We start from the raw sequence: 72089 nt of genomic DNA, 5'->3' as shown, positions 1-72089 counted from the left end.
ACTAGGCATCTTCCCTTGAGTGGATGGTTATAGATATATGTCATACTGAAAATCATCTAACCAATATACTACTTGTTTAGGTATACCTAGGAGAGAATAAGCTGACCTCGGACAACATGACTACTAACAGTAGATGGGAGGCTGAACCATGATTATAACCTAGGTTATTGGTTGGGGTTTTTTTCTGTTTGATTGGAAATTAGTGTACAACGTTTAGTGTGTTAGTCTGTGGGTCGGGTTGTTTTGTTTTTTTTTGCACAATTGTTTGGTATGTTTTTAACTTTATACCTTAATAAATATATCATTTTAAAATGTCTTCCCTTTAGTTTATATACTGTGATTGGGTAAGATTAATAACATTTATTGTTTTGAAACTAGTCAAAGCCAATGATATGGAACTAACACATCAAGAACTAGTTATGAAGCAAAAAACTCAGTAAACGCAGAAAAGGAAATTGAGCCTTTCAATCCTCATGCACTAAACATCAGGAATGACATGTGTAGAATGATGGAAACAAGGACAGATAAGAAATAGTTATTACTTTTCAATTTAAAATAATTTTTAACAATTTTCACTTGCAATCATGGATAAAATGTATATACTTTTAAACTATTCTTTTGTCATAGATAAGAGAGGTTAACCAAGGGAGTCTCAGTCATATTAGTCAAATACTTCAACCCAGAAGAAAGATAAATGCTTTAAAAGCTACTTTTTTTGTCTGTAAAATATGTGGGTAATATCCTACCATTACTGTTGCAGTGGATCAAATTGCATTTCTTGGAGCTCTATTTTCTGTTGATGCAACTTGTGGATCCATCAAAGACAACTATGGTACAATGTAAAAACATCTCTCGTTTTAAACACATTACAGGTATAATTATATTATTTCTGAAGAAATATGTTCAGCAAGCTAAGAGAGTGTATAGCAAGGTGTGCACAAATATTGTCATATTCCCCTATATTCCACAGAGACCACAAACTGAAGTGAAATATTCCCAGAACTACCACTTCTCTCCTACAAATAGCCCCCTAACTTAAGGAATCACCTTGTCAGAAGTGTCCTCTCATCACCATCAGTGACGGGCACATTCCCATGTAAAAACAAAAAATGCAAAACTTGTACCCACATATTACCATCAAATACAGTCTGCATACCAAACACAAATCAGGACTATAAAATCATGAATGTCTTTTCATGTACATCCTCCAATGTGGTGTACATGATACAATGTACAAGGTGCCCAGAAGGAGTTTATATTGGAGAAACGATGCAAAAACTGCAGACGAGACACACAATTAAGAATGAACTGGACACACCTGTGGGAAAACATTTCTCTGGCCGGGGATACTGTATGAAAGATCTAAAAGTTTTAATACTAAAAGGTCACTTCAAGGGCAACAGAGAAACATGAAAAAATTGGGAATTCAAATTGATATGGATGTTCAATTCACTGACAACAGGACTAAATATAACACCTTGCTTTATGACTCACTACATGGACACAATTCACACCTCCAGATAATTAAACATTCCCAAGGCCTCTCATTTAGCAACAAAAAAACTAATTTGATCTCCCTAACTTATCAGTAGGAGGCATCACAACTTAAACAACATGAACAAATGTCTTGTTGTAACATCTCTGAAATATTGTGCCTTTTGTCTCATGAATTCATTTGTAATCTTGCCTGACGAAGGAGCCTCTGTGCTCTGAAAGCCTGCATATATACACTGCTCAAAAAAATAAAGGGAACACTCAGATAACACATCCTAGATCTGAATGAATGAAATATTCTCATTGAATATTTGTTCTGTACAAAGTTGAATGTGCTGACAACAAAATCACACAAAAATCATCAATAGAAATCAAATCTATTAACCAATGGAGGCCTGGATTTGGAGTCACCCCCAAAATTATAGTGGAAAAACACACTACAGGCTGATCCAACTTTGATGTAATGTCCTTAAAACAAGTCAAAATGAGGCTCAGTATTGTGTGTGGCCTCCACGTGCCTGAATGACCTCCCTATAACGCCTGGGCATGCTCCTGATGAGGTTGCAGATGGTCTCCTGTGGGATCTCCTCCCAGACCTGGACTAAAGCATCCGCCAACTCCTGGACAGTCTGTGGTGCAACGTGACGTTGGTGGATGGAGTGAGACATGATGTTCTAGATGTGCTTAATTGGATTCAGGTCTGAAGAACGGGCGGGCCAGTCCATGGCTTCAATGCCTTCATCTTGCAGGAGCTGCTGACACACTCCAGCCACATGAGGTCTGGCATTGTCCTGCATTAGGAGGAACCCAGGGCCAACCGCACCAGCATATGGTCTCACAAGCGGTCTGAGGATCTCATCTCGTTACCTAATGGCATTCAGGCTGCCTCTAGCAAGCACATGGAGGGCTGTGCGGCCCTCCAAAGAAATGCCACCCCACACCATTACTGACCCACTGCCTAACCGGTCATGCTGAAGGATGTTGCAGGCTGCAGATCGCTCTCCATGGCGTCTCCAGACTCTGTCATGTCTGTCACATGTGCTCAGTGAGAACCTGCTTTCATCTGTGAAGAGCACAGGGCTCCAGTGGCGACTTTGCCAATCCTAGTGTTCTGTGGCAAATGCCAAGCATCCTGCATGGTGTTGGGCAGTGAGCACAACCCCCATCTGTGGACGTCGGGCCCTCACACCACCCCCATGGAGTCGGTTTCTAATGGTTTGTGAAGACACATGCACATTTGTGGCCTGCTGGAGGTCAATTTGCAGGACTCTGGCAGCGCTCCTCCTGTTCCTCCTTGTTCAACGGCGGAGGTAGCGGTCCTGCTGCTGGGTTGTTGCCCTCCTACGGCCCCCTCCACGTCTCCTGGTGTACTGGCCTGTCTCGAGGTAGCACCTCCAGCCTCTGGACACTGCACTGACAGATACAGCGAACCTTCTTGCCACAGCTCGCATTGATGTGCCATCCTGGATGAGCTGCACTATCTTAGCAACTTCTGTGGGTTCTAGAGCCCGTCTCATGCTACCACGAGTGTGAAAACACAACCAACATTCAAAAGTGACCGATACATCAGCCAGAAAGCATTGGTACTGAGATGTGGTCTGTGGTCCCCACCTGCAGAACCACTCCTTTATTGAGGGTGTCTTGATAATTGCCAATAATTTCCGTCTATTGTCTATTCCATTTGCACAACAACATGTGAAATTGATTGTCAATCAGTATTGCTTCCTAAGTGGACAGTTTGATTTCACAGAAGTTTGATTTACTTAGAGTTATATTTTGTTGTTTAAGTGTTCCCTTTATTTTTTTGAGCAGTGTATATATTTTTTTTCTGGTTAGCCAATAAAGGTATCACTCAGAGAATACTTTTGTCATTTTTGGCATAAAAGTATTTACATCGTTTATAAATACCCAATGTATCTTTCATAGCAGAGGATAGTGAATGCTACATTTTAAATATTTTCTGCTGAAATTACATGTCAACCTTATACTTCTTGTACTTGCTGGATAATGATATTTGCCACCGTTGATAAGTAGTATTGACATGACCTTCTTTTAACAACACAATTTTAATGAGAAACTCTACACATGATTAACGTTTGTATTTGTGTCCATTAAGCAATTGCATTTCTCCATCTCAAATTATTTATTTTACTTGCTATTTCTTTCAGTAGCTATCAAACTGATGTCATGCCATTGCAAGTAAAAAAAAAATATTAAAGAGGATCTGATAGAGATAACAAAAACATTTTCAACTATGAAGCCACTCATTGAAACAAGTTAATGAAGATGATGAGATTAAGGCTAATATACAATAGCTGACTGTCGCTTGGCTAAAAACTGGAAAAGCAGTATCGATATAACAAATGATATTGAATAGATAAAAGTATTCCTTGTGACCTCAATGAAACTTTAAAGCTGTGATCCCATTGTTTTTTAGCAGACAGAAGTGAAAGGAACTTGCGCATTTTGCAATGCAGGGGTTAAAGGGAATCTGTCAGTAGGATCAACCCTCCTAAGCCGTCTGTATGGACATATAGGTAATACAAAGTTGAATAAAATGATACATTGATATTTGTGATCCAATGTCTTATTCCTGAAAATCCCACATTTTTCTTATAAATGAGCTGTTCCAGACTATGGTCCAGACACTGATCTGCATGAGAATATGCCTCCAGAGCTTATTTTTAATAAAAAGAGGAGTTACCAGTGTAAAACACGTAATGGTTTGAGGAAGAAAAAGGGTTATTTCACTCACCGCTATAATATCTCCACACACGAGCATATAAATTAGACAAGTGCAATGCGATAAAACATTATATTGCATTCTGAGCAATGTTAATCAAAGAGTCAGTGCAGATCTACAATCAATTTTTCCTCCCCCAACCTTACACCCCAACCTTTATCTAACGAGACTGATGTAGAAATCTTTCAAGGACAGTAGGGGTGCAGATGTTCTCCGCGTGCTCCCAAGATCTCTCTTCTGGGCCAAAACCTTTCCAATCGATTAAATAGAATGTCTTCCCTCAAACCCCCTTGGGATTCAGAATGTCTTTGACCTTGAACACATCCGAAGGCCCCTCAGGAATGAAAGTAGAGGCAGGAGTATGGACCTTGGAGAAGCAATTCAAGACACCCGGCTTCAGGAGCGAGACATGATAGGTGCTTGAGATCTGTAGATTTGCAAGGAGTTGAAGACAGTAGGTCACTGGTTTAAGTTGCCTGGGGATATTGTATGGACCAAAGTAGCAGGGGGCAAAAGATGAATATTCCAGGATGACAACTAGACTTTACCTCCAGGAAGATACTAAGGCGTCAAACCTCTCTTCTGAGTCTTCATCCGAGACACGGCCTTAATTTGGTTGTCTGGTCCAAATTGATAATTCTGCAGCCACTCAGTCAAAATCAAAAATTCTGCTGACACTGTGTGTGACTGCAGACTTAGGCTATGTGCCCACGATGCAGAAATGAAGCAGAAAATTTCTGCAGCATTTCTGCATCTCCCTGGCAGAAAAAAACGCATGCAGATTGTGCATGCGTTTTTCCTGCAGAATACATGCGGATCCACATGCAAATTCACACGCGTTTCTGCATGCAGATTGACAAGCGCTTTCCAGGCGATAGCATCACTTGGAAAGTGCTTGACAACTAGGTTACACTGTATAAATCCATGCTAACGGCATGGATTTATACAGTGTGAACCGTAAAAATTAAAACAAATAAAGCTATACTCACCCCCGAGGCCCTGGCGTGGCTGCAGCGCTGCTTCCTGTCTGGTTCCTGGATGCCGGCATCTCGCGAGACAGAGCGGTGAAGGGCCTGCGGTCACATGAATGTGACGTCACCGCAGGTCCTCAAACGATGTCGGCATTCAGAGAGAAGCCGCCGGACAGGTGAATATAAACTTTATTTGTTATTTTATTCTTTTTTTACAGGTACAATGGTACCCAGGTCTGGATGAGAGTCTCCTCTCCTCCAGAACTGGGTACCATCCGCACACAGAGACGCATAGAAGCCGCTTGTAAAAATGTACAGTCGCGGTTTCTATGCGTCTCAATGCAAGTCAATGGCGGGAGTTCCGCTGCGCTTCCGCAAAATTAAATGACATGCTGCGGATTTTTGTACGCAGCATAAACGCTGCGGAAAAATCCGCAGCATGTGCATAGAACATGCGGAATCCCCTTGGGGACCATGGGGTGCGGATTACCTAGCGTTTCACAAGCGTTTCCGCTGCGGAAATTCCGCAGCATAAACGCTTGAAAAACGCTACGTGGGCACACAGCCTTAGGCTATGTGCCCATGATGCAGAAATGCTGCATATTTTTTACGCTTCTCCCTGGCAGGAAAAATGCATGCGGTTTTTACATGCATTTTTCCCACCAGGTAGAAGCGTTTGTCAAGCGTTTTTGCATGCATTTCTGCATGCAGGTTGTCCAGCGCTTTTCCAAGCGATTTTAGCATCACTTGGAAAAGTGCTTGACAACTTGCTCACACTATATAAATCCATGCAACCAGCATGGATTTATAGTAGTGTGACCAAGTTAGTTAAAAAAAAAGAATAAGAATGGTAAAAAATAAAAAAAAAAGATTATACTCACCTTCCGATGTCCTCCCGGTGTTTTCTCCGCTACGTCCGGTGTCTTGGGCGGCTCGCGGTGATGTGAAGGACCTGCGGTGACGTCATTAAGTCATGTGACAGGTCACATGACTCAATGACGTCATGGCAGGTCCTTCACAACAACGCGACCCATACAGCAGACCAGACGAAGGGGAGAAAACACCGGGAGGACATCGGAAGGTAAGTATAATCTTTATTTTTTATTTTAAATTCTTTTTTTTACAGTTTCTATGGTACCCAGGTCTGGAGGAGAGTCTCCTCTCCTCCAGACCTGGGTACCATCCGCACATTGAACTGTGTGATATCTGCTTGTGCAGATGCAGTGATTCGGATGTCACGCGGTCCAATGCAAGTCAATGGCGATGATTAGCTGCATGTACGCAAAATTAATGGACATGCTGCGTATTTTTCCGCAATGATAATCCGCAGCGGAAATTTCCACAGCATGTGCACAGCACATGCGGATTATCATTGGGGACCATGGGGCACGGAGTACCAAGCATTTTTTAAGCATTTTCGCTGCGGAAATTCCCAGCAAAAACGCTTGAAAAGTGCATAGTGGGCACGCAACCTTATGAACACGCACTCTGAGCTGTGGGGATTCACCGGTTTCAGACCCGGGACTGGAAGGTATATATGTGTTATACATACTCCCAGCCAGTGGCTGTGGCCATGCTTCCATACACAAGGAGTATGTATAACCTATACATACTCTGACAGCAGACTTGATGATTTGGACTAAACAATCTCTTTCAGATGGGAAGCCTGGGTCTGCTGCCAGATCTGTAGAAAGTCGCCATAGGAGGCATCAGCTGCTGGTACCCTGGAGGTAGCAGACATATGAGAGGGCACTTTAAGATACTGAAGGACATGATGATGCTCCAGAAGACTCCCCAATGTGGTTATTGTAGGAAAACTCCACTCAGGAGAGTAGGTGTGCCTAGTTTTCCTGAAGGGCAGTGATAAAATGGCGAAGTTACAGTATTTCTCAAGAATCTGACTAACTCGTTCTACATGCCTATTGGCCTGTGGATGATTCGCGGATGAAAATTCCAGCTGGACATTCAGCAGTTTGCACAGAGCTCTCCAAAACTTCGTAATGAATTGGACTCCCTGATCAGAGACTATGTGGAGAGAAAGATCGTGGTGATGAAACACATGTTGGAAGAACTGCGTGGTGAGCTTAGGAGCAGAGGGAAGGCCAGCCAGAGGAATGAAGTGAGCCATTTTAGTGAACCAATCCACCACAACCCAGTTGATGCCGTTAACCTCTGATTGAGGCAGGTCTGTGATGAAGTCCACAGCAATATGTTGCCAGAGAGTGGAAGGAACCAGCAAAGGCTGGAGGAGACCAGCAGGCATATCCATGGAATAATTGTTTGTGTGCACTGTGAACAGGCAGTTACAAAATCCTGTACATATTTGATCAGAGAGAGCCACCACAAGCGATTAGCAATCAGCTCAGTGGACTTGCTTATGCCGATATGGCCAGCCAGCTAGTATTTGTGCCCCCAGGACAGAACTCTCCTCCTACCAACAGTAAGGACAAATGTTTTTTTCCAGAGGAATGTAATTAAAAAGAACAGGGGCTGCTTCAATAATCCTGGCAGGGTCAATGTCAATAATATGCTGAGGCTCCTCCATAGAATCAGTCACATGAAAAGAATTGAGACACGGCATCTGCTTTGACATTCTTCTCCGCAGGCCAGGAGTATAACTTGAAGTTAAAATGAGTGAAGAAGATTGCCCATCTCGCTTGGTGGGGATCCCACCACACGGTAGGAACCAATCGATGGGAACAATGCTCAAATGACATGGGAACAGCATGGGGAATACCCCTGGAAGCATTTCTGACTTCCAGGTTACTGCTGTTAACAACATTGTCAGAGGTATTACACCACTTTTACGGACTCACAATAATGTATATAAGGCAAAATAAATATACAAAAACAAAAATGCTCATCCACACCTTGGGCTATGTTCACACATAGCTATTTGATGCGTTTTTACATTCATTGCTTTCAACCAAGACAAAAGCATTTTACAACCTTGTCTGCCCATGTGGTGTGTGACACACCATCAGACACATTTTGTTTCATTTATGATGGAGGGACCCTGAAAGTCACAAAGCCTATTTTATAGGGCCATCAGGCGGCCTTTACTATTCTTAAAGGGCCAACAGTCTACCCACGCTATTGTTAGAGAGACATCAGCTATGTTTGTTGTTCCCATTATTAACGAGTGGGTCTCCTATACTGTTATTAAGTATGCAGTGAAGGCAACGGCTGCCAAAACTTTGAAGGAACTCCAATGCCTCTTGCAAGAGACGTAGAGGTCAGAGGGCCTCCTGAAAACAATGTTCTCATTCTTGGGAAGTGTGTTTCCTATATTGTTTGCCTATGCAGTGAAGCAACGGCTGGCAAAAATTTGGAAGAACTCCAATATCCCTTGCAACAGACGTAGATATGTTGATATAGTACATATGGTGGTGATATGGTGGTAGAGGATGAGGATGCGGAGAAGGAGAAGGACTAGAGCAAATAGACAAAATCATGAAGCGTATACCCATGTCTGGGTGTGAAGACAGAGGTGCATGGGAATAGAGTTAGACCTCCCAAAAAAAAGACACTGTATTTGAGTTTATGTTACGCTGCTATCATTCGGTGGTGTTGAGAAGTCTGGCCCAATCAAGCCCTTGTTCGTTTTTATAAGAGTCAACCTGTCAGCATTTTCAGTTGACAGGCGGATGCGCCTATCGGTTATAATTCCACCGGGGCACTTAATACCCGCTCTGACAAAAACCTAGCGGCAGGGCAGGCCAGGATCTCCAAGGCGTAGAGAGCCAGTTCATGCCACGTGTCCAGCTTGAATACCCAATAATTAAAAGGCACAAAGGAATCACGGAGGACGTTGGTACAGTCGGCAAGAAACTCCTTCACCATCTTCTGAAACTTTCCATTCCTTGATAGAGTACTCCGCGCATCAGGGCTTATGCGATGGGAGGGTCTGAGAAAACTGTCCCAAAACTTTGACAGTGTTCCTCTGCCTCTGCTCGATTGCATTTGTGTATCTCTCATCTGTACTCCTTGGTTGTCCAACGAACTGTGACCTCTGCCGCCAGAGTTTTCAGATGGGAATTTTTGTAATAATTCCGCAACAAGGGTCTTCTGGTACTGCCCCATTTTAGCAGACCTGTCCACCGTGGTAATAACAGATTAGAAAGTTCTCCTTGTAGCGTGGGTCTAGAAGTGTCCCCAACCAGTAATGACTGTCACTCAATATTTGGACAACGCGAGAGTCACGGGAAAGGCATCATAACTAGTGATGAGCGAGCTTACTAGCTACTGCTCGGTGTTCGCCCGAGCAGCTCACTATCGAGATGCTCGGCGCTCGCTGAGTATTTCTGGAGTTGCTCGGCTGAAGCTCAGGTCCCCTCCCTGCATGTTTGGCACTCTTTAGAGTGCCAATGAACATGCAGGGATTGTCTGCCACTGTAATTTCGCAGCCATGTTGGTTGTGGCATTACAGTGGCTGGCCGCACAGCGTCATCAGGTGTATATCAGACCTGGCACCGCCATGCTCGTCACAGTCTACTCCAGAATCAGGCAGTGTAGGAAGAGGTGCTGCTTAGCTAGGGAGAGATTTGCTTGTTTCTTCGTTAGTGTAGGTATATCACAACATATTTTACACATATCCATCTCAACTAACAGTCCTTCTGAGGACTAATCCAGCTGCATAGATATCAATGCTAGGCAGGCAAGCAGTGTATGTGGCAGAATGCAGTGCATATAGTAAGAGGGTCCATTCTAGTTCTGTCTACTGGTGCATTTACAGATATTTCTAGAAATAGCCCCAGGTATCATTGGCCAGGAATAATTTTTTTTGGATCTTAATCCTGATTATTTGCTTTAAAAGCAATCCAGAGAACACTGTTTTTCTGCTCCATTTGCTTGTTGGCACTGCAGAATACAGTCAGATCCTTTCCATATTACAGCGCTAAAAATCCATCTATTAAAACTATGGTTTGTCCGTCACATGGATCACATATAATTGCACTGAAAACTCTGCAATTTCTGGCCTCCATTGAAATTTTGTTGCATTTGGCAGCAAAGTTATTGACGCAAGGTCGCTGTTAAAAATAGTTACCTACAGGCCAGCTATTTTAAATTGTGGTTTGTCCGTCTCACGGATCACACATATTTGCGCTGAAAATTCTGTCATTTCTGGCCTCCATTGAAATTTTGTTACAGTGTGTCAGTGAAGTTATTGACACGAGGTCGCTGTTAAAAATAGTTACCTACAGGCCAGCTATTTAAAACTGTGGTTTTCCGTCAAACGCATCACATATCACTGCGGTTCAAATCCAGCCATTTGTACTGAACGTGGAAAATATTGTCCTCCATTTAAAATAGGCAAGGTGCGTGGTAAGGGATTTGGAAGTGGACATGATGGTGATGATGGTGCATGCCGTGTCTGTGGACTAGATGAAATTGTGCCACAACAAATACTCACATCTTCTTGCTTGACTTTCCTGTCCCAATTAATAGGGGACCGCAGAACACCACTATTGAACATAGAGCAGTGTGAAAAGGAAATTGGTTGGATAGCAGATAATGCATCTAGTCACTTAGCCACCACCACCACCTCCCTGTCTTCCACACGGTCAAGTCTCAGTAGCCATGAGTCTGGACCACATATTCCTCACCCTTATCCTCCTTCCTCCTACCATGCCGAGTTCCTGGAGACAACTGATCCCACACTTGGACACTCCGAAGAGCTGTTCACTTTTCCATTTATAGATTCAGGCCTCTCGCCTGGTCCACTTGAAGCGGGGCAAGAGGAGATCGCATATAGCGATGTCTAAATATTTTAGCAGCCACGGTCACACGAATGCGACGATGGGAAACTATCACAAGAGCTGGACGATGATGAGACACAATTGCCGGAAAGTCAGGAGGAGGACCAGGGTGCAGAAGTGGAAGACAAGGTGGTGGATGATATAGTAACTGACCCAACCTGGCAGGGGGACATATAGAGTGAGGACAGAAGCAGACAGGTAGAGGGAGCCAAAGCACCACAACAGGCAGGAAGAAGCAGTGTGGTGGCTGCAGACAGAAGGTTGGAAACTGTTCCCCGTAACATCAACACAATGGAAGTTGCCAGTACAACTGTTAGGTCTTCCCGAGTCTGGTTGTTTTTAAAGACTCTGACGATAACCGCACAAAGGCCATTTTCACCACCTGCCAGGCCAGCATCAGCAGGCGTAGAAAAATCAGCCTGACCACCACAAGCATGACCAGGCACATGGCAGCAAAGCACCCGACTAAGTGGGCTGAACCCCAGGGTCACGGCATAGTGTCTGCGGATGGCACCACTGCTTCTTCCGCTGTTGTGCGTGCAAGACAATCCTCTGCCAATAGTGCGAACAAAGATGCCTCCTGCTCTGCACCTGTTGTTACACACTCACTCTCAAGTAGCACCATCAGCAAGAATGTCCACGTCTTTGTCCCAGCGCAGCATTCATTTGTCCCTACCTCAGTCCTTGGAACGCAAGGGCAAATAAGCAGCCAATGCCCCACAGGTCTCACTACTAAATTCACACATTTCGTGACTGCTTGCGCTCGAAATCTTGCCTTTTAGGCGCGTGGAGATGGAAGATTTCCACAATCTGATGGCGGCCGTCCTTTGGTACTCTGTCCCCAGCAGCCACTATTTCTCACGGTGTGTCGTCCCCGCATTACACGAGCACATGTCCCACAACATTAGCCATGCCCTCAACAACGCAGTTTCTGGGAAAGTCCACCTAATCACGGACACGTGGACAAGTGCTTGTGGGCAGGGATGGTACATCTCGCTGATGGCACACTGGGTTAACATAGTGGAAGCCGGGACCCAGTCGGACCTTGGGATGGAAAACATGTCCTCATGACTCCAAGGATTGCGGGCCCTGGGTCAATCAGGGTTGCCACCACGGTCTACAGCTCCTGCACCTCATCCTACTAATCAGCATCCATCTCAGAAATGACCACATCAGTCGCAAGATGGAAGCACTGCAGCACTGCCTCGGCCATGCGGCAACAGGCTGTGCTGAACCTAAAATGTTTAGGTGACAAACCATACAACCCTGAAGAGTTGTGGACAGCTCTGAAAGAGCAGGCATATCTGTGGCTGACACCGCTGAACCTAAAGCCAGGCATGGTCTTGTGTGACAAAGGCTGGACCCTGGTGTAGGCTCTGCGGTGAGGCGAGCTCACACACGTTCTATGCCAGGCCCTTGTGCTTAAACTCGTGGTTCAGCAGTTACTCAAAACCGACCCAGTGCTGCCGGATCTGCTTGTCAAAGTATGCCGCCTGTGTGCAGGATTTGTGAACAGAAGAGGGCAGTTGTTGACTACCAGCATCAACAAGGCCATCGGTATTCAGTTCAGACTCCACACATAAGACCTCAGGAGTGGACATGGATGTCAGACATATGTACCATCCTCCAAAACTTTGAGGACTCTGCCAAAATGGTGAGTGGCGAAGACACCATAATTAGCATCACCATCCCACTTCTCTGTCTTCTGAAACGCTCTCTGCTCACAATCAAAGAGGATGCATTGCAGGCGGAGCATGATGAGATGGAGCAAGGAACCACACAGGCTGATTACACACAGCCCAGCATCATCTCATCCCAATGTGTATTGGGTGACAATGAGGAAGAGGAGGAGGAGCTGATTTCATGCGCTTTAGACGGTACTACCTGCACAACTGTCATACCGCCTGTTCAGCGTGGATGGCCTCAGGAGAGGGAGGAGGAGAACATGGTCAGTCGTCCTCTTGGTGAGGACACTGAAGTCTTGCCTGTTAGCAGTCTGGCATGCTTGGCTGACTTCATGTTACGCTGCCTTTTTCGTGACCCTCGCGTTCTCCAAATTTTGGGTGACAGTCATTTCTGTTGTGACACTTCTAGACCAACGCTACAAGGAGAACTTTCTGTCTCTTATTCCCGAGGTGGACAGGTCTAATAAAATGGGGCAGTACTAGAAGACTCTTGTTGCGGAATTTAAAAAATTCCCATCTGAAAACGCTGGCGGCAGAGGTCACAGTTCGCTGGACCACCAAGGAGTACAGATGAGAGAGACACAGCTCCAATCCAGCAGAGGCAGGGGAACACTGTCAAAGTTCTGGGACAGTTTTTTCATACCCTCCAATATTATAGGCCCTGTGGCGCGGGGTAAGTTCACAAGCAGTGTAAAGTTTGGAAAGATGCTGAGGTATTACCTTGCCGACCGAAACAACGTCTTCCGTGATTCCTCTGTGCCTTATAATTACTGGGAATCCAAGCTGGACACATGGAATGAACTGGCTCTCTACGCCTTGGAGGTCCTGGCCTGACCTGCCGCTAGCGTTTTATCAGAGCGGGGTTTCAGTGCCGCCGGTGGAATTATAACCGATAGTCGCATCCGTCTGTCAACTGAAAACACTGACAGGCTGACTCTTATAAAAATGAAAAAGGGCTGGATTGGGCTTGACTTCTCAACACCACTGAATGATAGCAGTGTAACCTAAACTCATAAACAGTGTCTTTTTTTGGGAGGTCTTATTCCCATGCACCTCTGTCTTCACACCCAGACATGGGTATTCGCTTCCTGATTTTGTCTATTTGCTCTTGTCCTCCTCCTTCTCCTCATCCTCCATCACCATATCATTCACCACCATATTTACCATATCACTACATATCTTGCAAAGGGCATTGGAGTTCCTCCAAATTTTTGGCAGGTTTTGCATTCACTGCATAGGCAAAAACTAAGGGAGACCCACTTCCTAATAATGGGAACATTGTTTTTAGGAGGCTCTCTGACCTCTACTTCTCTTCCTAGGTGAATTGGAGTGCCTCCAAATTTTTGGCATCTTTTGCATTCATTGCATAGGCAAACACTATGGGAGACCCACTTCCTAATAATGGGAACATTGTTTTTAGGAGGCTCTCCAACCTCTACGTCTCCTGCAAGGGGCATTGGAGTTCCTACAAATTTTTGGCAGCCATTGCTTCACTGCATAGGCAAACACTACGGGAGACCCACTTCCTAATAATGGGAACATTGTTTTTAGGAGGCTCTCCGACCTCTACTTCTCTTCCTAGGTGAATTGGAGTATCTCCAAATTTTTGGCAGCTTTTGAATTCACTGTGTAGGCAAACACTATGGGAGACTCACTTCCTAATAATGGGAACATTGTTTTTAGGAGGCTCTCCTACCTCTATGTCTTTTCCAAGGGGAATTGGTGTGCCTCCAAATTTTTGGCTGCTTTTGCATTCACTGCGTAGGCAAACACTATGGGAGACTCACTTCCTAATAATGAAAACATTGTTTTTAGGAAGCTCTCTGACCTCTACGTCTCTTGCAAGGGGCATTAGAGTTCCTCCAAATTTTTGGCAGCCGTTGTTTCACTGCATAGGCAAACTGTATGGGAGATGCTCTCCTTTCTAAAGGGAATATGTCGTTACTGTGGCCCTGCTCAATGTGTCTTTAAATTGTTAGTGAGGTTTTTGCTAAATTTTGTCAGCCGTTGGACTCACTGCATACCCTATAACTGTATAGCACACCCACTCCATAGTAATGGAAAAATGTCATTACTGTGGCCCTGCTCTGTGTGTCTTTAAATTGTTAGTCGGGGTTTTCCCAAATGTTAGCAGCCCTTGCAGTCACAACATGGGCATTACCACTATAGGAGATACGCTCCTTTATAATGGGAACATTTTTTTTACTGAGACCCTCCTCAATGTCTCTTCAAAGTGGTATTGGGTTACGTTCGAATTTTTGGCAGCCCTTGCAGTCACTGCATATGCAATAACAGTATAGGATATGGACTCGTTAGTAATGGGAACAAGAAAGCATAGCCGGCTGAAGGCTCTCTAACAATAGCGAGGGCCGACTGCTGGCCCTTTAAGAATAGTAAGGGCCGCCTGATGGCCCTTTAAAAATAATCTTTGTGACTTTCAGAGTCCCTACATCATAAATGAAACAAGATGTGTCTGATGATGTGTCACACATCATATGGGCAGATAAAGTTGTAAAATGTTAAAATGACAATTCCTAGTGAATGCATTTTTCTTAAAAATAGTGTAAAAACCCCCAAAAAACATTAGGATCTTTCTTTAGTATAAAAAACAGAGTCGCTAATGTAACCTCAATGTAATCACATTGTTAAGCTCCTGCGCATACATCTCCGAAATGACCACATCAGTCACACGCTTAAAGCACTGCAGCGCTGCCTTGGCCAAGCGGCAACAGGCTGTGCTGAAGATAACATGCTTAATGCTTAGGTGACAAACCACCCAGCGCTGCAGAGTTGTTGAAAGTTGAAACACAGCAGCTTGATCTGTGGCTCTCACCGCTGAACATACAGCCAGGCATGGTCGTGTGTGAAAATGGGCGGCACCTGGTGACGGAGTAATGACAGCCGGAGTAGATACAGTTTCCCTCTATGCCAGTGCTTTCACCGAGCTAAAGAATATGGCTGTGGTGAAATACAACTCCCACTGAGAAGCAGTTTCAAACTGAAAAACATTGGACCCACCAGAGGATTTGATTCTGAGGGCTCACCTTCCTCCCCCGCTCAAGAGCTCCATAGTTGCTGCAAAGTTTGCGCTATCATGAGATCTCCTGATGGAGAAGCCAGGGCCCACCTGAGGATTCTCTGACTTTCCAACCCTGCAGAGAAGCAGTCCTGGCAAAGAAAAGTGTGTGGGAAGGTTCCCGGACACTCTATGGCTCCTTTTTTAATGAGGTGGAAACCCACGCAAACACGGGGAGAACAAACAAAATACTTGCAGATGTTGTCCTTGCTGGGATTTGAACCCAGGATCCCAGAGCTGCAAGGCTTCAAAGCTAACCACTGAGCCAATGTTCTGCCATTCACTCTCTGATATCTAGCAGGCTGGAGAAACTTGCACCTACTGCCACTCTATCTTCAGCTCCTTTTTGAGAAACTAATGTATTTGGGCAGCCACTCAGTCTACCAAATAGAATTCCTGAGAAGGAAATTGAGGATGTCTTCGCTACTGATTCTGGGGGCAGTGCTAATACCATGGCGTCGCACCATATTTCCCTGGAAATACTACAGGCTGGTAGAAGGCAAGCAGATTCCCAAAGAAAAGTACCAGCAGTAATGTTCAGGGACCCTTACTTGTGGAAGGCGGAGATGATACCGGGACTGAGTATGGACACCCGGCCGCCGCCGGCATGAGGTTGTGAAAAGCTTCCACATCCAGAAGCCTAAAAGGCCACATTTCAAGTGCAAACAGCTTTAGAGGACTTCCTTGGAGAAATGACAGCTGGAGTAGATACAGTTTCCCAAAAGTCATTTCTTTCACCCATCTAAAAAATTTGGCTGTGGTGAAATACAACTCAACCACAAGCTGTGGACTGGCCCCGTACCATCCCTGGCCACATTCACTTGACCACATGTTTGTGTTTAGGCGGTCCTTCCCAGTAAATGCACTGGGGGAGGCACGGGTAATGTTGCTGGACCCGTGCTTGAGGAAGGCGGAGACGACATCGGGAGAAATAGTGGCAGCTGGGGACCGAGTATGGACACCCGGCCGCCGCCGGCATGAGGTTGTGAAAAGCTTGCACCTCCACGAGCCTAAAAAGCCACATTTCAAGTGCAAGCAGCTTTAAAGGCCTTTCTGGGAGAAATGACAGCTGAAGTAGATACGGTTTCCCAAAAGCCAGTCCTTTCACCAAACTAAAAAATATGGCTGTGGTGAAATACAACTCAACAACAAGCTGCGGACTGGTTCTGTACCGTCCCTGGCCACATTCACTTGACCACGTGTTTGTGGTTAGACAGTCTTTCCCAGTAAGTGTACTGGGGAAGGCATGGGTAACGTTGTTGGACCCGTCCTTGTGGAAGGTGGAGATGACACCGGCATAAATAGTGGTGGCTGGGGACCGAGTAAGGACACCCGGCTGCCGCCGGCATGAGGTTGTGAAAAGCTTACACCTCCATGTGCCTAAAAGGCCACAATTCAAGTAAAAGCAGCTTTAGAGGCCTTTCTGGGAGAAATGACAGCTGGAATAGATACAGTTTTCCAAAAGTCAGTCCTTTCACCAAGCTGAAAAATATGGCTTTGGTGAAATACAACTCACCCACAAGCTGTGGACTGGCTCCGTACCCTCCCTCGCCACATTCACTTGTCCACACATTTGTGGTTAAGTGGTCCTTCCCAGTAAGTGCACTGGGGAGGGCTCGAGTAATGTTGTGGGACCCGAGCTTGTGGAAGGCGGAGACGACAACTGGGACAAATAGTGGCAGCTGAGGACCGAGTATGGACTCCCAGGCGCTGCCTCCATAAGGTTCTAGACAGCTTCCACCTCCACGAGCCTAAAAGGCCACATTTCAAGTGCAAGCAGCTGTCAAAAATTTAGCAGTATAGCCTGTGGGTGGGTAGCTGGCTGCTTACTTGCTCTTGCATTCCAAGGAATGGGGTAGGGACAACTGAATGCTACACTGGGACAAGGACATGGACGGTGATTGTTGCAAGTCTGCAATGACAGGTGCATGGCAAGAGGCATCTTCGCATGCTCCAAGGATCACTTATAATGGCACACTTTTAGGGAGTGACCTGGGAGTCAGAGATGCTTCCAGGGGTCTTCCGCATGCTGTTCCCATGTCTTTTTAGCAATGCATGCATTTGTCTGATGATGTGTCACACACCACATGTCCAGATAAGGTTGTAAAATGTTAAAATGACATTTCCCAGTGAATGCATTTGTCTTGGTTGAAAGCAGTGCAAAAATGCATCAAAAATGCTACGTGTGAACATAGCCCAATAGCCCAAGGTGTGGAGGAGTATTTTTGGTTTTGGTTATTTATTTTGCCTTATATACAAGTCATTACCCTGGAAAGGATGTTCCTTAACATATTTCCCAGGAAAATCCATTTTGGATTTGTTTTTGTATGTTTTATTATGAGTCCGTAAAAGTGGCGTAATACCTCTGACAATGTTGTTGACAGCAGTGACTTGGGAGTCAGAAATGCTTCCAGGGGTGTTCCCCATGCTGTTCCCATGTAATTTGAGCACTGTTCCCATCTATTTGGGCAATTTTTAGGCCCTCTGCAGACTGCCGGGGGGAGCCACCTGAAAAATGCTCGAGTTTCCCATAGACTTTCATTGGGCTCGTTGCTCGGGTGAATGACCCAAGCATTTCAATTTGCTCGATCCAAGCATCGAGCACTCAAGCATTTAAGTGCTCAGCCATCACTAATCGTAACATAAACTCAGCCATGTGTGCCATACTGCAAAGAGTCAAGACTTCCATGTCCTCACAAAGAGGACGTCTGACCATGCTCTCCTCCTCATCCTCCTCCTCTTCCTTCACCTCCTTGTCCTCAGGCCATCCACGATGAACAGACTGTATGACAGTTGTGCAGGTAGTACCATATATAGTGCAGAAAACTGGCTCCTGTTCTTCCTCCTCCTCCTCCTCTTCCTCATTGTCACCCAATCCATGTTGGGATGAGATGAGGCTGGGTTGTGTGGAATCACCCTGTATGGTTCCTTGCTCCATCTCATCATGCTCTGCCTGCAATACATCCTCTTTAATTGTGAGCAGAGGATGTTTCAGAAGACAGAGAAGTGGGATAGTGATGCTAATTGTGGCATCATTGCCGCTCACCATCTTGGTGGAGTCCTCAAAGTTTTGGAGGATGGTACATACGTCTGACATCCATTTCCACTCCTGAGGTCTTATGTGTGGAGTCTGAACTGAATACCAATGGCCTTGTTGATGCTGGTAGTCAACAACTGCCCTCTTCTACTGACAAATCCTTCCCAACATCTGCGATGATGTCGTGGGGACATCGCAGATCATTCCGTGAGCTGGAAGCAGTAAATGCTGCTTAAGCACTGCAAGGGCGGCGGAAGCTGTAGCTGACTCTAAAATGGGCACACAGGCGGCGTACTTTGACAAGCAGATCCGACAAATCCGGGTAGGTTTTGAGAAATCTCTGAACCACGAGGTTAAGCACATGGGCCAGGCATAGTATGTGTGTGAGCTCGCCTCCAGGTTCTGGCCATTGTCACACACGACCATGCTTGACTGTAGGTTCAGCGGTGTCAGCCACAGATCTGCCTGCTCTTTCAGAGCTGCCCACACCTCTTCAGCATTGTACGGTTTGTCACTTAAGCATATTAGCTTCAGCACAGCCTGTTGCCGCTTGGCCGAGGCAGTGCTGCAGTGCTTTCATCTTGCGACTGATGTTGTCATTTCGGAGATGGAGGCTGAAGAGGAAGAGGAGGTGCAGGAGCTGTAAAATGTGGGGGCAACTCTGATTAACCCAGGGCTCACAATCCTCGGGGTCAGGAGGACATGTGCCGTCCGTAACTGCGTTGTTGAGGGCACGGCAGATGTTTTGGGACACGTGCTTGTGTAGTGCAGGGATGGCACACTGGGCAAAATAGTGTCGGCTGGGGACCGAGTATCGAGGGAGGGCCTCGCCATCAGGTTGCGGAAAGCTTCTGTCTCCACGAGCCTAAATGGCAAAATTTTGAGCGCAAGCATTCGCGAAATTTGTGAATTTAGTAGTGGGGCCTGTAGGGTGTTGGCTGCATTTTTGTTCTTGCATTCCAAGGACTGGGGTAGGGACAACTGAACGCTGCGCTGGGACAAGGACGTGGTCGTGCTTGCTGATCGTGCTAGTTGAGAGTTTTCAATGACAGGTGCAGGGCGGGAGGCATCTTGTCATGCGCCATGGACAGGGGATTGGCATGCATGTACAACAGCGGAACAAGCAGTGGTGTCACCCGCAGACACTGTTGCTGGACCCTGGGGTTCGGCCCACTTAGTCGGGTGCAGCACTGTCATGTGCCTGATCATGCTGGTGGCTGTCAGGCTGCTTGTTTTTCTACACCTGCTGATGCTGGCCTGGCAGCTGATGCAAATGGCCTTTTTAGGGCTATCTGCAGAGTCTTTAAAAATTAACCAGACTCGGGAAGACCTAACAGTTGTACTGGCAACTTCCGTTACGAGTAGAGATGAGCGTTGTTCTACTCGAACTGTTCGCCAATCTCAAATTCGAGCTGTTTTGGGCGGTGTTCGAGCCGGTCGGCGAACACGAACAATTTGAGAAAAATTCGGCTGTTCGAGGTTATGTTCGATAACTGTTCGTGCACCAAAATCATAACTGGATTTTTTCTCAGTAATGATGAAAATTAATGTTAATACGCAGTTTGAGTGTACAGCGGGGCGGGGGGAGGGGCAGGGGATGGATCTCTGCAGGAACAATGAAGATCTCCATTTTTTTTTCTCTTTCCACGCATTTGCAGTGGGGAGGTGCAATCTGTCAGCCTATCAGCAGCGCACACACGGAGCGAAGTGCTTTTTTTCACACAAGCAAGGGCATGTGTGATTGGCAGTGTATGTCACATGTCCTTGCCCTATAAGACCAAGCCATTTTCCCCGTCGCCACCATTTTCTCACTGCTGCAGCTGCGTGTTAGACGGCACCGCTGTTGCTGTGTGCGCTATACCTTGTTAATTTCAAGCCAATTTTCGCACAAATATACAGATAGCTTGGGAGTAGGGAATAGTTGTGATTGCAGTCCTTTTAAGGACTAGGTTACAGCATTTCCTACGACTTTTATCAGGCAGGTCTGTGCTCTTAAATAGATAGATTGTGGGAGTAAAGACTAATTGTAATTGGAGTCCTTTTCAGGACTAGGTTACATCAGTTCCTATCAGTTTTTGCCAGGCAGGTCTGTGCCAGTGCTGTGCAAGTTTTTTTCACAGCATTTGGCTGAATCTAGCAAAGCTAATCCTTTTTGGCCTATTGCAGAGTGTGTTAGTCAGTGGAGTAGCCTATCTGTGTTGCAAGATATACCACCTGTGTATAGAATACCAATTTTTTTACTGCACCTAGTGAAGTAAAATCTTTTGGGCATAGCATAATTCTATTAGTCCATCTATACTGACCTCCATCAGGTTGCAAACTGAATATAATTTTTTTCTGCATCTAGCTCTGAAAAAATATTTGGGCTTCTAGCAGTGTGTGGGACTTGGTCTATTAGTCCATCTATACTGACCTCCATCAGGTTGCAAATTAAAAATAATTTTTTTCTTCATTTAGCTCTGAAAAAATATTTGGGCTTCTAGCAGTGTGTGGGACTTGTTCTATTAGTCCTTCTATACTGACCTCCAGCAGGTTGCAAATTGAATATAATTTTTTTCTGCATCTAGCTCTGAAAAAATATTTGGGCTTCTAGCGGTGTGTGGGACTTGGTCTATTAGTCCATCTATACTGACCTCCATCAGGTTGCAAATTAAAAATAATTTTTTTCTGCATCTAACCCAGCCAATAGTTTTGGCCTAATACCACAGTTTGGCCACTCAGCTCTGCTCGGTTACCATCCATTGTTTTTTTGTGCAAACAACTCCAGAGTTGTGAATTAGTTAACCACCAAAATGAGTGGAAAAAGGCCTGCTGCTGGTGGAAAGGGGAATAGGCGTGTTGGGAAGGGGAAAAAAGGTTGTGTCCGTGGGGTAGGTGCAGAAGAAAGACCATCTTCCAGCCAAACTAAAATGTCTACTTCTTTTAGCGGACAATGTGATAAGATCCCTTTCTTACGGCCACGCCAATCGCTACAAATTCCAGATGAGGCACAAAAACAGCAGGTGCTTCAACGGATATCAAGTGCTCCTTTAAGTGGGCTCTCCTCCACATCAACTTCAACATCACAAATACTCCAGTCCTCAAAGGTGTCACCCAAATCGCACTTGCTTCCTCACAGCTCCCAAATCTCCAGCTGCCCGTCTGAGCATGAGGTAGAACAGATGGTTGAGTCTGCAGAGCTGTTTACTCATACTATAGCCTGGGAATCAGAGGTCGACTCCAGCGCTTCTGTGAATCCAGACGAGGAAATGATCTGCACTGATGCCCAGAATCTTTATGAGTCGGATCCAGGACCAGACGCAGAAGGTTCTGACCATAATGTAGACCCTCATTCCCAAACTGTAACTCCTGTTGGTGGAGACACTGAGGAAGACGATGATAAGACTCAAATACCTGATTGGAGCGACAACTTTAGTTTTTTGTCAGGGCAGGAACAGGTTGGCTCTGAGGACGACGGGTGTGATAACTCACAGGGTGATGATGATGAGGTCGGAGATCCCACTTACTGTCAACCCACAGTCAGCCAAGAGATGAGGTCAGCAGAGGAGGTGGAGGAAGATGCTAGTGACGACGAGGTCAGGTTGCGCCTTCCTGGACAGAGACGTAGTACTGGAAGCACGTCAACAACTGCATCCTCAAACACAACTCTGCCTCTCACCACAAGTCGTGGTGGCTCTTCAGGTCGCATGGGTGCTAAGCCTTGCATAGCCTGGGCATTTTTTCAGATCGATAAAGATGACCCAACCCGTGTTATCTGTAACATTTGTCAGCAAAAGCTAAGTAGAGGCCAAAAAATACATAGTTTGAGTACTTCATGCATGAACCGGCACATGGACATGAAGCATAAGTTGCAGTGGGAAGCTCAGTGTGCTACAATGCGGTCTAGCCGGCCAGGCCAACCACCGTCTGCCATATCTTGTGCATCCGCGGCCTCTTCATCCTCTGTGACTGGGGGGACAGCAGTCACACCTGTTTTGGGGCGCAGACCTGCCACCTCTTTACCCGCAACAGCCAGCGTGATTGGCAGGTCATCATTTTCTTTGGAGGTGGTAACACCAGCTGGTCTTGAGCGCTGTCCGACATCGATAGCACCACCTTTGGATCAAGGCAACCTAACATGTCCGCCTGCATCTTCCTCACAGACCGGCAGTTTGCCGGGGACACCCTTATCAACCCCGTCTAAGCACAATAGCCAGCCCTCGGTCCCTCAGATGTGGACAAGTAAAAGACCATTTCCTCCTAGCCATGAGAAAGCTAAGAGGTTGAATTTCACCATCTGCAAGCTCTTGGCTACAGAAATGCTGCCTTTCCGCCTGGTGGACACAGAGGATTTTCGAGACCTTATGTCCGTCGCAGTGCCCCAGTACCAGATGCCCAGTCGGCACTACTTCTCAAAGAAAGGTGTGCCTGCGCTCCACCAGCATGTCGCACACAACATCACCGCTTCTTTGAGAAACTCTGTGTGTGACAGGGTGCATTTCACCACAGACACTTGGACGAGTAGGCATGGACAGGGGCGTTACATGTCGCTGACTGGGCACTGGGTAACTATGGTGACAGCAGGACAAGGGGCTGCTGTCCAAGTCTTGCCGTCCCCACGAGTTGTGCGTCAATCCTCTTTATGTCATTTTTCCTCCACTGCTTCTGCCTCCTCAACCTCCTCTCGGTCTTCCACCTGCACCCAAAGCCTGTCTGGTCATGCCACAAGCTTTCTAACTGCGCAGAAGGGATCCTGCACACCTCATTACTATGCTGGCAGTAGGGCTCAACGTCATCAGGCGGTTTTTACATTGAAATGTCTGGGAAATGTGAGTCACACAGCTGAGGAGTTGTGGTCAGCTCTGGAGAACCAATTTCATGAATGGTTGTCTCCACTGGACCTGAAACCAGGGAAGGCCGTGTGCGACAATGCTGCAAACCTGGGTGCGGCCCTTCGCCGGGGCAATGTCACACACGTGCCTTGTATGGCTCACGTGTTGAACCTGGTTGTCCAGCAATTTTTAGCCCACTATCCCAGACTAGATGGCCTTCTGCAGAGGGCACGGTCGCTGTGTGCTCACTTCCGCGGTTCGCATCCCGCAGCTCAGCGACTTACATTTCTACAGAAGTCGTTGGGCCTGCCACTTCACCGGCTAAAATGCGATGTGCCTACCCGGTGGAATTCAACTCTGCACATGTTGCAGCGACTGTGGCAGCACCGACAAGCCCTGGTGCAATACGTTCTGACGTATAGCCTGGGCCAACGAGATTCAGAGGTGGGGCAAATCACGCTGGAGGAGTGGTCTCAGATCAGGGACCTATGCACCCTTCTGCACAGTTTTGAAATGGCGACGAAGATGTTTAGTGCTGACGATGCCATTATCAGCATGACTATTCCGGTGATTTACATGCTGGAGCACATGTTAAACAGAATTCGGAGTCAGGTGGTGGCACAAGAGGAGGTGGAGGAAGTAGAGGAGGAGGAGTTGTATGCGGAAGGGCTAACATCTGCAAGGTCCAGACGGTCGGCAGCACCAGGGCGGCAGGCATGTGAGGGTGGGGGAGATGATTTTACCAGGGCGCATGGTAGCAGCCAAACTAGTGAGGAAGGTGCAGGAGCCCAGGAAGAAGTGGAGGACGAACTGATGGAAGACTCATCAGATGAGGGAGACCTTGATCACATTTCTGTTGTGCGAGGTTGGGGGGAGAGGACAGAGGAAGGAAGCATGATTGTTACCTCGCCACCAACACAACAGGGACTTGGTGCTCCTGGATGCGCAACACACATGAGTGCCTTCTTGCTGCACTACCTGCAACATGACCCTCGAATTGTGAGAATTAGAAATAATCCTGACTACTGGGTTGCCACACTGTTAGATCCCCGGTACAAAAGTAAATTTGCAGAAATTATTCCTGCCATAGAAAGGGATGCACGCATGCAGGAGTATCAGCAGAGACTGTTGCAGAATCTTACATGTGCTTTTCCACAAAACACCAGTGGTTCACGTAGTGAATCTTACAGTTCTAACTTGCCAACCGTGGTCTGTATGGAATTGTTCAATAAAGGGCCCAAAATTAAGATAACATAGATGGGAGAGGTCTCTATGAATAGGAATTCCTAAGTATTTGATACCCTGTGAGGGCCAGGCAAAGGGAAAGTTGGACTGGATGGAATCCTATATGGATTTAGGGAGGGAGACATCGAGGGCCTCAGACTTCGCTGCATTGATTTTAAAATTTTACCATGTAACAAAGTGATCTATTTCAGCCATAACAGCAGAGATGGATATATGTGATTGAGTGATATATACTAGGACATCATCAGCAAATAGAGAGCACTTGTACTCGGTGCCTCCCACCTCAATCCACCTAATATTGGGGTTATGGCGAATTGATGAGAGCACGTGCTCCGTCACTAGGATGTATAAGAGAGGGGACAGAGGACATCCCTGCCTTGTCCCATTGGTGATTGTGAAAGGTGATGAAAATGTTCTGACGCACCCCCTGGGCCTTGGGACACCCGGAGCCGGACCCTTTTTGGTGGATGCTGGTGGTTGTAGTCTTCGTGGCGGCGATCCGGTTCCGTGGCTCAGGGCGGTCAAACCAGTGGCGGAACTATTTATGTGGTTTTGATGTTTAAATGTCCGACTACGCCACCCGTGGATTGCGGTCAGAGTGAACCGCCGCTACAGGGCAGACCGCTAAGGCTGGTGTTGTGGGTGCAGCAAAGCGTAGCATAACTCCCCACGGGAGGAGTATAGCCTCAGGGCAGTGTATGCGAAGGATGGGGGTGATGGTGCAGGGCAGCAGCAGTAACGACACGGAGTCAGTGATGCAGTTCAGGGCCTTTACTCACAGTTCTTATTATCCAGACCACGTCTGCAGGTAACGGCTGCCCACGTCGTACTGTGCTCACCAGGTGAGGGGCTCAGACAACTCCCAGATAACTTTGGAGCGCTTCACAGGACCCCCTTTGTGTGTCCTTTGTCTGGCCTTTCTTACCAACACTTCTGTCCGGCTGCCTCGGGCCTCCTCTTGGTAAACTTGGCGCCAGTTTCCCTGACCCTATGTGGTGCCTTCCTAGCGGGTGGAGCAAGGGGCTGCGCCACATAAAATGTCAGAGCCTCCGGTTTCTAGCTGAGGGTCGTTTCCTGCCTCCACTAGTTCGGGGACCGGTCTCCCCCTTTGGCCTGACCCCTCCACGCAGGTGGATTCGGGCGTGCGGTGGCGACTCGCCCGTCCGCACCCCTGGGATCCCTTCATTCCTCGTTCCTGGAGCCTTCTCCGCTCCTCTTCCTTCCTTCTCCCTCTTGCAGGCCTGGGCCTCTGTTACTAGGCCCGCCTCCGGAGCAGAGCTCATGCAGAGCCCCTGCTCCCTGCCACTTCTGCTCAGACTTCTCTGCACTGAACTAAGATGGTGCCCACCTTTTATACTCCCTTCTCAATGCACCCAGGAACTGCTTCCTCCCTGCTCCTGCACTGCAGGGTTCCCCTTCCTCAGTGTTCCCTCCCCCCACTCCAGCCAGGGACAGGGACTGTCGTGCCCATCTCAGGGGCATATTGGTCGCCCTGCCCCACGGCAATGTGGTGTAATGCATGCAGGTGTCGGGTCCTGATCCACACTCCATCCTTATCTGAGAGTGAGATATCACACCTCTGGGTGAGGTGCAATACGTCTGTAGCAACCGAGCCCTCGGTGCTACAGTTCCATTTATCTTCAGCCTAGGTGACGTATTGTGATACAGGGCCGTGATTTTGGCTATAAAAGGGTCCCCTAGACCCCTACCCCAAGCTTTTTAAGAGAATCATATATGGCGTGCCAGGAGACTCTATGGAATGCTTTCTCAGCATCCAACGAGAGTATCTACTTACAAATTTTTAACTGCATCTAGCCCAGGAAATACTTTGTGCCTAGTAGCAGTGTCTGCTAGTCAGCGGATTATCCCGGCTGTTAAGCAAGCTACACCACCTGTAGTTTGGACACTTAATTTTTTCAAAGGAAATGCTTCGGGACCATGGGATACTTAGTGAAGAGCATCAGGAGGCACCCCAAGGCATAGGGGCTGGGACTGGCACTAGGATGCCTTGCGGTGGACAGCCGAGCTCGATCCTTATAAAAGCTTTTTAACTGCAGCAGCTTTAGTGGACGCTACTGGAGCTGGAATTACGCGGCTGCTGGCATGAGACTTGCCCTCCAATAGATCCTTGTAAATGGATTTAAAGTGTATTCATTCAAATTAGAGGGACAATTTAAATTAAAAAGCTTAGAGCTGCCTCCACCACAGGGGGGCTCTCTCGACCCACCAGCGGACAGGCACCAGTATTGGGAGAGGGGCGCTGGCCGTCAGGGTTCACCGCGGCTCTGGCACAAACCCGGCGACACGGAGGTGGCACGGGCAGGAGCGGACTGGCCGTCTCGGCTTCTCACTTTTTGGATTTTAGAAGGGCATGACATGCCTATATCTGTGTCTCCCCCTCCTTTTACTCCTCCACCTCTTTTCTTTTCGCATGACTATATGTACTTGTCACTTTTCCATGTGTTAGTTGTGTCTTCTGAGCAGTTTGTCAGCTTTTGGACACCTTTGAAGGTGTTTTCTATGTGTTTCTATGTGTTTTTGTTTGCCTGCCATTGGTTTTAACGGTGTTCGAAGGTGTTCGACGAACAGTTCGACGAACAGTTCGGCGAACACACGGGTGTTCGACGAACCGAACCGAACTCGAACACTACGGGGGTGGCTCAACACTAGTTACGAGGATCGCTTTCCCACCTTGTGTCTGCGGCCACCACGCTGCTTTTTCCTGCCTGTTGGGTGCTTCGCCTCCCTCCCCTTGTGTTCTGCTGTCCTTGCTCTGAATGTCCCCCTACCAGGTTGGGTCAGTTACTATATCATGCACCACCTCTTCTTCCACTTCCGCACCCTAGTCCTCCTGACTTTCTGGCAATTGTGTCTCATCTTCATCATCATCCACCTCTTGCTACAGTAATTGCACTTTCCCACCCTTGCTTTTGTGTGACTGGTTTCTCCAATATTTGGGCATGGCCTCACATGTTCTCCTGTTGACTCGCTTGAAGCTGGCTGGGCGAGAGGCTCGAATTTATAAATGGAAAAGTGAACAGCTCTTCTGAGTGTCCAAGTGTGGGATCAGTTGTCTCCGTTGTCTCCGGGCACTCGGCATGGTGGGAGGAAGGAGGATCAGGGTGAGGATTAAGCGATCCAGACTCATGGCTGCTGAGACTTGACCGTGTGGAAGACAAGGTGGTAGTGGTTAAGTGACTGGAAGCATTATCTTCTATCCAACCAATAACCTTTTGACACTTCTCTGTGTTCAATAGTGGTGTTCTGCTGTCCCCTATTAATTGGGACAGGAAGGTTGATTGACAAGATGTGGGTGTTTGTTGTGGCACAATTTCAGCTTGCCCACGGCCACGTCCTCAGCCTCGGCCTCTGCATGCGCTATCACCATTACGTCCACTTCCCCGTCCCTTGTCGCGCACCTTGCCCATTTTTAATGGAGGACAATATTTTCCACGTTCACGAGAAATGTCTGATTTTGGAACGCAGTTATATGTGATACGTCTGACAGAGAACCACAATTTTATATTGCAGGCCTGTAATTTGCTAATATTATTCTTCACAGACACCTAGTGTGAATAGCTTGACCTACACACTGCAACTAAATGAAAATGGAAGAAATGTCTGATTTTGGAACAGTCTTATAGGTGATATGTCTGACAGAGAACCACGGTTTTAAATAGTAGGCCTGTAATTTACTGATATTATTCTACACAAAGACCTAATGTGAATAGTTTCACCGACACACTACAACGGAATGAAAATGGAAGAAATGTATGATTTTTGAACAGTCTTATAGGTGATATGTCTGACAGAGAACCACGGTTTTAAATAGTTGGCCTGTAATTCACTAATATTATTCAACACAGAGACCTAGTGTGAATAGCTTCACCGAAACACTGCAAAGGAATGAAAATGGAAGAAATGTATGATTTTTGAACAGTCTTATAGGTGATAAGTCTGACAGAGAATCATGGTTTTAAATAGTAGGCCTGTAATTTGCTAATATTATTTTACAGTGACCTAGTGTGAATAGCTTCACTCACACACTGCAACAGAATGAAAATGGAAGAAATGTATGATTTTTGAATAGTCTTATAGGTGATATGTCTGATAGAGAACCATGGTTTTAAATAGTAGGCCTGTAATTTACTAATATTATTCTACACAGAGACCTAGTGTGAATAGCTTCACCGACACACTGCAACAGAATGGAAAAGGAGGCCAATATTTTCCACGTTCAGTTCAAATTTCTGGATTTATAGCACTGAAATATGGAACAGATCTGGCTTTATTCTGCAGTGAGAACAATCAAATGGAGCAGAAAAATGATGTACTCTGGATTGCTTTTCAAGCAAATAACTAGGGTTAAGATAAAAAAAAATTGCCTTTCTGTGTCTAGAAATATCTGTTATTATTACAGCAGCAGCAGACAGGACGCTCAATGGACCCTCCTTTGCTGTATCATACACTGCAGTCTGCCACATACATTGTCTGCCTGCTTGCCTAGCACTGATTATATGCAGCTGGATTAGTCCTCAGAAGAACTGTTAGTTCAGATGGATTTATCTATATATATGTTGTGGAATACCTATACTAACAGGACATTCAATGGACCCTCTTGTGCTTTATCATGCACTGCAGTCTTCCACGTATACTGCCTGCCTGCCTAACTCCTGCTATCACCACTGAATATATGCAGCTGGATTAGTCCTCAGAAGGACTGCTAGTACAGATGGATATAGATATATGTTATGAAATACCTATACTAACTATAAAGAAGCAAATCTCTCCCTGACGCAGCAACAGCTCTCCCTACTCTGCCTGTTTCCGGGGAAGACTGTGACAAGCATGGCAACGCCCGGTCTTATATACACCTGATGATGCTGTGTGGCCAGTCAATCACTGTAATGCCCACAACCAGCATGGCTACGGCATTACAGTGCATGGCAGGCAATCCCTACATGTTCATTGGCTCTCTAAAGAGCGCCAAACATGGAGGGAGGGGACTCGAGTTCCCACCCGAGCAACCTGGAAATACTCGCCTGAGCGCCGAGCTTGTCGAGCACAGTGATGCTCGGGCGAGTACCAAACAGTGGCGAGCACGTTTGCTCATCACTAATTATAATTAAAAAGCTGGTTGAAAAAATAAATACATAGGGAATGCCATACAGATTTAACTCGTCCAACTTTTCTGAATGAGAATGGGACTGATTTTTTACATGCTAGTGTGAGTGAGCCCTTATACAGAGATACAGGATGGACCCATCGCAGTCTATGGTCACCATATTATACTGTAGATCAAAACAGCACAAATTCAATGTAAGGCCATGTGCCATATGTACTTGAGATATCAATACCTGGGGAAAAAATTGTATCAATTGTCACCTATTAAAGTAAATTAAGAATTTTGTACTAACTGCATCACTTTAAGAACATCTGAATTAGTACTTGTGCATAAATAAATATTCTAGAAACATTGTAGCTTATTAAAATGGAAAGTAACGGATTGTCAATCAGCAACACTATTTTTGTAGATTATTGTAAACCTACCAAATTTATGCCACCTTGTCAGATATTCTTTAATTTTTATGCAAACTACTTTGGTATGTCATTAAAATGGGGTTTTAACATTCTAAGTTTAATAGCATTGTACTTTCCAAAGTGACTGACAGGTTTTAATAAAATAAAAAGCATTATTGAATGCAAATGAAAAATATTGACATCGTGGAACCATTAGATGGATATTCTTAATATGCATTCACATTTTTTTCTGATGGATTGCAAATAGGATATGTCAGAATGCTTTGATATTAGTCTATACATGATTACTTTCTACAATTTTTAATTTTAAAATAATATAAACTGTTGATATCCCAATTATTTAATACAGTGTACCCTTGACATTACATTTCTAACAAACATACCATCTCTTACATCTATACATTTATACATTAGAATATATCCATGTTAAAATATTAACTGATTATTTTCTATGAAAGTTGTTAAAATACACTACAATTACTACTACTACAACAATTGCAATTGCTACTACTACTACTACTACTACTACTAATAATAATAATAATAATAATTAAAAGAAGAGGTAGAAAAAAAAATTCTAAACTTTACTCTTAAAATGTATAAATACGGTATCTTTAAATAAAAAAAACTATTCTTGGGCTGACAATTTTTTTTGTAGACACTAAAAATGCATGTGTCAAGGAAAAATAATGAAATTAAAGCTTTTATAAATATTTTTTTAAACTCAGAACTACTCTTTTTTTCTGAAAATGGATAAGACTCTTCTTTCATGTGATGCAAGGATATATAGAACCACTCATCAAAAGGTGTTAGAACAGAAAGAATAGTCCTACAAATATTTCAAATCATAATCACGCATTTGAAATATAAAGCAGCATTTAAATATGTAGAAAGTAGTGTGGGCGAGCACTAAAATGCTTGGGTGCTCGATGCTCGGGTCGAGCAAATTGGAATACTGGGGTGCTCGACCCGAGCAACAAGCTCAATGTAAGTCTATGGGAAACTCGAGCATTTTTCAGGCGGATCACCCCGGCGGTCTGCAGAGGGCCTAAAAATTGCCCAAATCGATGGGAAATGTGCTCAAATGACATGGGAACAGCATGGGGAAGACCCCTGGAAGCATTTCTGACTCCAAGGTCACTGATGTCAACAATGTTGTCAGAGGTATTAAGCCACTTTTACGACACACAATAAAACATACAAAAACAAATCCAAAATGGATTTTCCTGGGAAATACGTTAAGGAACATCCTTTCCAGGGTAATGACTAGTATATAAGGCAAAATAAATAACCAAAACCAAAAATACTCCTCCACACCTTGGGCTATATTCACATGTAGCGTTTTTGATGCATTTTTGCACTTTTGCATTACTTTCAACCAAGACAAATGCATTCACTGGGAAATGTCATTTTAACATTTTACAACCTTATCTGACCATTTGGTGTGTGACACCTCATCAGAAACATGCATACAGTGCTGAAAAGACATGGGAACAGCATGGGGAAGACCTCTGGAAGCATCTCTGACTCCCAGGTCACTGCCTAAAAGTGTGCCCATGATAAGTGATCCTTGGGGCATGTGAAGATGCCTCCCGCCATGCACCTGTCATTGCAGACTTGCAACAATTACCATCCACGTCCTTTTCCCAGTGCAGCATTCAGTTGTCCCTACCCCATTCCTTAGAATGCAAAATGCAAGTATGCTGCCAGCCAACCACCCACAGGCTGCAATACTATACTGCTAAATTTTTGACAGCTGCTTGCACTTGAAATGTGGCCTTTTAGGCTCGTGGAGGCGGAAGCTGTCCATAACCTCATGCTGGCAGCGGCCGTGTGTCCATACTCTGTCCCCAGCCGCCACTATTTCTCCTGGTATTGTCCCCGCCTTCCAAAAGCTTGGGTCCCACAACATTACCCTCGCCCTCCCCAGTGCACTTACTGGGAAGGACTGCCTAACCACAAACTCATAGTCAAGTGAATGTGGCCAGGGATGGTACGGAGCCAGTCCACAGCTTTTTTTGCTGAGTTGTATTTCACCACAGCCATATTCTTTAGCTTGGTGAAAGGACTTGGGAAACCATATCTATTCCAGCTGTCATTTCTCTCAGAAAGTCCTCTAAAGCTGCTTTAACTTGAAATGTGGCCTTTTAGGCTCGTGGAGTCGGAAACTTTTTACAACCTTATTCCGGCGGCCGGGTGTCCATACTCGGTCCCCAGCCGCCACTATTTATCCCGATGCCGTCTCCACCTTCCATAAGCACAGGTCCCACAACATTACCCGTTCCCTCCCCAGTGCACTTACTGGGAAGGACCGGTTAATCACAAACACGTGGACAGGTGAATGTGGCCAGGGAAGGTACAGAGCCAGTCCACAGCTTTTTTTGCTGAGAGTTGTATTTCACCACAGCCATTTTCTTTAGCTTGGTGAAAGGACTGGCATAGAGGGAAACCATATCTACTCTGGGTGTCATTTCTCCCAGGAAGTCCTCTAATGCATCTTGTTGCAGAAGCAATGGCAGCCCATCCAACATCAGCTCGCACTTGTTGATGGTGCTTTGACACACAAACATCCTTCTTTTCGCATTTAATTTCATGACTACAGAGTTGGGCAAAGGACTGATCTGCAATGCGGTATGAGAAATAAGAACGTCCGATCCACATTAAAAAAGCAGCAATAGAGTGTCCGGGAACCTTCCCTCACACTTTTATCAGCCAGGACTGCTTCTCGGCAGGGTTGAACGGGCCCACCAGAGAACCGGAGACTCTTCCGGTGGGCCCTGGTTTCGCCTTCAGAAGAGTTCATAGAGTCAAGATGAGGACATGATGATGATATAGGCCACCATCTACTTAGATTTCTGTTACTTGGAATGCAACTGCAGATATGCATCCAGCCATTCCCCCCCACATCCACAGGCCGCAATACTAAACTGCCAGATTTCTAGGCAGCTGATTGCACTTGAAATGTGGCCTTTTAAGCTCGTGGAGGTGAAAGCTTTTCACAGTCTCATGCTGGCGGCAGCCGGGTGTCCATACTCGGTCCCCAGCCGCCACTATTTCTCCCTGTGTCGTCTCCGCCTTCCACAAGAGCAGGTCCCACAACATTACCCGTGCCCTCCCCAGTGCACTTACTGGGAAGGACCATCTACCCACAAACAAGTAGTCAAGTGAATGTGGCCAGGGATAGTGCGGAGCCAGTCCAGAGCATTTTTTGCTGAGTTGTATTTTACCACAGCCATATTCTTTAGCTTGGTGAAAGGACTTGGAAAACCATATCTACTCCAGCTGTAATTTCTCCCAGGAAGTCCTCTACAGCTGCTTTCACTTTAAATGTGGCCTTTTAGGCTTGTGGAGGCGGCAGCTTTTCACAACCTCATGCCTCAAGCCTCGTGTCCATACTCGGTCCCCAGCCACCACTATTTCTCCCAGTGTTGTCTCCGACTTCTACAAGCGCGGGTCCCTGAACATTACTGCTGGTACTTTTCTGTGGGAATCTGCTTGCCTCCTACCAGCTTGGAATATTTCCAGTAAACTATGGTATGACGCCATGGTAGCAGCACTGCCCCCAGTACCAGTAGCGAAGCCATCCCCAATTTCCTTCTCAGGAATTTTATTTGGTAGACTGAGTAGCTGCGCAAATACATTAGTTTCTCACAAAGGAACTGAAGATAGAGTGGCAGTCGTTGCAAGTTTCTCCAGCCTGTTAGATATCAAAGGGTGAACGGCAGCACATTGGATCAGTGGTTAGCACTGAAGCCTTGCAGCACTGGTATCCTGGGTTCAAATCCCAGCAAGGACAATATCTGCAAGGATTTTGTATGCTCTCCCCGTGTTTGTGTGGGTTTCCCGGAGCCATAGAGTGTCCGGGAACCTTCCCACACACTTTTCTTAGCCAGGACTGCTTTTCGGCAGGGTTGGACGGTCCCACCAGAGAATCCTCTGGTGTGCCTTGGCTTCTACATCAGGAGAGCTCATGATAGCGCTATCTTTGCAGCTGCTATGGGACTCTTGACTGGGGGAGAAAGGTGAGCCCTCAGAATCAAATCATCTGGTGGGCACAATGTTTTTCAATCTGAAACAGCTTCTCAGTGGGATTTGTATTTCACCACAGTCATATTCTTTAGCTCGGAGAAAGGACTGGCATAGAGGAAAACTGTATCTACTCCGGTTGTCATTTCTCCGTCACCAGGTTCCGCCCATTGTCATACATGACCATGCCTGGCTGTATGTTCAGCGGTGAGAGCCACAGACCAGGCTGCTGTGTCACAGCTTTCAACAACTCTGCAGTGCTTGGCGGTTTGTCACCTAAGCATTAAGCATGTTATCTTCAGCACAGCTTGTTGCCGCATGCCCAAGGCAGTGCTGCAGTGCATTAAACTTTTGACTGATGTGGTCATTCGGAGATGGAGGAGGAGGTGCATGAGCTGAACAATGTGATTACATTGTTGTTACTTTGGTGACGCTGTTTTTTATACTAAAGAAAGATCCTACTGCATTTTTTTATGTTACTTTTTAAGACCAATGCATTCACCAGGAAATGTCATTTTAACATTTTACAACCTTATCTGGCCATGTGGTGTGTGACACATCATCAGACACATCCTATTTCATTTATGATGGAGGGACTCTGAAAGTCACAAAGACTATTTTTATAGGGCCATCAGGCAGCCCTTACTGTTCTTAAAAGGCCAGCAGTTGGCCCTCGCTATTGTTAGAGAGCCTTCAGCCGGCTATGCTTTGTTGTTCCCATTATTAACGAGTGGGTCTCCTATACTGTTACTGAGTTTGCAGTGACTGCAAGGGCTTCCAAAAATTTGGACGCAACCCATTACCCCTTTGAAGAGACATAGAGGAGGGTCTCAGTAAAAAAAATGTTCCCATTATAAAGGAGCGGGACTCCTATAATGGTAATGCCCATGCTGTGACTGCAAGGGCTGCCAAAATTTGGGAAAAACACCACTAAGAATTTAAAGACACATAGATCAGGGCCACAGTAATGAGTACGAAATGTTCCCATTAGAAAGGAGAGAGTCTGCTATACAGTTATAGGGTATGCACTGAGTCCAACGGCTGACCAAATTTAGGAAATACCCCCACTAAGAATTTAAAGACACAGAGCAGAGCCACAGTAATGAGTACGACATGTTCCCATTAGAAAGGTGAGAGTCTGCTATACAGTGTTAGGGTATGCAGTGAGTCCAAGGGCTGAACAAATTTAGGAAAAACCCCACTAAGAATTTAAAGGCACATAGAGCAGGGCCACAGTAACAAGTACGACATGTTCCCATTAGAAAGGAGAGAGTCTGCTATACAGTTATAGGGTATGCACTGAGTCCAATGGTTGACCAAATTTAGGAAAAACCCCACTAAGAATTTAAAGACACATAGAGCAGTGCAACAGTAACGAGTATGACCTGTTACCATTAGAGAGGAGAAATTCTGCTATACAGTTATAAAGTATGCAGTGAGTCCAACGGCTGACCAAATTTAGGAAAAATCCCACTAATATTTTAAAGACACATAGAGCAGGGCCACAGTAACGAGTAAGACATGTTCCCATTAGAAAGGAGAGAGTCTGCTCTACAGTTATAGGGTATGCAGTGAGTCCAACGGCTGACAAAATTTAGGAAAAACCCCACTAACAATTTAAAGAAACATAGAGTAGAGCCACAGAAATGACAAATTTACATTAGAAAGGAGAGGGTCTCTCATAGTATTGGCCTATGCAGTGAATGCAAGGGCTGTCAAAAATTGGGAGGCACTCCAATGCCCCTTGGAAGATACTTTGAGGGCCTCATAAAAAAATGTTCCCATTAGAAAGGATCGGGTCTCCTATACATGTAATGCCCATACACTAAGTGTACAGGCTGACAAACATTTACCCCTGGGGGGTATACTTGAACATACTGTATAAAAATTTTTTTACGGGCATCATAAACACCCTTTAAAAAAATTATGTGGGTGTTGCATCACGGTGTTGCATCACGGTGTTGCAATCACCCAATTATGTGGGTGTTGCACACTGGTGATATGATGGTAGAGAATGAGGAAGAGGAGAAGGAGGAAGACAAGAGCAAATAGCCAATATCACGAAGCGTAGACCCATATGTGGGTGTGAAAAGGTGCATGGGAATATACCTCCCAAAAAAAGACACTGGATTTGAGTTTAGGTTACGCTGCTATCATTCGGTGGTGTTGAGAAGTCTGGCCCAATCCAGCCCTTGTTCATTTTTATAAGAGTCAGCCTGTCAGCATTTTGAGTTGACAGGCGGATGCACTTATCAGTTATAATTCCACCCGCGGCACTAAAACCGCGCTCTGATAAAACGCTAGCTGCAGGGCAGGCCAGGACCTCCAAGGCGTAGAGAGCCAGTTCATTCCACGTATCCACCTTGGATTCCGAATAATTATAAGGCACAGAGGCATAACGGAGGATGTTGGTATGGTCAGCAAGGTACTCCCTCTGCATCTTTCCAAACTTTGCACTCCTTATGAGAGTACCCCACGCCTTAGGGCTTGTGCGATGGGAGGAGCTGAGAAAATTTTCCCAGAACATTGACAGTGTTCCCCTGCCTCTGCTGGATTGAAGTTGTGTCTCTCAAGCCTGTAGTCCTTGGTTGTCCAACGAACTATGACCTCTGCTGCCAGCATTTTCAGATGGGAATTTTTTGCTAGTTCCGCACCAAGGGCCTTCTGGTACAGCCCCATTTTTGTACACCTATAAGAGATAGAAAGTTCTCCTTGAAGCATAGGTCTAGTAGTGTCACCAACCAGTAATGACTGTCTCCCAAAAGTTTGAGAATGTGTGGGTCATGGGAAAGGCAGCTTAACATAAACTCAGCCATGCATGCCAGACTGCTAACAGGCAAGATTTCCGTGTCCTCACCAAGAGGACAAGTGACCATGCTCTCCTCCTCCTCTCTGTCCTTAGGCCATCCATGCTGAACAGACGGTATAACAGCTGTGCAGGTAGTACCATCTATTGCGCATGAAACTAACTCCTGTTCTTTCTCCTCCTCCTCCTCCTCCTCTTCCTCATTGTCACCCAATCAACGTTGGGATGAGATGAGGCTGGGCTGTGTGTAATCACAATGTATGGTTCCTTGCGCCATCTCATCGTGCTCTGCCTGCAATGCATCCTCTTTGATTGTGAGCAGAGAGCGTTTAAGAAGGCAGAGAAGCAGGATGGTGATGCGAATTATGGCATCGTCGCCACTCATCATCTTGGTGAAGTCCTCAAAGTTTTGGAGGATGGTACATACGTCTGACATCCATGTCCACTCCTGAGGTCTTATGTGTGGAGTCTGAACTGAATATCGAGTGCCTTGTTGATGCTGGTACTCAACAACTGCCCTCTTCTGCTCACAAATCCTTCCCAACATCTGCAGTGCAGAGTTCCAACACGTGGGGACATCACACATCAGTCTGTGAGCCGGAAGCTGCAAACACTGCTGAAGCACGGCAATGGCGGCGGAAGCTGTAGCTGACTTTCTAAAATGGGCACACAGGCGGCGTACTTTGACAAGCAGCTCCGGCAGTTCCGGGTATGATTTGAGAAATCGCTGAACCACAAGGTTAAGCACATGGGTCAGGCATGGTACGTGTGTGAGCTCACCTCTCCTCATAGCCGCCACCAGGTTCCGACTATTGTTACACACGACCATGCCTGGCTATAGATTCAGTGGTGTGAGCCACTGATCTGTCTGCTCTTTCAGAGCTGTCCACAACTCTTCAGCATTGTGCGGTTTTTCACCTAAGCATATTAGCTTCAACTTCGGCTGTTGCCTCTTGGCCGAGGCAGTGCTGCAGTGCTTCCAATTTGTGACTGATGTGGTCATTTCGGTGATGGAGGCTGAAGAGGAGGAGGAGGCTGAGGAGGATGAGATGCAGGAGCTGTAGTCTGTGGGGGCAACCCTGATTGACCTAGGGCCTGCAATCCTTGGCGTTGGGAGGACGTGTTCCGTCCCAAGGTCCGACTAGGTCCCGGCTTCCACTACGTTAACCCAGTGTGCCGTCAGCGAGATGCACCGTCATTGCCCAAAAGCACTTGTCCACGTGTCCGTGGTTAGGTGGACTTTACCCGTAACTGTGTTATTGAGGGCACGGCTAATGTTTCGGGACACGTGCTTGTGTAATGCTGGGATGGCACACCGGGAGAAATAGTGGTGGCTGGGGACCGAGTACCGAAGAATGGCCGCTGCCATCAGGTTGCAGAATGCTTCCGTCTCCACGAGCCTAAAAGGCAACACTTCGAGCGCAAGCAGTCGCGAAATGTGGGAATTTAGTAGTGTGGCCTGTGGGGCATTGGCTGTGTATTTGCGCTTGGGTTCCAAGGACTGGGGTGTGGACAACTGAATGCTGCGCTGGGACAAGGACATGCTACCTGATGCTGCTACTTGAGAGTGTGCAATGACAGGTGCAGGCAGGAGGCATCTTCGCATGCACTATGGACAGGGGATTGGCTTGCATGCACAACAGCAGAAGAAGCAGTGGTGCCACCTGCAGACACTGTTCCTGGACCCTGGGGTTCGGCCCACAAAGTCAGGTGCTTTGCTGCCATGTACATGATCATGCTGGTGATGGTCAGGCTCATTATTTTGCCACCCCTGCTGATGCTGGCCTGGCAGGTGGTGCAAATGGCCTTTTTGGGGTTATCAGCAGAGTCTTTAAAAAACAACCAGACTCTGGAAGACCTAACAGTTGTACTGGCAACTTCCTACATGTTGGTGTTACGGGAACAATTGCCTGCCTTCTGTCTGTAGCCACCACACTGCTTCTTCCTGCCTGTTGGAGTGCTCTGCCTCCCTCCTCCTGTGTGCAGATATCCTCCTGCCAGGTTGGGTCAGTTACTATATCACCTACCACGTCGTCTCCTACTTCCGCAGTCTGGTCCTCCTCCTGACTTACTGGCAATTGTGTCTCATCATCGTCCACCACTTGTGACACTTTCCTACCTTCGTCTTCGTGTGACCGTGGCTGCTTAATTATTTGGGCATCTCTACATGCGATCTCCTCCTGCCCTGCTTCAAGTGTACCGGGCGAGAGGCCCAAATCTATAAATAGAAAAGTGAACAGCTCTTTGGAGTGTCCAAGTGTGGGATCAGTTGTCTCTGGGCACTCGGCATGGTGAGAGGAATGAGGTTCAGGGTGAGGAACATGCTGTCCAGACTCATAGCTACTGACACTTGACCGTGTGGATGACAAGGTGATGATGGCTAAGAGACTGGAAGCATTATCTGCTATCCAAACAATAACCTGTTGACACTGCTCTAGGTTCAACAGTGGTGTTCTGCGGTCCACTATTAATTGGGACAGGAAAGTCAAGATGTGGGTGTTTGTTGTGGCACAATTTCAGCTTGCTCACGGCCTCAGCCTCTGCATGCACCATCACCAACACGTCCTGTTCCCTGTCACTTGCCACATGCCCTGCCCATTTTAAATGGAGGACAATATCTTCCACGCTCACTACAAATGACTGAATTTGGAACGAACTTATATGTGATCCGTCAGATGGACAAACAACAGTTTTAAATACCTGGCCTGTAGGTAGCTATTTTGAACAGCAAACTGGTGTCAATTGCTTCACTGACACACTGAAACTGATTTTTAATGGAGGTCAGAAATGACAGTATTTTCTGAAAACATATATGTGTTCCGTGTGACGGAGAAAACACAGCTTTAAATACATGGCATGTTGGTAACTATTTTGAACAGCAAATTGGTGTCAATTGCTTCACTGACACACTGAAACAAATTTATAATAGAGGCCAGAAATGGCAGCATTTTCTGAAAACATATATGTGATCCGTGTGATGGAGAAAACACAGTTTTAAATACCTGGCCTGTAGGTAACTATTTTGAACAGCTAACTGGTGTCAATTGCTTCACTGACACACTGAAACAAATTCTTAATAGAGGCCAGAGATGGCAGTATTTTCTGAAAATGTATATGTGATCTGAGTGATGGATAAAGCACAGTTTTAAATACCTGGCCCGTAGGCAATTATTTTGAACAGCAAACTGGTGTCAATTGCTTCACTGACACATTGAAACAAATTTTTAATGGAGGCCAGAAATGGCAGTATTTTCTGAAAATGTATAGGTGATCCGTGTGACGGAGAAAATACAGACTTAAACACCTGGCCTGTAGGTAACTATTTTGAACAGCAAACTGGTGTTGTCAACTGGTTCATTGAGACACTGAAATTTTTTTTTTATGGAGGCCAGAAATGGCAATATTTTCTGAAAACATATATGTGATCTGTGTGACGGAGAAAACACAGTTTTAAATACCTGGTCTTTATGTAACAATTATGAACAGCAAACTGTTGTCATTTTCTTCACTGACACACTGAAACAAATTCTTAATAGAGGTCGGAAATGGCAGTATTTTCCGAAAACGTATATGTGATCCGTGTGATGGAGAAAATAAAGTTTTAAATACCTGGCCTGTAGATAACTGTTTTGATCAGCAAACTGGTGTCAATTGCTTCACTGATACACTGACACAAATTTTTAAAGGAGGTCAGAAATGGCAGTATTTTCTATAAACGTATCTGTGATACGTGTGACGGAGAAAAAACAGCTTTAAATACCTGACCTGTTGGTAACTATTTTGAGCAGCAAAATGGTGTCAATTGCTTCACTGAGACACTGAAACAAATTTTTAATGGAGGTCAGAAATAGCAGTGTTTTCTGAAAACGTATATGTGATCCATGTGACGGAGAAAAGACAGTTTTAATTACCTGGCCTGTAGATAACTATTTTGAACAGCAAACTGGTGTTGTCAACTGGTTCATTGAGACACTGAAATTTTTTTTTAATGGAGGTCAGAAATGGCAATATTTTCTGAAAACGTATATGTGATCCGTGTGATGGAGAAACCACAGTTTTAAATACCTGGCCTGTATGTAACTATTATAAACAGCAAACTGTTCTCAATTGCTTCATTAACACAATGAAACTAATTCTTAATAGAGACTAGAAATGTCAGTATTTTCTGAAAACGTATATGTGATACGTTTGACGGAGAAAACACAAATTTAAATAGCTGGCCTTTAGGTAACTATTTTGAACAGCAAACTGGTGTCAATTGCTTCACTGACACACTGAAATAAATTTTTAATGGAGGTGAGTAATGGCAGTATTTTCTGAAAATGTATATGTGATCCGTCTGACGTAGAAAACAGAGTTTTAAATTTCTGGCCAGTAGATAACTATTTTGAACAGAAAACTGGTGTCAATTGCTTCACTGACACAATGAAACAAATTCTTAATAGAGCCTAGAAATGGCAGAATTTTCTGAAAACGTAATTTTCATCCGTGTGACGGAGAAAACCCAATTTTAAAAACCTGGCCTGTAGGTAACTATTTTGAACAGCAAACTGGTGTCAAATGCTTCACTGACACACTGAAACAAATCTTTAATGGAGGTCAGAAATGGCAGTATTTTCTGAAAAAATATATGATCCGTGTGACGGAGAATACACAGCTTTAAATACCTGACCTGATGGTAACTATTTTGAACAGCAAACTGGTGTCAATTGCTTCACTGACACACTGAAACAAATTTGTAATAGAGGCCAGAAATGGCACTATTTTCTGAAAACGTATACAGTATGTGATCCGTTTGACGGAGAAAACACAGTTTTAAGTACGTTGCCTGTAGGCAACTATTTTGAGCAACAGAATGGTTTCAATTGCTTCACTGAGACACTGAAACAAATTTGTAATGGAGGTCAAAAATGGCAACATATTCTGAAAATGTATATGTGATCTGTGTGAATGAGAAAATACAGCTTTAAATACCTGGCTCAAAGGTAACTATTTTGAATAGCAAACTGGTGTCAATTGCTTCACTGACACATTAAAGCAATTTTTTAAAGGAGGCAAGAAATGGCAGTATTTTCTGAAAACGTATATGTGTACCGTGTGATGTAGAAAGCACAGTTTTAAATACCTGGCCTGTAGGTAACTATTAAGAGCAGCAAACTGGTGTCAATTGCTTCACTGACACACTGAAACAAATTCTTAATAGAGGCCATAAATGGCAGTATTTTCTGAAAACGTATTCGTGATCCGTGTGATGGAGAAAACACAGTTTTAAATATCTGGCCTGAAAGGAACTATTTTGAGCAGCAATCTGGTGTCAATTGCTTCACTGACACACTGAAACAAATTTTTAATGGAGATCAGGAATGGCAGCATAATCTGAAAACGTATATGTGATCCGTGTGACGGAGAAAATACAGCTTTAAATACCTGGCCTGTAGTTACTATTTTGAATAGCAAACTGGTGTCAATTGCTTCACTGACACACTGAAACTAATTCTTAATAGAGACTAGAAATGGCAGTATTCTCTGAAAAAATATATTGGATCTGTGTGATGGAGAAAACACAGTTTTAAATACCTGGCCTGTAGGTAACTATTTTGAACAGCAAACTGGTGTCAATTGCTTCACTGACACACTGAAACAAATTTTTAAAGGAGGCAAGAAATGTCAGTATTTTCTGAAAACGTATATGTGATACGTTTGACGGAGAAAACACAGATTTAAATAGCTGGCCTTTAGGTAACTATTTTGAACAGCAAACTGGTGTCAATTGCTTCACTGACACACTGAAATAAATTTTTAATGGAGGTGAGTAATGGCAGTATTTTCTGAAAACGTATATGTGATCCGTCTGACGTAGAAAACAGAGTTTTAAATTCCTGGCCAGTAGATAACTATTTTGAACAGCAAACTGGTGTCAATTGCTTCACTGACACAATGAAACAAATTCTTAATAGAGCCTAGAAATGGCAGAATTTTCTGAAAACGTATTTTTCATCCGTGTGACGGAGAAAACCCAATTTTAAAAACCTGGCCTGTAGGTAACTATGTTGAACAGCAAACTGGTGTCAAATGCTTCACTGACACACTGAAACAAATCTTTAATGGAGGTCAGAAATGGCAGTATTTTCTGAAAACATATATATGATCCGTGTGACGGAGAATACACAGCTTTAAATACCTGACCTGATGGTAACTATTTTGAACAGCAAACTGGTGTCAATTGCTTCACTGACACATTGAAACAATTTTTTAAAGAAGGTGAGTAATGGCAGTATTTTCTGAAAACGTATATGTGATCCGTGTGATGGAGAAAATATAGTTTTAAATACCTGGCCTGTAGGTAACTATTTTGAGCAGCAAACTGGTGTCAATTGTTTCACTGACACACTGAAAATAATTTTTAATGAAGATGAGAAATGGTAGTATTTTCAGAAAACATATATGTGTTCCGTTTGCCGGAGAAAACACAGTTTAAATACCTGGCCTGTAGGTAACTATTTTGAACAGCAAACTGGTGTCAATTGCTTCACTGACACACTGAAACAAATTTTTAATGGAGGTCAGAAATGGCAGTATTTTCTGAAAACATATATATGATCCGTGTGACGGAGAAAACACAGCTTTAAATATCTGAACTGATGGTAACTATTTTGAACAGCAAACTGGTGTCAATTGCTTCACTGACAAACTGAAATAAATTTGTAATAGAGGCCAGAAATGGCACTATTTTCTGAAAACGTATACAGTACGTGATCCGTTTGACGGAGAAAACACAGTTTTAAGTGCGTGGCCTGTAGGTAAGTATTTTGAGCAAAAAAATGGTGTCAATTGCTTCACTGTGACACTGAAACAAATTTGTAATGGAGGTCAAAAATGGCAACATATTCTGAAAATGTATATGTGATCCGTGTGACGGAGAAAACACAGCTTTAAATACCAGGCCTGAAGGTAACTATTTTGAATAGCAAACTGGTGTCAATTGCTTCACTGAAAACACTGAAACAAATTTTTAATGGAGATTAGAAATGGCAGCATATTCTGAAAACTTATATGTGAACCGTGTGACAGAGAAAACACATCTATAAATACGTGGACTGTAGCTACTATTTTGAACAGTAAGCCGGTGTCAATTGCTACACTGATACTCTGAAACAAATTTTTAATGGAGGTCAGAAATGGCAGTATTTTCTGAAAACATATATGTGATCCGTGTGATGGAGAAAACATGGTTTTAAATACCTGGCCTGTAGGAAACAATTTTGAACAGCAAACTGGTGTCAATTGCTTCATTGAAAACACTGAAACAAATTTTTAATGGAGGCCAGAAATGGCAGTATTTTCTGAAAACGTATGTGTGAGCCGTGAGACGGAGAAAACGCAGTTTTAAATACCTGGCCTGTAGGTAACTATTATGAAAAGCACACTGTTGTCAATTGCTTCATTGACACACTGAAACAAATTTTTAATGGAGGTCAGAAATGGCAGTATTTTCTGAAAACGTATATGTGTTCCATGAGAAGGAGAAAACACCGTTTTAAATTCCTGGCCTGTAGATAGCTATTTTGAACAGCAAACTGAAGTCAATTGCTTCACTGAAACACTGAAACAAATTTTTAATGGAGGTCAAAAACGGCAACATATTCTGAAAACGTATATGTGATCCGTGTGATGGAGAAAACACAGCTTTAAATAAATGGCCTGTAGGTTACTATAATGAACAGCAAACTGGTGTCAATTGCTTCACTGACACACTGAAACAAATTTTTACTGGAGGCCAGAAATGGCAGTATTTTCTGAAAATGTATATTTGATCCGTGTGACGGAGAAAACACAGTTTTAAATACCTGGCCAGTAGGTAACTATTTTGAACAGCAAACTGGTGTCAATTGCTTCGCTGACACTCTGAAACAAATTTTTAGTCGAGGTCAAAAATGGCAGCATATTCTGAAAACGTATATGTGATCTGTGTGATGGAGAAAACACAGTTTTAAATAACTGGCCTCTTGGTAACTATTTTGAACAGTACACTGGTGTCAATTGCTTCACTGACAAACTGAAACAAATTTGAAATGGAGGCCTGAAATGGCAGTATTTTCTGAAAACGTATATGTGATCCGTGAGACGGAGAAAGCATACTTTTAAATACCTGGCCTGTAGGTAACTATTTTAAGCAACAAAATGGTGTCAATTTCTTCACTGAGACACTGAAACAAATTTTTAATGGAGATCAGAAATGGCAGTATTTTCTGAAAACGTAAATGTGTTCCGTGTGATGGAGAAAACACAGTTTTAAATACCTGGCCTGTATGAAACTATTATGAACAGCAAGCTGTTCTCAATTGCTTCATTGACACAATGAAACTAATTTTTAATGGAGGTCAGAAATGGCAGTATTTTCTGAAAACGTATATGTGTACCGTGTGATGTAGAAAACACAGTTTTAAATTCCTGTCCTGTAGGTAACTGTTAAGAGCAGCAAACTGGTGTCAATTGCTTCACGGACACACTGAAACAAATTCTTATTAGAGGCCATAAATGGCAGTATTTTCTGAAAACTTATTCGTGATCCGTGTGATGGAGAAAACACAGTTTTAAATTTCTGGCCTGAAAGTAACTATTTTGAGCAGCAATCTGGTGTCAATTGCTTCACTGACACACTGAAACAAATTTTTAATGGAGGTCAAGAATGGCAGCATAATCTGAAAACGTATATGTGATCCGTGTGACAGAGAAAATACAGCTTTAAACACCGGGCCTGTAGTACCTATTTTGAATAGCAAACTGGTGTCAATTGCTTCACTGACACACAGAAACAAATTCTTAATAGAAACTAGAAACGGCAGTATTTTCTGAAACCATATATGGGATCTATGTGATGGAGAAAACACAGTTTTAAATACCTGGCCTGTAGGTAACTATTTTGAACAGCAAACTGGTGTCAATTGCTTCACTGACACACTGAAACAAATTTTTAAAGGAGGCAAGAAATGGCAGTATTTTCTGAAAACGTATATGTGATACGTTTGACGGAGAAAACACAGGTTTAAATAGCTGGCCTTTAGGTAACTATTTTGAACAGCAAACTGGTGTCAATTGCTTCACTGACACACTGAAACAAATTTTTAATGGAGGTCAAAAATGGCAGCATATTCTGAAAACATATATGAGATCCGTGTGACGGAGAAAACACAGCCTTAAATACCTGGCCTGTACGTGACTATTTTGAACAGCAAACTGGTGTCAATTGCTTCACACACACACTGAAATAAATTTTTAATGGAGGTGAGTAATGGCAGTATTTTCTAAAATCGTATATGTGATCCGTGTGACGTAGAAAACAGAGTTTTAAATTCCTGGCCAGTAGATAACTATTTTGAACAGAAAACTGGTGTCAATTGCTTCACGGACACACTGAAACAAATTCTTATTAGAGGCCATAAATGGCAGTATTTTCTGAAAACTTATTCGTGATCCGTGTGATGGAGAAAACACAGTTTTAAATTTCTGGCCTGAAAGTAACTATTTTGAGCAGCAATCTGGTGTCAATTGCTTCACTGACACACTGAAACAAATTTTTAATGGAGGTCAAGAATGGCAGCATATTCTGAAAACATATATGAGATCCGTGTGACGGAGAAAACACAGCCTTAAATACCTGGCCTGTACGTGACTATTTTGAACAGCAAACTGGTGTCAATTGCTTCACACACACACTGAAATAAATTTTTAATGGAGGTGAGTAATGGCAGTATTTTCTAAAATCGTATATGTGATCCGTGTGACGTAGAAAACAGAGTTTTAAATTCCTGGCCAGTAGATAACTATTTTGAACAGAAAACTGGTGTCAATTGCTTCACTGACACAATGAAACAAATACTTAATAGAGCCTAGAAATGGCAGAATTTTCTGAAAACTTATTTTTCATCAGTGTGACGGAGAAAATCCTATTTTAAAAACCTGGCTTGTAGGTAGCTATTTTGAACAGCAAACTGGTGTCAATTGCTTCACTGACACACTGAAACAAATTTTTAATGGAGGTCAGAAATGGCAGTATTTTCTGAAAACATATATATGATCCGTGTGACGGACAAAACACAGCTTTAAATACCTGACCTGATGGTAACTATTTTGAACAGCAAACTGGTGTCAATTGCTTCACTGACACACTGAAACAAATTTGTAATAGAGGCCAGAAATGGCACTATTTTCTGAAAACTTATAAAGTATGCGATCCGTTTGACGGAGAAAACACAGTTTTAAGTACGTGGCCTGTAGGTAACTATTTTGAGCTACAAAATGGTGTCAATTGGTTCACTGAGACACTGAAACAAATTTGTAATGGAGGTCAAAAATGGCAACATATTCTGAAAACGTATATGTGATCTGTGTGACGGAGAAAACACAGCTTTAAATACCTGGCCTGAAGGTAACTATTTTGAATAGCAAACTTGTGTCAATTGCTTCACAGACACATTGAAACAAATTTTTAAAGGAGGCAAGAAATGGCAGTATTTTTTGAAAACGTATATGTGATCCTTGTGACGGAGAAAACACAGGTTTAAATACCTGGCCTTTAGGTAACTATTTTGAACAGCAAACTGGTGTCAATTGCTTCACTGACACACTGAAACAAATTTTTAATGGAGGTGAGTAATGGCAGTATTTTCTGAAAACATATATGTGTTCCGTTTGACGGAGAAAACACAGTTTTAAATACCTGGCCTGTAGGTAACTATTTTGAACAGCAAACTGGTGTCAATTTCTTCACTGACACACTGAAACAAATTTTTATTGGAGGTCAGAAATGGCAGTATTTTCGGAAAACATATATATGATCCGTGTGATGGAGAAAACACAGCTTTAAATACCTGACCTGATGGTAACTATTTTGAACAGCAAACTGGTATCAATTGCTTCAATGACAAACTGAAATAAATTTGTAATAGAGGCTAGAAATGGCACTCTTTTCTGAAAACGTAAACAGTATGTGATCCGTTTGATGGAGAAAACACAGTTTTAAGTGCGTGTCCTGTTGGTAACTATTTTGAGCAAAAAAATGGTGTCAATTGCTTCACTGAGACACTGAAACAAATTTGTAATGGAGGTCAAAAATGGCAACATATTCTGAAAACGTATATGTGATCCTTGTGACGGAGAAAACACAGCTTTAAATACCTGGCCTGAAGGTAACTATTTTAAATAGCAAACTGGTGTCAATTGCTTCACTGAAAACACTGAATCAAATTTTTAATGGAGATTAGAAATGGCAGCATATTCTGAAAACTTATATGTGAACCGTGTGACAGAGAAAACACAGCTTTAAATACCTGGCCTGTAGCTACTATTTTGAACAGTAAACCGGTGTCAATTGCTACACAGATACTCTGAAACAAATTTTTAATGGAGGTCAGAAATGGCAGTATTTTCTGAAAACATATATGTGATCCGTGTGATGGAGAAAACATGGTTATAAATACCTGGCCTGTAGGTAACAATTTTGAACAGCAAACTGGTGTCCATTGCTTCACTGAAAACACTGAAACAAATTTTTAATGGAGGCCTGAAATGGCAGTATTTTCTGAAAACGTATGTGTGAGCCGTGAGACGGAGAAAACACAGTTTTAAATACCTGGCCTGTAGGTAACTATTTTGAACAGCAAACTGAAGTCAATTGCTTCACTGACACACTGAAACAAATTTTTAATGGAGGTCAAAAATGGCCGCATATTCTGAAAACGTATATGTGATCCGTGTGATGGAGAAAACACAGCTTTAAATAAATGGCCTGTAGGTTACTATAATGAAGAGCAAACTGGTGTTATTTGCTTCACTGACACACTGAAACTATTTTTTAATGGAGGTGAGAAATGGAAGTATTTTCTGAAAACGTATATGCTATCAGTGTGATGGAGAAAGCACAGCTTTAAATACCTGGCCTGTAGGTTACTATTTTGATCAGCAAACTGATGTCAATTGCTTCACTGACACACTGAAAATAATTTTTACTGGAGGCCAGAAATGGCAGTATTTTCTGAAAATGTATATTTGATCCGTGTGACGGAGAAAACACAGTTTTAAATACCTGGCCTGTAGGTAACTATTTTGAACAGTACTCTGGTGTCAATTGCTTCACTGACAAACTGAAACAAAATTTGAAATGGAGGCCAGAAATGGCAGCATTTTCTGAAAACTTATATGTGATCCATGTGACGGAGAAAACATAGTTTTAAATACCTGGCCTGTAGGTAACTATTTTAAGCAACAAAATGGTGTCAATTTTTTCACTGAGACACTGAAACAAATTTTTAATGGAGGTCAGAAATGGCAGTACTTTATGAAAACGTATATATGATCCGTGTGACGGAGAAAACACAGTTTTAAATACCTGGCCGGTTGTTAACTATTTTGAAATGCAAGCTGTTGTCAATTGCTTCATTGACACACTGAAAGAAATTTTTAATGGAGGCCAGAAATGGCAATATTTTCTGAAAACGTATATGTGATCCGTGTGACGGAGAAAAGAAGGTTTTAAGTACCTGGCCTATAGGTAACTATTTTGAACAGCAAACTGGTGTTGTCAACTGGTTCAATGAGACACTGAAATTTTTTTTTAAAGGAGGACAGAAATGGCAGTATTTTCTGAAAAAGTATATGTGTTCCGTGTGAAGGAGAAAACACAGTTTTAAATACCTGGCCTGTTGGTAACTATTTTGAACAACAATCTGGTGTCAATTGCTTCACTGACACACTGAAACAAATTTTTAATGGAGGTCAAAAATAGCAGCACATTATGAAAACATATATGTGATGCGTGTGACAGAGAAAACACAGCTTTAAATACCTAGCCCTTAGGTAACTATTTTGAACAGCAAGCTGGTGTCAATGGCTTCACTGACACACTGAAACAATTTCATAATAGAGGCCAGAAATGGCAGTATTTTCTGAAAACGTTTATGTGTACCGTGTGACGTAGAAAACAGAGTTTTAAAAACCTGGCCTGTAGGTAACTATTTTGAACAGCAAACTGGTGTCAATTGCTTCACTGAAAACACTGAAACAAATTTTTAATGGAGGTTAAAAATGGCAGCATATTCTGAAAACTAATATGTGATCTGCGTGACGGAGAAAACACAGCTTTAAATACCTGCCTGTAGCTACTATTTTGAACAGTAAACCGGTGTCAATTGCTACACTGATACTCAGAAACAAATTTTTGATGGAGTTCAGAAGTGGCAGTATTTTCAGAAAACGTAAATGTGATCCATGTTATGGAGAAAACATGGTTTTGAATACCTGCCTGTAGGCAACTATTTTGAGCAGCAAAACGTTGTCAATTGCTTCACTGAGACACTGAAACAAATTTGTAATGAAAGTCAGAAATGGCAGTATTTTCGGAAAACGTATATGTGATTCGTGTGACGGAGGAAACACAGTTTTAAATACCTGGACTGTAGGTAACTATTATGAAAAGCAAACTGTTGTCAATTGCTTCATTGACACACTGAAACAAATTTTCAATGGAGGTCAGAAATGGCAGTATTTTCTGAAAGCATATATGTGTTCCATGAGATGGAGAAACACAGTTTTAAATTCATGGCCTGTAGGTAACTATTTTGAACAGCAAACTGAAGTCAATTGCATCACTGACACACTGAAACAAATTTTTAATGGAGGTCAAAAATGGCAGCATATTCTGAAAACGTATATGTGATCCGTGTGATGGAGAAAACACAGCTTTAAATACATGGCCTGTAGCTTACTATAATGAACAGCAAACTGGTGTCAATTGCTTCACTGACACAATGAAACTATTTTAAAATGGAGATGAGAAATGGCAGTATTTGCTGAAAACGTATATGTTATCAGTGTGATGGAGAAAACACAGTTTTAAATACCTGGCCTGTAGGTTACTATTTTGAACAGCAAACAGGTGTCAATTGCTTCACTGACACACTGAAACAAATTTTTACTGGAGACCAGAAATGGCAGTATTTTCTGAAAATGTATATTTGATCTGTGTGACGGAGAAAACACAGTTTTAAACACCTGGCCTGTAGGTAACTATTTTGAACAGCAAACTGGTGTCAATTGCTTCACTGACACACTGAAACAAATTTTTAGTCGAGGTCAAAAATGGCAGTATATTCTGAAAACGTATATGTGATCCGTGTGATGGAGAAAACACATTTTTAAATACCTGGCCTGTTGGTAAATATTTTGAACAGCAATATTTTGTCAATTGCTTCACTGAGACACTGAAGCAAATTTTTAATGGAGGTCAAAAATGGCAGCATATTCTGAAAACATATATGCCATCCGTGTGACGGAGAAAACACAGCTTTAAATACCTGGCCTGTAGGTAACTATTTTGAGCAGCAAAATGGTGTCAATTGCTTAACTGACACACTGAAATAATTTTTTAATGGAGGTGAGTAATGGCAGTATTTTCTGAAAACTTATATGTGATCCATGTGATGAGAAAATATAGTTTTAAAAACCTGGCCAGTAGGTAACTGTTTTGCTCAGCAAACTCGTGTCAATTGCTTCACTTGCAGACTGAAAATAATTTTTATTGGAGATGAGAAATGGCAGTATTTTCTGAAGACGTAAATGTGATATGTGGGATGGAGAAAACACAGTTTTGAATAAGTGGCCTGTAGGTAACTATTTTGAAGAGCAATCTGGTGTCAAATGCTTCACTGACACACTGAAACAAATTTTTAATGGAGGTCAGAAATGGCAGCATATTCTGAAAACTTATTTGTGATCCGTGTGACAGAGAAAATCCAGCTTTAAACATCTGACCTGTAGGTAACTATTTTGAATAGTAAACTGCTGTCAATTGCTTCACTGACACACTGAAACAAATTCTTAATAGAGGCCAGAAATGGCAGTATTTTCTGAAAAAGAATATGTGATATGTGTGAAGGATAAAACACAGTTTTAAATACCTGGCCTGTATTTAACTATTTTGAAATGCAAACTGGTGTCAATTGCTTCATTGACACACTGAAACAAATTTTTAATGGAGGCCAGAAATGGCAATATTTTCTGAAAACGTATATGTGATCCGTGTGACGGAGAAAACAAGGTTTTAAGTGCCTGGCCTATAGGTAACTATTTTGAACAGCAAACTGGTGTTGTCAACTGGTTCATTGAGACACTGAAATTTTTTTTTAATGGTGGCCAGAAATGGCAGTATTTTCTGAAAAAGTATATGTGTTCCGTGTGATGGAGAAAACACAGTTTTAAATACCTGGAAAGTAGGTAACTATTTTGAACAACAATCTGGTGTCAATTGCTTCACTGACACACTGAAACAAATTTTTAATGGAGGTCAAAAATGGCAGCATATTAAGAAAACATATACGTGATCCGTGTGACGGAGAAAACACAGCTTTAAATACCTGGCCTTTAGGTAACTATTTTGAACAGCAAGCTGGTGTCAATTGCTTCACTGACACACTGAAACAATTTCATAATAGAGGCCAGAAATGGCAGTATTTCCTGAAAACGTATATGTGTACCGTGTGACGTAGAAAACAGAGTTTTAAAATCCTGGCCTGTAGGTAACTATTTTGAACAGCAAACTGGTGTCAATTGCTTCACTGAGACACTGAAACAAATTTTTAATGGAGGTCAGAAATGGCAGTATCTTCTGAAAACATATTTAATAATCAGTGTGACGGAGAAAACACAGCTTTAAATACCTGACCTGTTGGTAACTATTTTCAACAGCAAACTGGTGTCAATTGCTTCACTGACAAACTGAAACAAATTTGTAATGGAGGCCCGAAATGGCAGTATTTTCTGAAAACGTATACAGTATGTGATCCGTGTGATGGAGAAAACACAGTTTTAATTATGTGGCCTGTAGGTAACTATTTTGAGTAACAAAATGGTGTCAATTGCTTCACTGAGACACTGAAACAAATTTGAAATGGAGGTCAAAAATGGCAGCATATTCTGAAAACGTGTATGTGATCCGTGTGACGGAGAAAGTACAGCTTTAAATGCCTGGCCTGAAGGTAACTATTTTGAATAGCAAACTGGTGTCAATTGCTTCACTGACACACTGAAACAAATTTTAAATGGAGGTCAAATTTGGCAGCATATTCTGAAAACTTATATGTGATCCTTGTGACTAGTGTTGAGCCACCCCCGTAGTGTTCGAGTTCGGTTCGGTTCGTCGAACACCCGTGTGTTCGCCGAACTGTTCGTCGAACTGTTCGTCGAACACCTTCGAACACCGTTAAAACCAATGGCAGGCAAACAAAAACACATAGAAACACATAGAAAACACCTTCAAAGGTGTCCAAAAGCTGACAAACTGCTCAGAAGACACAACTAACACATGGAAAAGTGACAAGTACATATAGTCATGCGAAAAGAAAAGAGGTGGAGGAGTAAAAGGAGGGGGAGACACAGATATAGGCATGTCATGCCCTTCTAAAATCCAAAAAGTGAGAAGCCGAGACGGCCAATCCGCTCCTGCCCGTGCCACCTCCGTGTCGCCGGGTTTGTGCCAGAACCGCGGTGAACCCTGACGGCCAGCCCCCCTCTCCCAATACTGGTGCCTGTCCGCTGGTGGGTCGAGAGAGCCCCCCTGTGGTGGAGGCAGCTCTAAGCTTTTTAATTTAAATTGTCCCTCTAATTTGAATGAATACACTTTAAATCCATTTACAAGGATCTATTGGAGGGCAAGTCTCATGCCAGCAGCCGCGTAATTCCAGCTCCAGTAGCGTCCACTAAAGCTGCTGCAGTTAAAAAGCTTTTATAAGGATCGAGCTCGGCTGTCCACCGCAAGGCATCCTAGTGCCAGTCCCAGCCCCTATGCCTTGGGGTGCCTCCTGATGCTCTTCACTAAGTATCCCGTGGTCCCGAAGCATTTCCTTTGAAAAAATTAAGTGTCCAAACTACAGGTGGTATAGCTTGCTTAACAGCCGGGATAATCCGCTGACTAGCAGACACTGCTACTAGGCACAAAGTATTTCCTGGGCTAGATGCAGTTAAAAATTTGTAAGTAGATACTCTCGTTGGATGCTGAGAAAGCATTCCATAGAGTCTCCTGGCACGCCATATATGATTCTCTTAAAAAGCTTGGGGTAGGGGTCTAGGGGACCCTTTTATAGCCAAAATCACGGCCCTGTATCACAATACGTCACCTAGGCTGAAGATAAATGGAACTGTAGCACCGAGGGCTCGGTTGCTACAGACGTATTGCACCTCACCCAGAGGTGTGATATCTCACTCTCAGATAAGGATGGAGTGTGGATCAGGACCCGACACCTGCATGCATTACACCACATTGCCGTGGGGCAGGGCGACCAATATGCCCCTGAGATGGGCACGACAGTCCCTGTCCCTGGCTGGAGTGGGGGGAGGGAACACTGAGGAAGGGGAACCCTGCAGTGCAGGAGCAGGGAGGAAGCAGTTCCTGGGTGCATTGAGAAGGGAGTATAAAAGGTGGGCACCATCTTAGTTCAGTGCAGAGAAGTCTGAGCAGAAGTGGCAGGGAGCAGGGGCTCTGCATGAGCTCTGCTCCGGAGGCGGGCCTAGTAACAGAGGCCCAGGCCTGCAAGAGGGAGAAGGAAGGAAGAGGAGTGGAGAAGGCTCCAGGAACGAGGAATGAAGGGATCCCAGGGGTGCGGACGGGCGAGTCGCCACCGCACGCCCGAATCCACCTGCGTGGAGGGGTCAGGCCAAAGGGGGAGACCGGTCCCCGAACTAGTGGAGGCAGGAAATGACCCTCAGCTAGAAACCGGAGGCTCTGACATTTTATGTGGCGCAGCCCCTTGCTCCACCCGCTAGGAAGGCACCACATAGGGTCAGGGAAACTGGCGCCAAGTTTACCAAGAGGAGGCCCGAGGCAGCCGGACAGAAGTGTTGGTAAGAAAGGCCAGACAAAGGACACACAAAGGGGGTCCTGTGAAGCGCTCCAAAGTTATCTGGGAGTTGTCTGAGCCCCTCACCTGGTGAGCACAGTACGACGTGGGCAGCCGTTACCTGCAGACGTGGTCTGGATAATAAGAACTGTGAGTAAAGGCCCTGAACTGCATCACTGACTCCGTGTCGTTACTGCTGCTGCCCTGCACCATCACCCCCATCCTTCGCATACACTGCCCTGAGGCTATACTCCTCCCGTGGGGAGTTATGCTACACTCTGCTGCACCCACAACACCAGCCTTAGCGGTCTGCCCTGTAGCGGCGGTTCACTCTGACCGCAATCCACGGGTGGCGTAGTCGGACATTTAAACATCAAAACCACATAAATAGTTCCGCCACTGGTTTGACCGCCCTGAGCCACGGAACCGGATCGCCGCCACGAAGACTACAACCACCAGCATCCACCAAAAAGGGTCCGGCTCCGGGTGTCCCAAGGCCCAGGGGGTGCGTCAGAACATTTTCATCACCTTTCACAATCACCAATGGGACAAGGCAGGGATGTCCTCTGTCCCCTCTCTTATACATCCTAGTGACGGAGCACGTGCTCTCATCAATTCGCCATAACCCCAATATTAGGTGGATTGAGGTGGGAGGCACCGAGTACAAGTGCTCTCTATTTGCTGATGATGTCCTAGTATATATCACTCAATCACATATATCCATCCCTGCTGTTATGGCTGAAATAGATCACTTTGTTACATGGTAAAATTTTAAAATCAATGCAGCGAAGTCTGAGGCCCTCGATGTCTCCCTCCCTAAATCCATATAGGATTCCATCCAGTCCAACTTTCCCTTTGCCTGGCCCTCACAGGGTATCAAATACTTAGGAATTCCTATTCATAGAGACCTCTCCCATCTATGTTATCTTAATTTTGGGCCCTTTATTGAACAATTCCATACAGACCACGGTTGGCAAGTTAGAACTGTAAGATTCACTACGTGAACCACTGGTGTTTTGTGGAAAAGCACATGTAAGATTCTGCAACAGTCTCTGCTGATACTCCTGCATGCGTGCATCCCTTTCTATGGCAGGAATAATTTCTGCAAATTTACTTTTGTACCGGGGATCTAACAGTGTGGCAACCCAGTAGTCAGGATTATTTCTAATTCTCACAATTCGAGGGTCATGTTGCAGGTAGTGCAGCAAGAAGGCACTCATGTGTGTTGCGCATCCAGGAGCACCAAGTCCCTGTTGTGTTGGTGGCGAGGTAACAATCATGCTTCCTTCCTCTGTCCTCTCCCCCCAACCTCGCACAACAGAAATGTGATCAAGGTCTCCCTCTTCTGATGAGTCTTCCATCAGTTCGTCCTCCACTTCTTCCTGGGCTCCTGCACCTTCCTCACTAGTTTGGCTGCTACCATGCGCCCTGGTAAAATCATCTCCCCCACCCTCACATGCCTGCCGCCCTGGTGCTGCCGACCGTCTGGACCTTGCAGATGTTAGCCCTTCCGCATACAACTCCTCCTCCTCTACTTCCTCCACCTCCTCTTGTGCCACCACCTGACTCCGAATTCTGTTTAACATGTGCTCCAGCATGTAAATCACCGGAATAGTCATGCTGATAATGGCATCGTCAGCACTAAACATCTTCGTCGCCATTTCAAAACTGTGCAGAAGGGTGCATAGGTCCCTGATCTGAGACCACTCCTCCAGCGTGATTTGCCCCACCTCTGAATCTCGTTGGCCCAGGCTATACTTCAGAACGTATTGCACCAGGGCTTGTCAGTGCTGCCATAGTCGCTGCAACATGTGCAGAGTTGAATTCCACCGGGTAGGCACATCGCATTTTAGCCGGTGAAGTGGCAGGCCCAACGACTTCTGTAGAGATGTAAGTCGCTGAGCTGCGGGATGCGAACGGCGGAAGTGAGCACACAGCGACCGTGCCCTCTGCAGAAGGCCATCTAGTCTGGGATAGTGGGCTAAAAATTGCTGGACAACCAGGTTCAACACGTGAGCCATACAAGGCACGTGTGTGACATTGCCCCGGCGAAGGGCCGCACCCAGGTTTGCAGCATTGTCGCACACGGCCTTCCCTGGTTTCAGGTCCAGTGGAGACAACCATTCATGAAATTGGTTCTCCAGAGCTGACCACAACTCCTCAGTTGTGTGACTCACATTTCCCAGACATTTCAATGTAAAAACCGCCTGATGACGTTGAGCCCTACTGCCAGCATAGTAAGGAGGTGTGCAGGATCCCTTCTGCGCAGTTAGAAAGCTTGTGGCATGACCAGACAGGCTTTGGGTGCAGGTGGAAGACCGAGAGGAGGTTGAGGAGGCAGAAGCAGTGGAGGAAAAATGACATAAAGAGGATTGACGCACAACTCGTGGGGACGGCAAGACTTGGACAGCAGCCCCTTGTCCTGCTGTCAACATAGTTACCCAGTGCCCAGTCAGCGACATGTAACGCCCCTGTCCATGCCTACTCGTCCAAGTGTCTGTGGTGAAATGCACCCTGTCACACACAGAGTTTCTCAAAGAAGCGGTGATGTTGTGTGCGACATGCTGGTGGAGCGCAGGCACACCTTTCTTTGAGAAGTAGTGCCGACTGGGCATCTGGTACTGGGGCACTGCGACGGACATAAGGTCTCGAAAATCCTCTGTGTCCACCAGGCGGAAAGGCAGCATTTCTGTAGCCAAGAGCTTGCAGATGGTGAAATTCAACCTCTTAGCTTTCTCATGGCTAGGAGGAAATGGTCTTTTACTTGTCCACATCTGAGGGACCGAGGGCTGGCTATTGTGCTTAGACGGGGTTGAAAAGGGTGTCCCCGGCAAACTGCCGGTCTGTGAGGAAGATGCAGGCGGACATGTTAGGTTGCCTTGATCCAAAGGTGGTGCTATCGATGTCGGACAGCGCTCAAGACCAGCTGGTGTTACCACCTCCAAAGAAAATGATGACCTGCCAATCACGCTGGCTGTTGCGGGTAAAGAGGTGGCAGGTCTGCGCCCCAAAACAGGTGTGACTGCTGTCCCCCCAGTCACAGAGGATGAAGAGGCCGCGGATGCACAAGATATGGCAGACGGTGGTTGGCCCGGCCGGCTAGACCGCATTGTAGCACACTGAGCTTCCCACTGCAACTTATGCTTCATGTCCATGTGCCGGTTCATGCATGAAGTACTCAAACTATGAATTTTTTGGCCTCTACTTAGCTTTTGCTGACAAATGTTACAGATAACACGAGTTGGGTCATCTTTATCGATCTGAAAAAATGCCCAGGCTATGCAAGGCTTAGCACCCATGCGACCTGAAGAGCCACCACGACTTGTGGTGAGAGGCAGAGTTGTGTTTGAGGATGCAGTTGTTGACGTGCTTCCAGTACTACGTCTCTGTCCAGGAAGGCGCAACCTGACCTCGTCATCACTAGCATCTTCCTCCACCTCCTCTGCTGACCTCATCTCTTGGCTGACTGTGGGTTGACAGTAAGTGGGATCTCCGACCTCATCATCATCACCCTGTGCGTTATCACACCCGTCGTCCTCAGAGCCAACCTGTTTCTGCCCTGACAAAAAACTAAAGTTGTCGCTCCAATCAGGTATTTGAGTCTTATCATCGTCTTCCTCATTGTCTCCACCAACAGGAGTTACAGTTTGGGAATGAGGGTCTACATTATGGTCAGAACCTTCTGCGTCTGGTCCTGGATCCGACTCATAAAGATTCTGGGCATCAGTGCAGATCATTTCCTCGTCTGGATTCACAGAAGCGCTGGAGTCGACCTCTGATTCCCAGGCTATAGTATGAGTAAACAGCTCTGCAGACTCAACCATCTGTTCTACCTCATACTCAGACGGGCAGCTGGAGATTTGGGAGCTGTGAGGAAGCAAGTGCGATTTGGGTGACACCTTTGAGGACTGGAGTATTTGTGATGTTGAAGTTGATGTGGAGGAGAGCCCACTTAAAGGAGCACTTGATATCCGTTGAAGCACCTGCTGTTTTTGTGCCTCATCTGGAATTTGTAGCGATTGGCGTGGCCGTAAGAAAGGGATCTTATCACATTGTCCGCTAAAAGAAGTAGACATTTTAGTTTGGCTGGAAGATGGTCTTTCTTCTGCACCTACCCCACGGACACAACCTTTTTTCCCCTTCCCAACACGCCTATTCCCCTTTCCACCAGCAGCAGGCCTTTTTCCACTCATTTTGGTGGTTAACTAATTCACAACTCTGGAGTTGTTTGCACAAAAAAACAATGGATGGTAACCGAGCAGAGCTGAGTGGCCAAACTGTGGTATTAGGCCAAAACTATTGGCTGGGTTAGATGCAGAAAAAAATTATTTTTAATTTGCAACCTGATGGAGGTCAGTATAGATGGACTAATAGACCAAGTCCCACACACCGCTAGAAGCCCAAATATTTTTTCAGAGCTAGATGCAGAAAAAAATTATATTCAATTTGCAACCTGCTGGAGGTCAGTATAGAAGGACTAATAGAACAAGTCCCACACACTGCTAGAAGCCCAAATATTTTTTCAGAGCTAAATGAAGAAAAAAATTATTTTTAATTTGCAACCTGATGGAGGTCAGTATAGATGGACTAATAGACCAAGTCCCACACACTGCTAGAAGCCCAAATATTTTTTCAGAGCTAGATGCAGAAAAAAATTATTTTTAATTTGCAACCTGATGGAGGTCAGTATAGATGGACTAATAGACCAAGTCCCACACACCGCTAGAAGCCCAAATATTTTTTCAGAGCTAGATGCAGAAAAAAATTATATTCAATTTGCAACCTGCTGGAGGTCAGTATAGAAGGACTAATAGAACAAGTCCCACACACTGCTAGAAGCCCAAATATTTTTTCAGAGCTAAATGAAGAAAAAAATTATTTTTAATTTGCAACCTGATGGAGGTCAGTATAGATGGACTAATAGACCAAGTCCCACACACTGCTAGAAGCCCAAATATTTTTTCAGAGCTAGATGCAGAAAAAAATTATATTCAGTTTGCAACCTGATGGAGGTCAGTATAGATGGACTAATAGAATGATGCTATGCCCAAAATATTTTACTTCACTAGGTGCAGTAAAAAAATTGGTATTCTATACACAGGTGGTATATCTTGCAACACAGATAGGCTACTCCACTGACTAACACACTCTGCAATAGGCCAAAAAGGATTAGCTTTGATAGATTCAGCCAAATGCTGTGAAAAAAACTTGCACAGCACTGGCACAGACCTGCCTGGCAAAAACTGATAGGAACTGATGTAACCTAGTCCTGAAAAGGACTCCAATTACAATTAGTCTTTACTCCCACAATCTATCTATTTAAGAGCACAGACCTGCCTGATAAAAGTCGTAGGAAATGCTGTAACCTAGTCCTTAAAAGGACTGCAATCACAACTATTCCCTACTCCCAAGCTATCTGTATATTTGTGCGAAAATTGGCTTGAAATTAACAAGGTATAGCGCACACAGCAACAGCGGTGCCGTCTAACATGCAGCTGCAGCAGTGAGAAAATGGTGGCGACGGGGAAAATGGCTTGGTCTTATAGGGCAAGGACATGTGACATACACTGCCAATCACACATGCCCTTGCTTGTGTGAAAAAAAGCACTTCGCTCCGTGTGTGCGCTGCTGATAGGCTGACAGATTGCACCTCCCCACTGCAAATGCGGGAAAGAGAAAAAAAAAATGGAGATCTTGATTGTTCCTGCAGAGATCCATCCCCTGCCCCTCCCCCCGCCCCGCTGTACACTCAAACTGCGTATTAACATTAATTTTCATCATTACTGAGAAAAAATCCAGTTATGATTTTGGTGCACGAACAGTTATCGAACATAACCTCGAACAGCCGAATTTTTCTCAAATTGTTCGTGTTCGCCGACCGGCTCGAACACCGCCCAAAACAGCTCGAATTTGAGATTGGCGAACAGTTCGAGTAGAACAACGCTCATCTCTACTTGTGACGGAGGAAACACAGCTTTAAATACCTGGCCTGTAGTTACTATTTTGAACAATAAACTGGTGTCAATTGCTACACTGATTCTCTGAAACAAATTTTTAATGGAGTACAGAAGTGGCAGTATTTTCTGAAAACGTATATGTGTTCCATGTGATGGAGAAAACATGGTTTTGAATACCTGTCCTGTAGGCAACTGTTTTGAGCAGCAAAACATTGTCAATTACTTCACTAAGACACTGAAACAAATTTGTAAAGGCGGTCAGAAAGGGCTGTATTTTCTGAAAACGTATATGTGATCCGTATGACGGAGAAAGCACAGTTTTAAATACTTGGCCTGTAGGTAACTATTTTGAGCAACAAAATGGTGTCAATTGTTTCACTGACACACTGAAACAAATTTTTAATGGAGGTCATAAATGGCAGTATGTTCTGAAAGCATATATGTGATCCGTGTGATGGAGAAAACATGGTTTTAAATACCTGGCCTGTAGGTAACAATTTTGAACAGCAAACTGGTGTCAATTGCTTCCCTGAAAACACTGAAACAAATTTTTAATGAAGGCCAGAAATAGCAGTATTTTCTGAAAACGTATATGTGATCCGTGGGACGGAGAAAACACAGTTTTAAATACCTGGCCTATAGGTAACTATTATGAAAAGCAAACTGTTGTCAATTGCTTCATTGACACACTGAAACAAATTTTTAATGGAGGTCAGAAATGGCAGTATTTTCTGAAAACGCATATTTGCTCCGTGAGACTGAGAAAACACCGTTTTAAATACCTGGCCTGTAGGTAACTATTTTGATCAGCAAACTGGAGTCAATTGCTTCACTGACACACTGAAACAAATTTTTAACGGAGGTCAAAAATGGCAGCATATTCTGAAAACGTATATGTTATCAGAGTGATGGAGAAAACACAGTTTTAAATACCTGGCCTGTAGCTTACTATTTTGAACAGCCAACTGGTGTCAATTGCTTCACTGACACACTGAAATAAATTTTTACTGGAGGCCAGAAATGGCAGTATTTTCTGAAAATGTATATTTGATCCGTGTGACGGAGAAAACACAATTTTAAATACCTGGCCTGTAGGTAACTATTTTGCACAGCATACTGGTGTCAATTGCTTCACTGACACACTGAAACAAATTTTTAGTAGAAGTCAAAAATGGCAGCATATTCTGAAAATGTATATGTGATCCGTGTGATGGAGAAAACACAGATTTAAATACCTGGCCTGAAAGTAACTATTTTGAGCAGCAATCTGGTGTCAATTGCTTCACTGACTCACTGAACCAAATTTTTAACGTAGGGTAAAAATGGCAGCATAATCTGAAAACGTATATGTGATCCGTGTGACCGAGAAAATACAGCTTTAAATACCTGGCCTGTAGGTAACTCTTTTGAACTGCAAACTGGTGTCAATTGCTTCACTAACACACTGAAACAAATTTTTAAAGGAGGCCAGAAATGTCAGTATTTTCTGAAAACGCATATGTGATCCGTGTGACGGAGAAAACACATATTTAAATACCTGCCTTTTAGGTAACTATTTTTATCAGTAAACTGATGTCAATTGCTTCACTGACAAACTGAAACAAATCTGAAATGGAGGCCAGAAATGGCACAATATTCTGAAAAAGTATTTGTGATCCGTGTGATGGAGAAACACAGTTTTAAATATCCTGCCTGAAAGTAACTATTTTGAGCTGCAATCTGGTGTCAATTGCTTCACTGACTCACTGAAACAAATTTTTAATGGAGGTTAAAAATGGCAGCATAATCTGAAAACGTATATGTGATCCGTGTGACGGAGAAAATACAGCTTTAAATACCTGGCCTGTAGTTACTATTTTGTACAGCAAACTGGTGTCAATTGCTTCACTGACACACAGAAACAAATTCTTAATAGAGACTAGAAATGGCAGTATTTTCTGAAAACATATATGGGATCTGTGTGATGGAGGAAACACAGTTTTAAATACCTGGCCTGTAGGTAACTATTTTGAACAGCAAACTGGTGTCAATTGCTTCACTGACACACTGAAACAAATTTTTAAAGGAGGCCAGAAATGGTAGTATTTTCTGAAAACGTATATGTGATCCGTGTGACGGAGAAAACACATATTTAAATACCTGGCAATTAGGTAACTATTTTGAACAACAAACTGATGTCAATTGCTTCACTGACACATTGAAACAAATTTTTAATGGAGGTCAAAAATGGCAGCATAATCTGAAAACGTATATGTGATCCGTGTGACGGAGAAAACACAGCTTCAAATACTTGCCCTGTAGGTAACTATTTTGAACAGCAAACTGGTGTCAATTGCTTCACTGACACACTGAAATAAATTTTTAATGGAAGTGAGTAAAGGCAGTATTTTCTGAAACCGTATATGTGATCAGTGTGATGGAGAAAATATAGTTTTAAATGCCTGGCCTGTAGGTAACTGTTTTGAAACGCAATCTGGTGTCAAATGCTTCACTGACACACTGAAACAAATTTTTAATGGAGGTCAGAAATCGCAGCATATTCTGAAAACGTATATGTGATCCGTGTGACGGAGAAAATTCATCTTTAAACAAGTGGCCTGTAGGTAACTATTTTGCAAAGTAAACTGGTGTCAATTGCTGCACTGACACGCTGAAACAAATTATTAATAGAGGTCAGAAATGGCAGTATTTTCTGAAAACGTATGTGTGATCTGTGTGCTGGATAAAACACAGTTTTAAATACCTGGAGTGTAGTTAACTATTTTGAAAAGAAAACTGGTGTCAATTGCTTCACTGAAACACTGAAACAAATTTGTAATGGAGGTCAGAAATGGCAGTATTTTCGGAAAATGTATATATGATACGTGTGACGGAGAAAACACAGTTTTAAATACCTGGCCTGAAGGTAACTATTTTGAACAGCAAACTGGTGTCAATTGCTTCACTGACACACTGAAAATAATTTTTAATGGAGGTGAGAAATGGCAGTATTTTCTGAAAACGTATATGTTATCAGTGTGATGGAGAAAACACAGTTTTAAATACCTGGCCTGTAGGTTACTATTTTCAACAGCAAACTGGTGTCAATTGCTTCACTGACACACTGAAACAAAATTTCACCGGAGGCCAGAAATGGCAGTATTTTCCGTAAATGTATATTTGATCCGTGTCACGGAGAAAACACAGTTTTAAACATCTGGCCTGTAGGTAACTATTTTGAACAGCAAACTGGTGTCAATTGCTTCACTGACACACTGAAACAAATTTTTAGTGGAGGTAAAAAATGGCAGCAAATTTTGAAAGCGCATATGTGATCCGTGTGATGTATAAAACACGGTTTTAAATACCTGGCCTGTTGGTAACTATTTTGAAAAGTAAACTGGTGTAAATTGCTTCACTGACAAACTGAAACAAATATGAAATGGAGGCCTGGAATGGCATTATTTTCTGAAAATGTATATGTGATCCATGTGATGGAGAAAACACAGTTTTAAATAACTGGCCTGAAAGTAACTATTTTGAGCAGCAATCTGGGGTCAATTGCTTCACTGACACACTGAACCAAATTTTTAATGGAGGTCAAAAATGGCAGCATAGTCTGAAAACGTATATGTGATCGGCTTGACGGAGAAAATACAGCTTTAAATACCTGCCTGTAGGTAACTATTTTTGAACAGCAAACTGGTGTCAATTGCTTCACTGACACACTGAAACAAATTTTTAAAGGAGGCCAGAAATGGCAGTATTTTCTGAAAACGTATATGTGATCCGTGTGACGGAGAAAACAGAGTTTTAAATACGTGGCATTTAGGTAACTATTTTGAACAAGAAACTGATGTCAATTGCTTCACTGACACACTGAAACAAATTTTTAATGGAGGTCAAAAATGGCAGCATAATCTGAAAACGTATATGTGATCCGTGTGACGGAGCAAACACAGCTTCAAATACTTGGCCTGTAGGTAACTATTTTGAACAGCAAACTGGTGTCAATTGCTTCACTGACACACTGAAATAAATTTTTTATTGGAAGTGAGTAATGGCAGTATTTTCTGAAAACGTATATGTGATCAGTGTGATGGAGAAAATATAGTTTTAAATGCCTGGCCTGTAGGTAACTGTTTTGAAACGCAATCTGGTGTCAAATGCTTCACTGACACACTGAAACAAATTTTTAATGGAGGTCAGAAATCGCAGCATATTCTGAAAACGTATATGTGATCCGTGTGACGGAGAAAATCCATCTTTAAACAAGTGGCCTGTAGGTAACTATTTTGCATAGTAAACTGGTGTCAATTGCTTCACTGACACGCTGAAACAAATTATTAATAGAGGTCAGAAATGGCAGTATTTTCTGAAAACGTATGTGTGATCTGTGTGCTGGATAAAACACAGTTTTAAATACCTGGAGTGTAGTTAACTATTTTGAAAAGAAAACTGGTGTCAATTGCTTCACTGACACACTGAAACAAATTTGTAATGGGGGTCAGAAATGGCAGTATTTTCGGAAAACGTATATGTGATCCGTGTGACGGAGAAAACACAGTTTTAAATACCTGGCCTGAAGGTAACTATTTTGAACAGCAAACTGGTGTCAATTGCTTCACTGACACACTGAAAATAATTTTTAAAGGAGGTGAGAAATGGCAGTATTTTCTGAAAACGTATATGTTATCAGTGTGATGGAGGAAACACAGTTTTAAATACCTGGCCTGTAGGTTACTATTTTCAACAGCAAACTGGTGTCAATTGCTTTACTGACACACTGAAACAAAATTTCACTGGAGGCCAGAAATGGCAGTATTTTCTGTAAATGTATATTTGATCCGTGTGACGGAGAAAACACAGTTTTAAACATCTGGCCTGTAGGTAACTATTTTGAACAGCAAACTGGTGTCAATTGCTTCACTGACACACTGAAACAAATTTTTAGTGGAGGTAAACAATGGCAGCAAATTCTGAAAGCGTATATGTGATCCGTTTGATGGAGAAAACACAGTTTTAAATACCTGGCCTGTTGGTAACTATTTTGAACAGTAAACTGGTGTAAATTGCTTCACTGACAAAGTGAAACAAATATGAAATGGAGGCCTGGAATGGTACTATTTTCTGAAAATGTATATGTGATCCATGTGATGGAGAAAACACAGTTTTAAATAACTGGCCTGAAAGTAACTATTTTGAGCAGCAATCTGGTGTCAATTGCTTCACTGACACACTGAACCAAATTTTTAATCGAGGTCAAAAATGGCAGCATGATCTGAAAACGTATATGTGATCGGCTTGACGGAGAAAATCCAGCTTTAAATACCTGCCTGTAGGTAACTATTTTTGAACAGCAAACTGGTGTCAATTGCTTCACTGACACACTGAAACAAATTCTTAATAGAGACTTGAAATGGCAGTATTTTCTGAAAATGTATATGTGTACCGTGTGACGTAGAAAACAGAGTTTTAAATACCTCGCCTGTAGGTAACTATTTTGAACAGCAAACTGGTGTCAATTGCTTCACTGACACACTGAAACTAATTTTTAATGGAGGTCAGAAATGGCAGCATATTCTGAAAACATGTATATGATCCGTGTGACGGAGAAAACACAGCTATAAATATCTGACCTGATGGTAACTATTTTGAACAGCAAACTGTTGTCAATTGCTTCACTGATTCACTGAAACAAATTTTTAATGGAGGCCAGAAATGGCAATATTTTCTGAAAACGTATATGTGATCCGTGTGACGGAGAAAACAAGGTTTTAAATACCTGGCCTATAGGTAACTATTTTCAACAGCAAACTGGTGTTGTCAACTGGTTCATTGAGACACTGACATTTTTTTTAATGGAGGCCAGAAATGGCAGTATTTTCTGAAAACGTATATGTGTTCCGTGTGATGGAGAAAACACAGTTTTAAATACCTGGCCTGTAGGTAACTATTTTGAACAGCAATCTGGTGTCAATTGCTTCACTGACACACAGAAACAAATTTTTAATGGAGGTCAGAAATGTCAGTATTTTCTGAAAACGTATATGTGATCCGTGTGACGGAGAAAACACAGCTTTAAATACCTGACCTGTAGGTAACTATTTTGAACAGCAAACTGGTGTCAATTGCTTCACTGACATACTGAAATAAATTTTTAATGGAGGTGAGTAATGGCAGAATTTTCTGAAAATGTATATGTGATCCGTGTGATGGAGAAAATATAGTTTTAAATACCTGGCCTGTAGGTAACTATTTTGAACAGTAAACTGGTGTCAATTGCTTCATTGACACACTGAAACAAATTTTTAATGGAGTTCAGAAATGGCAGTATTTTCTGAAAACGTATATGTTTTCCGTGAGACGGAGAAAACACCGTTTTAAACACTTGGCCTGTAGGTAACTGTTATGTGCAGCAAACTGGAGTCAATTGCTTCACTAACACACTGAAACAAATTTTTAATGGAGGTCAAAAATGGCAGCATATTCTGAAAACGTATATGTGATCCGTGTGATGGAGAAAACACAGCTTTAAATACGTTGCCTGTAGGTAACTATTTTGAACAGCAAACTGGTGTCAATTGCTCCACTGACACACTGAAACAAATTTTTAGTGGAGGTAAAAAATGGCAGCATATTCTGAAAACGTATATGTGATCCGTGTGATGGAGAAAACACAGTTTTAAATACCTGGCCTGTTGGTAACTATTTTGAACAGTAAACGGGTGTCAATTGCTTCACTGACACACTGAAACTATTTTTTAATGGAGGTGAGAAATGGCAGCATTTTCTGAAAACGTATATGTTATCAGTGTGATGGAGAAAACACAGCTTTAAATACCTAGCCTGTAGGTTACTATTTTGAACAGCAAACTGGTGTCAATTGCTTCATTGACACACTGAAACAAATTTCTACTGGAGGCAAGAAATGGCAGTATTTTCTGAAAATGTATATTTGATCCGTGTGACGGAGAAAACACAATTTTAAATAACTGGCCTGTAGGTAACTATTTTGAACAGCAAACTGGTGTCAATTGCTTCACTGACACACTGAAACAAATTTTTAGTGGAGGTTAAAAATGGCAGCATATTCTGAAAATGTATATGTGATCCGTGTGATGGAGAAAGCACATTTTTAAATACCTGGCCTGTAGGTAACTATTTTGAACAGCAAACTGGTGTCAATTGCTTCACTGACACACTGAAACAAATTCTTAATAGAGACTTGAAATGGTAGTATTTTCTGAAAACATATATGGGATCTGTGTGACGGAGAACACACAGTTTTAAATACCTGGCCTGTAGGTAACTATTTTGAACAGCAAACTGGTGTCAATTGCTTCACTGACACACTGAAACAAATTTTTAAAGGAGGGCAGAAATTGCAGTACATTCTGAAAACGTATATGTAATCCGTGTGATGGAGAAAACACAGATTTACATACCTGGCCTTTAGGTAACTATTTTAAACAGCAAACTGTTGTCAATTGCTTCACTGACACACTGAAATAAATTTTTAATGGAGGTGAGTAATGGCGGAATTTTCTTAAAACGTATATGTGATCCGTGTGATGTAGAAAATATAGTTTTAAATACCTGGCCTGTAGGTAACTATTTTGAGCAGCAAACTGGTGTCAATTGTTTCACTGACAAATTAAAAATAATTTTTAATGGAGATGAGAAATGGCAGCAAATTCTGAAAACGTATATGTGAGCCGTGTGACAGAGAAAATCCAGCTTTAAACACCTGGCTTGTAGGTAACTCTTTTGAACAGTAAACTGGTGTCAATTGCTTCACTGACACACTGAATCAAATTGTTAATAGAGGCCAGAAATGGCAGTATTTTCTGAAAACATATATGAGATGTGTGCTGGATAAAACACAGTTTTAAATACCTGGCGTGTAGTTAACTATTTTGAAAAGCAAACTGGTGTCAATTGCTTCACTGACACACTGAAACAAATTTTTAATGGATGCCAGAAAAGGCAATATTATCTGAAAACGTATATGTGATCCGTGTGACGGAGAAAACACGGTTTTAAATACCTGGCCTATAGGTAACTATTTGGAACAGCAAACTGGTGTTGTCAACTGGTTCATTGAGACACTGAATTTTCTTTTAATGCAGGCCAGAAATGGCAGTATTTTCTGAAAACGTATATGTGTACCGTGTGACATAGAAAACACAGTTTTAAATAACTCGCCGGTAGGTAACAATTTTGAACAGCAAACTGTTGTCAATTGCTTCACTGACACACTGAAATAAATTTTTAATGGAGGTGAGAAATGGCAGAATTTTCTGAAAACGTATATGTGAGCCATATGTCGGAGACAACACAGTTTTAAATACCTGGCCTGTAGGTAACTATTTTGAGTAGCAAACTGGAGTCAATTGCTTCACTGACACACTGAAACAAATATTTAATGGAGTTCAAAAATGGCAGCATATTCTGAAAACGTATATGTGATCCGTGTGATGGAGAAAACACAGCTTTAAATACCTGGCCTGTAGGTAACTATTATGAACAGCAAACTGGTGTCAATTGCTTCACTGACACACTGAAACTATTTTTTAATGGAGGTGAGAAATGGCAGTATTTTCTGAAAACGTATATGTTATTAGTGTGATGGAGAAAACACAGTTTTAAATTACTGGTCTGTAGGTTACTATTTTGAACAGCAAACTGGTGTCAATTGCTTCACTGACACACTGAAACAAATTTCTACTGGAGGCAACAAATGGTAGTATTTTCTGAAAATGTATATTTGATCCGTGTGACGGAGAAAACACAATTTTAAATAACTGGCCAGTAGGTAACTATTTTGAACAGCAAACTGGTGTCAATTGCTTCACTGACACACTGAAACAAATTTTTAGTGGAGGTAAAAAATGGCAGCATATTCTGAAAATGTATATGTGTTCCGTGTGATGGAGAAAACACAGTTTTAAATACCTGGCCTGTTGGTAACTATTTTGAACAGTAAACTGGTGTCAATTGCTTCACTGACAAACTGAAACAAATATGAAATGGAGGCCTGAAATGGCACTATTTTCTGAAAATGTATATGTGATCCATGTGACGGAGAAAACACAGTTTTAAATACCTGGCCTGAAAGTAACTATTTTGAGTAGCAATCTGGTGTCAATTGCTTCACTGACACACTGAAACAAATTTTTAATGGAGGTCAAAAATGGCAGCATAATCTGAAAACGTATATGTGATCGGCGTGACGGAGAAAATACAGCTCTAAATACCTGGCCTGTAGGTAACTATTTTGAACAGCAAACTGGTGTCAATTGCTTCACTGACACACTGAAACAAATTCTTAATAGAGACTTGAAATGGCAGTATTTTCTGAAAACATATATGGGATCTGTGTGACGGAAAAAACACAGTTTTAAATACCTGGCCTGTAGGTAACTATTTTGAACAGCAAACTGTTGTCAATTGCTTCACTGATTCACTGAAATAAATTTTTAATGGAGGTGAGTAATGGCGGAATTTTCTTAAAACGTATATGTGATCCGTGTGATGTAGAAAATATAGTTTTAAATATCTTGCCTGTAGGTAACTATTTTGAGCAGCAAACTGGTGTCAATTATTTCACTGACACACTAAAAATGATTTTTAATGGAGATGAGAAATGGCAGCAAATTCTGAAAACGAATATGTGATCCGTGTGATGGAGAAAATTCAGCTTTAAACACCTGGCTTGTAGGTAACTATTTTGAACAGTAAACTGGTGTCAATTGCTTCACTGACACACTGAATCAAATTGTTAATAGAGGCCAGAAACGGCAGTATTTTCTGAAAACATATATGAGATGTGTGCTGGATAAAACACAGTTTTAAATACCTGGCGTGTAGTTAACTATTTTGAAAAGCAAACTGGTGTCAATTGCTTCACTGACACACTGAAACAAATTTTGAATGGATGCCAGAAAAGGCAATATTATCTGAAAACGTATATGTGATCCGTGTGACGGAGAAAACACGGTTTTAAATACCTGGCATATAGGTAACTATTTGGAACAGCAAACTGGTGTTGTCAACTGGTTCATTGAGACACTGAATTTTTTTTTAATGCAGGCCAGAAATGGCAGTATTTTCTGAAAACGTATATGTGTACCGTGTGACATAGAAAACACAGTTTTAAATAACTCGCCGGTAGGTAACAATTTTGAACAGCAAACTGGTGTCAATTGCTTCACTGACACACTGAAATAAATTTTTAATGGAGGTGAGAAATGGCAGAATTTTCTGAAAACGTATATGTGAGCCGTAAGTCGGAGACAACACAGTTTTAAATACCTGGCCTGTAGGTAACTATTTTGAGCAGCAAACTGGAGTCAATTGCTTCACTGACACACTGAAACAAAATTTTAAAGGAGGCCAGATATGGCAGTATTTTCTGAAAATGTATATGTGATCCGTGTGATGGAGAAAACACAGATTTAAATACCTCGCCTGTAGGTAACTATTTTGAACAGCAAACTGGTGTCAATTGCTTCACTGACACACTGAAACAAATTTTTAATGGAGGTCAGAAATGGCAGAATATTCTGAAAACATATATATGATCCGTGTAATGGAGAAAACACAGCTTTAAATACCTGACCCGATGGTAACTATTTTGAACAGCATACTGTTGTCAATTGCTTCACTGACACAATGAAACAAATTCTTAATAGAGGCCAGAAATGGCAGAATTTTCTGAAAACGTATTTGTGATCCGTGTGATGGAGAAAACCCAGTTTTAAAATCCTGGCCTGAAGGTAACTATTTTGAACAGCATACTGTTGTCAATTGCTTCACTGACAAACTGAAACAAATTTGTAATAGAGGCCAGAAATGGCAGTATTTTCTGAAAACGTATACAGTATGTAATCCGTGTGATGGAGAAAGCACAGTTTTAAATACCTGGCCTGTAAGTTACTATTTTGAACAGCAAACTGGTGTCAATTGCTGCACTGACACACTGAAACAAATTTTTACTGGAGGCCCGAAATGGCAGTATTTTCTGAAAATGTATATTTGATCCGTATGACGGAGAAAACACAGTTTT

Source organism: Phyllobates terribilis, unplaced genomic scaffold, assembly GCF_046119375.1.
Source record: "Phyllobates terribilis strain yellow unplaced genomic scaffold, ASM4611937v1 Scaffold_2__4_contigs__length_985480577, whole genome shotgun sequence".
Lineage (NCBI taxonomy): Eukaryota > Metazoa > Chordata > Amphibia > Anura > Dendrobatidae > Phyllobates > Phyllobates terribilis.
The sequence above is the reverse complement of the archived record's forward strand: the minus strand, read 5'-3'. Positions refer to the sequence as shown.